This window comes from Salmo salar, chromosome 13 (assembly GCF_965601325.2).
Source record: "Salmo salar chromosome 13, fSalSal1, whole genome shotgun sequence".
NCBI lineage: Eukaryota > Metazoa > Chordata > Actinopteri > Salmoniformes > Salmonidae > Salmo > Salmo salar.
The window spans coordinates 38,211,315-38,281,448 of NC_138303.1; the positions used below are offsets into that span (position 1 = coordinate 38,211,315).

Sequence of the window (70,134 nt, forward strand, 5' to 3'; positions counted from 1 at the left end):
TTTAATGGAACATAATAACTTTTGCAGGCCTTTTGTGAGAATAACCTTTTTCTCTCTGCTTCCTTTCAGGACAGATGGTAAGAGAGGAGTGTACTCCATTGGTGATGCCTGTGGCACCATATACATCTTTGTCTCCTCTGATGTGGTCCATAATGGCCTGTTCAACAGTGCTGCCTTCAAGACAGGTACTGGGTGAAAACATGCAGGTAAAGATGGTAGGTACATACATTCATGCCGAAGACCAAACTCACTTCTTTGCCTCTTTTTCAGGAACAAACTATCGCATCCCTGTGTCAGCCCTGCTCAAAAACACCTCCAGCTCATTTCTCTGCTTTAGGGTCGTAAGTAGCCTATATAACTTTTGTTTTTCCTATTCACGCTCTTTTTTTCCCCTCTTTAGTTAGTTCTCTGTTTCATATCTTCCCTTTTTTGTTATGTTCCAGCCCAGCCATAATGACTGGATCCACCAGATCCGCTACATCCCAAAGTTGAATGCCATCGCCACCTGCTGTGCGGCAGACCAAACTTCCATGATCCTGACCACGCTGCCCCACTCACGCAAGTGTAAAATTCAGTACGCCCCCTTTCGCGGTTTCCCGTCTTTATTTTTCATTATTTCTATCGCGTTATCTCAGAGTTTTACAGGACTGTTTAAAGACGCACTGCAGCTATATTTGAACTTTTCGTGTTGAAATACAATATCCCACGTATAAATACAGTAATATACACACACTTAAAGTTAACAAAATATGTTTTGAGCAAAGTTTTTTGTTGTTGTTGACACAGCCGCATCCTTCAAAGATTAGGCCATACAAGGAGTTGGTCTGATGTGATGTCATCGGGCCTCCATCCTTGGTTGTGGGAACAACTTGTGCCATGTAATGTCATACCTACCACCTATTGAGATGTGCCTTTTGTTAAGTAAAACAGGTGCTAAATGAGGTAAAGAAGAGACTGGAGTGCCTCTTTAAAATCCTCTCAAATCTGTCATTTCTAATGTTCATTTCACGGACTAATTTAATCCTCTTGTTTTTCTTTCTCAGAACTGCACTCTTTCACCGGCAGAAAGGAATTCTGTGTTTTGACTACTCACCTGAGCTCAACGTTCTGGGTATGTGTAGAAGTAATACTCCATACAGTGCTGTTTATGACGTCTAAACCAATTACGTATGAAGTCAGTTCCAAAATTATTGGTACTGTTGATAAAGATTAGCAACAAATACTGTATAAAATATATATTGCGTGCTCCAAACATTTTAAAATTATATTATTTTATACTAAAATCAAAAGCATATTTTGATTCCACTGGTCCTGGGGCCCTTGTTAAGGTCAATAGCATCAGGAACTTTAGGAGGCTGACACTTCCAGCACCTCCAAGCACACATCAAAATCCACAAAGAAATTGTTCATTGACCACAAAAATCAACATTTTGCAATAGCCATTGACTTGAACCACATTGAAAACCTGTGGTGTGAATGGAAGAGGGCATATAAACAGTCCCGTAAACAGTCTATAAGCGCAAACGAAGGATATCTAGGATCTGGAAAGGTTCTGTATGGAACAATGCTCTAAGATCGCTCCCAATGTGTTCTCCAATCTCATTAAACATTACAGAAACATACTAAGTGTCATTATCCTCACAAGGGGAGGGTGCTGGACTATTGAAAACAGAGGCGCCAATAATTCCGTCCCCTATCTTTTGAGTTTTTTTTATTTTTTATTACTTGTTAAACGAAATCTCTTTCTCTAAGCAAATGTATTAGTATAAAATTATATCATTTCCCTTTTTTTATCATGCAATATAGCTGAGTATTTATATTACTTATTTTATACAGTATTCTTTGCTGATCTTTCTGTAGCTGTCAATCTGAATATTATTATTTTAATGCAATATCCCATGATGTGTCTGTGTCTACGCTTGTTTTCCAATGTTCCAGTGACTGGATGCTTCGATCGGGTTGTGAGGGTCTGGAACCCCTATCTGACCAATCAGGCCACATCACAGATGAAAGGTCACAGCACCGTCATCACTCACATTGCTGTCAACGGCAGAGACAACAAGATCATCAGTGTGTCCAAAGACAAGGTCAGATGTCCAGCATTATCACTATAGTGACACTCAATGTCACCCGTTGACTACTCAGATTTGTAATGCTCATTTAGACTACAAAACAGGTAAGGGTCGTTTCTTTCAGTTCCAGAATGTGCGGGTGTGGGACCTGCAGAACAGTGTCTGCCTCCAGAACATCCAATCCAGGAACGTCAACATGGGCTGCTTCCCCATCACCAGCACCTACTATAACCACACCAGTAACACCATGGTGATGGCCACGTCCCTAGTGTGTGTTCGATATTGCCTTTAACATGTGTACTCATACACACTCTATTGGTTGTACAAGGTTCTTTGGTATTGCTGTGTATTTATTTCCTCATGTTTATGTTGTGCTAGGCAGATTGGAGTTCTTCGAGGGTCTGTGGAGGATGCAGACAGCTCTGTACCCACAGCTACAACATCACATGAACAACCACTCTGTGCTGCTCTCTACAACTCCAATTTCAAACAGGTTGGTGATGGTTCGGTACTTGGGAGTGAGGTAAGGTCAGCTAAGAGATGATCATACTACTTATTGAAGCTAGGTAAACCCACCTTCTCTCCACTGCTCTGTGCCCAGGTGGTAAGTGGGTGTCATGCGGGCATGGTCAGTGTGTGGGACATCCTGATGGGGGAGAAGGTAATGCAGTTCCAAACGACCCCTGAGCGACCTGTTGAGGTCACTGCCATGGCATTCGACGGGCCTAAACGCCGCCTCATCACTGGGTCTAAAGACGGCACCCTGCGTGTCTGGAACTTCAACAACGGGGCTCTTATCTCTGAACTGCCCCTGGTGGACAGCAATGAGGTACTACGCTGTATCCTGCAGGGCACTGATCCCTAGTGACAGACCAGACTTGTCTTTCTTACCACCAAGCACTGCCATTCGAGGACAGAAACAATACTTACTGAAATGACTTGTTGGCAGGTTACAGGGATTCTGTACATCAACGAGAGGATTTATGTATCAGGCTGGAGCAAACGGGTTATGTGGTATCTGTGAGTGCTTCGTGTTTTTACATCTTTGACTGTATGCAACTTTGAAGCACTTTTCTGGCTGGCAATTGGTCAACTTGTGTGGCTTTTGTATGTTGTATCTGTATTGTTTGTGTCTGTATGTTTACTTCTTCACGTCTGTCTGTCCGTCCGTGTGTCAGGGACGATAAGGAGGAGGATACGATGGAGCACCGTGTGTGGGACCAGTACCACTCAGACGACATCTATTCCATGCACGCCCACGGCAGCAAGATGCTGGTGACTGCCTCCTACAGCGGTGACATCATTGTCTGGAACATAGATTCAGGACAAGCCTTCTGCCGTTTCAACGCTAGCGAGAGCCCCCTGCCCCTCATACCCATACGGGTGAGACGAGACACAGTGGAGCACTGACATTTTTCTGTTTCTCTGTTGATTTTTCATGTTGAGTTTCTAATCAGGTGATAGAGAAACCAGGCCAGGTGGTGACTGTTATGAGTCCAGACGGTTTGGGGAAGGAGGATGAGGACGATGTGTGGCTCCGCTCTATGGTGGAATTTCTTGAGACCGTGAGCCAGACTCTCAACCCTCAGGCTCGTCGTCCCAGCTGTGCCAACCCTGCCTACACCAACGTCATACAGGTACACATGGAGTGGGTGTGTACACTGACTTTAATTCATATGTGTGTACTGATGTAGAAGTGTGTGTGCTTGTGTCCCTCAGCAAATCAATCAAGCCCGGCGTTGCAGTATTCCAGAGCCCCCTCCTGATCCTGTGATTCAGGGGCCTCGCGCCAACATGCGACATGTAATAAGAATGTTTCAATGCTTCATCTCTTTTTGTATGTTGACCATTGTGTAAGCGTTTCCATTACAGGAGGTTGGTGGCACCTTAATTTGGGAGGACGGGCTCGTGGTAATGGCTGGAGCGGAATGGGTGGAAGGGTATCAAATACTTCAAACACATGATTTCCATGTGTTTGATGTCATTCCATTTACTCCGTTCCGGCCATTATTATGTGCCGTTCTCCCCTCGGCAGCCTTCTGTGGTTTCCATGTATTGATGTGTGTATGCATGGGTGTGCATGTTTCTATGCATCCCACAGGGCCGGAGGGGTAGCATCTCGGCTCCAGTCTCTGCTTTACTGCCCCAGTCGGTCACAGTCTCCATGGGCAGGCGGACGACACTGCTGCCCAGACACAAGACCAAGACCATCAACCTAGACGAGCTGGAGAAGCCTCGGTTTGCAGTGGAGAAGGTACTGACTGACATGTACACTGTAACCTATCTGATGGTTTAATATCGTTTTACCTTGATTACCGACAGAGGATGTCAATGACTGTCTCTCCCTCTCTCCCTATTTCTCTTTCTGACGAGCAGGTGTTGTTTCTGGCCACCCGTGAGCGTAGCCCTGACACGGCCATCCTCCTGACCAGCTCAGCAGACGGCTACATCTACGCCTGGTCTATCAGCCGTAACGGAGGGCTGCTGGGGAAATTCCGTGCCGTGCATAGCAAGGGGCCAATCATCTGTGCCATGTCCACTGACAGACAGGACCAGATACTGCTCACTGGAGACAGCAACGTATACATCACAGTAGTACTGGAGGGGTTACAGACCATAGAATAGTCGATGTGTTGTTTATCTATGTTGGCTACACCAACTGATGTCTTTGAGTGAAGGGGACAGTGGTGAGAAGTGGTCAGGGTGGAGACATTGGCAGGATGTTTTACAGATCGACTATCGACTGATAGTGTCTTTCTTTTCTTTTCTCTCTGTTTTTCTTTGTTCACGTGTATTTGTTCACCTGTATGTCCTTTTCCGCAGCTGTGGGACATTGAGAAGTACTGTTACCGTATGAGGGGCAGGGTGGCTGAGGAGGAATCATCCAATGAGGACTCTGAGGTTGCCTCAACTCATACCTCCGTACTGCAAAGTGGAGGGACCACGGAGACTGGTGGTGGAGCAGGACAAAGAGGTAACTCAACAACAGTACACACAGAACATAATGACACACCAAAACATTTGTTCAGGTTCCAGAGCTTTAGAGAGGGCAGGTTAGGATGAATGTGTAACAGATGTGAAACTAGCTAGTGGTCATTGATGATGTCACCTTCCGGTCGACGGAACAGACTCTGTCATAAATCGGTTTCCCACTCATTTCTATTATCCCTCTCTGACCAGATTTTGCGGGGATGGAGTGTGTCCCTGACCCCCCCTAGGCCCCTGAGTTCCTGGCGCTGCCACCTAAAACGGATTGTTCATCTTGAATATGTGGAGCGTTTCCGCCTCATCGTCACATCCAGCCTGGACTGTAACGTACGTCTGTGGACCATCGCTGGCAGTTATATCGGTAAGCACCACCACTACCACCACTGTAGTTACGTGTGGTGTCATTAGTTTGAGAACGTCTTATGGTTCTATTAAATATGTTTTATCATCAACCACAAGAGGGCAGCGTTGGTATGCTCCAACTACTGTATGTGTACTAATCCTGACAACCAATACCCGGTCTGTCTCTACATCTCAGGTACATTTGGGCAGGGCCTGTGGCGGGTGGGCGACCCCAACGCCCTCCACACAGAGCTCCCTGTGGACCTGAAGAGGATGGGGTCCTGTCAGACACTTAAAGTCCTTAATGAGGGGAAGTACCCGCACTGGAGGTGAGGGGAAAAGTCCAAATGCAAGTAATGTGAACTATATGGCTGATGAAAGGGACTTTCTACACACAAAAACATTCTAGTCATGCACTGTACCCATCCATGCACTGTACCCATCCATGCACTATTACTCAGTCTGATGTTTGTCCGGTCAGGTCATCTGTCTGCATCTGTTTGATGTCCTCCTATGCCTTCTTAGCTGTGCCGAACGCATCCTGGAGGGCCTGACTACACAGAAGAGTCAGCAGTCAACAAAGTTTGGTGCGGTTACAACGCAGCTGAGGGAACTGGTTCCTACCGACCCACGGATCGTCAAGTACACCGACGAGCAGATCAACAACACATGGAGACTGCGGCAGGAGAAGGGAAGGCAGGTGAGTTACAGATGCCATCCACACTCACAGTAGCCTGCGCACATCAGAGTAAAGTAAAGGACTGACAGCAACTCACTTGTGTGGTTACTGTGCCTAACGATTGAGTGTTGCTTCAACTGTCCTTCCCTCAGACCAGCAGCATTTTAGGACGAGCATACAAACAGAAAGTGAGACATCACCTTCCGTCCTGTACCCCTGACCTCCAGACAACCTTCAGCAGTCAAGAGCAGGTAAGACTCATACCTTAAAGAAATACAACTAACTCTATGGGACCGTTTCCTGGCCTTAGTTGTGTAGTTCTGTCATTTTTGAGAGAGTATAAGGCACCATCTCTGTTGTTTGAAGTCAAAAGGGATAATGATGTGTCTGTTTATTTATTTCATCTGTTTCTCTGTAGTTGAGGGTGTATAAGGCCTTGCCCTACAGCGTTCTGCGGCCCGTCACCCTGCCGCCCATCCCAGAGCTTCTGAAGGACCATCAACACAGGTTAAATGAGGGCACAGACACTGCCAACAAGCAGAAGAGGAGCACTAAGCACTTACCCCACTCACACACACGCTACCTGGCTGCTCCTCCACGACCAGCAACTCCCTGGTGCTAATATGACCCTCGCTGATTACACTCACAAATAAAATGAGTCTGGCAGGCACTATTTCATGTGTTTGGTGTAGTTGTTTTAGACGGATCAGGTCAAGACACTTCTACAGGACACGTGCAACGCTTTTTATCATACGTGATGAAATGGTGAAGAGCACATAGATTTTTTTTATTGCACGTTTAGAGGACATCAAAAAATATAAATTGTCTCAAAAATGTGGACAGTTTGAGGGGGAAAGTAATATGTACAAGTCATGTGTGTCTAGGAGTTTTCCCAGGGTCGAGGTCTCCTCTCCATCTCAGAGAGAGTTGCAGTTTGGTTATTAGGTTTCATGTCCAGCTTTGACAGGCCTGGGACCTCCTCTCCTGCTTGGACCAGCCGGATCACTTTGTCGAATGAGAGGGGTGCATCTGTGTTTGCTGAGGTCCCACCAGTGGCACTTAAAGAAAAACCAAAAGGTCAGCAGCAGAACATACCGATTGTAAAATATTAATTGAATCCCCAAAACAGTTTCCCTGCTGGGATCCTGAAGATTCTTCAAACCACTCGAGAAATTCTGATCCCCCCTCTTGCAGTCAAATGAATCAAACCGACAGTATAGACTCCATTCCACTCGTAAAATATTATTGCCTTTCATGAAGCTGAGGCTTATTGAAATCTGAAAATATATACTTTCATCTACTACAACAATGTATCTGAGTCAACTTTTTTCTTGTGAAAGGGAAGACAAATAAGAGGGTGAGGGTAGGAACAACAGGAGAAATATATAGAGCGCTCCCCCATTGGAGAATTTAAGTATTTTTGTTGATTTGCTGTCTTCTTTTGTTTGGCCTGTCATGGGTTCCACTACTTATGGAAGATGTAATGCAATTTGAGCTTTGGAGAAAGGGGAAAAGTTCATGGTAAGCAGAAATGTGACACTATGGTGTGGTTGAGTGACCCTGCCCCCGAACAAAGCCAGCTGCCAGCCACACCTTGGAGTGGCACCGCAAGGCCTTGGGTAACTGCAAGAGGGTGGCGGATCATCGCTCTATGATTTCAATTTCAATGTAACCTACACCGGCCAAACCCGGATGACGCTGGGCTAATTGTGCGCCACCCTATGGGACTCCCAATCACAGCCGGTTGTGATACAGCCTGGAAATGAACCAGGCTGTCTGTAGTGACGCCTCAAGCACTGAGATGCAGTGCCTTACGCGGCTGCGCCACTCAGGAGCCCGAGTGACTCTCTTGTTTACTGCACTATACAATTGGATTAGCAGCCCGTTAGCAGATCTGGGAAAAGCATTGTTGAAATCAGGAGGGGGGAAAGTCAGAGTGGGAGGTAGAGAGTGGGGGATGTACAGTAAGACTTTCCTGACTGCACAGTGACAGGACATCTGATCTCATCAACTGCTTAGTGTGGTCTCACCTTAATTTGTCTGCATGTTACACATAATGAACAGCTGGCCATATACCCTATCCTATTCTAAGACCCACGTGTCTGTGGCCGAGGTAGGTCTCAAGGTGAACTGTCAATTTTGCTCTTATATGTCATGAATTTGTGACACTGGTCAGATGAGCTCAACTAACCCAGAGGGTTAACAGACAGCCACAGGACGACAGTACAGTACGTACACTACAAGCATGGACAACATGGATTACAGTACAGCATTGCATAGTATAGTTTATTCATTCTGACAATATTCATACAAAATATTATTTAGTTCTATAAGCTAATACAAAATCAATGAGTACTGACAACTTTAACTGCTTTGGTGGATCCAAAAAAGGTTGTTTCATATTGTAAAAGGATGAAGTGCCATGGGCTGAACTGAAAGGAAAAAACGAATTCTAGAACAAATAATAGGCATGTATGTATCTGAAATAACTGTAACCCTTATCATAATGGGTTCTAAAGTACTTCCATTCTGTCCCTTCATCCTGACTGCTGAAGGCAGAATTCCAGAACACAGGCCTTGGATTCACCATGTCCCTCGTAATCTTTATCAGCTGTCCAGTGGTGTCAATGTGTTACTGCCTCCACCCCCTCATTCACAGCTGGAGTTGGGCTCTCCTGACCCACCACCGTTTACAGCAGAGGAGTATCTATGTCGCTGTAGCTTGGTCGGGGTCAAGGCGTTTCGTTGGGTGGAGGAGCGAGATGATCGGGCGAAGCAGAAGGACAAGGACTTCGAACTGCTACAGTCATAGTTCCTATCCTAAGGGAGGGAGAGAATGAAAGAAAGACTGTTATAGCATGTTAATTTATTGTGTATATTTTATTATTTATGCCTATTCCTTTCTCAAAACCAAGCAACAAACTAGTATGTCATGTGGAATAACATACATTAGCCACTAAATTGAATATGAGTGAAGTATAGTATGTATTCAGTGTGTGGATCCTGTGTTGGGCAGGCCTACTGTACTTACCTCAAGTGTCACGTTACTCTCCAGGCTCGGTTCTTTTCTGACAGCCTGGTTCTGACTGTGGGCCTGACTGGCCCGGCATGCTTCCTCTCTCTGCTTCATGAACCTCTGGTTCACAATCCTGGTGACACTGTCGTTCCTGTGTACTGGTGCAGCAGGGGTACGAGAGGGCACTCGCTCTAGGGTTTTATGAGTTGGACTGCATTTCCCCTTCTGTGCCCCGCCTGATGCTGGGGCTGGCTTGTCTGCCCGACCACTCATTTTGCGTAGGAACTCAGTGACTAGGCCGTACCGGTTGGCCCCAGCAGGTTTGCTGGTGGGTTTAGTGTTTCCACCACTGCTCAACTCACTGTTTATTGTACTATGGTGGATAAGCCCTGGACCGGTTCTGGGATTGGTGGGGCGGGCCCACGTCGACCCAGCTGGACCACGATGGGACAAGCCCCATAAAACACGCTCGCTGCCAGTGGTGGCAGAGGAGGCGGTGGAGGAGTTGGGGGTTGTGGTGTTGGACATGGTGGTGGTGAAACCAGTTGTGGAAGAAGGGAAAGAGGAGGAGGGGGAGATGGAAGATGCAGAGGCGGAGGCGGAGTGTCTGCGATACAGTTTTGGGGAGGTGGAGCCAGACTTGGGCCTTTCTGTCCTACCTGGGAGCCTCTCCAGGGAAGTAGAAATCTGTTGAGCACGGGCAGAAAGCCGTGAAGGGGAGGCTCTCACTGCACCTATACTGTAGGGCCCATCCGTCTGTAGACCCACACTCACCATCTGTGGGTGCATCTGGGTCTGAGTCCCTGAGGTGGCCACATCCACCGTCCACCCCCCACTCATGATCACCCTCCCCTTCCTCCTCTCTGGCGAACTGGAGTGAACTGCCTGTCGTAAGCTAGCTGTCATCTCCTTCATGTCGTCGCTCAAGTTAGCGGAGAGCCTCAGACATAGGGGAGTGAGAGAGCTTTGGGACGTACTAAGCCTGGTGGAGACTACACTGGTAGTACCATTTCTATCAGTGTTGGTGCTGTGCCTAAGATGAACCAGATGGACTCTCCGTGCAGACAGGGGACTGTAGTAGATGCGGAGGACGGTCTTCTCTGGGGCAGTGTGGCTCCTGTCCAGGGACAACTGGTCCAAGTGCAGATTGCGGAAGCTAGGGGGCATGATGGGATGGTCCCAGGTCTTAAACGGGTCCCCTCTGTCCAACTGAGCTGCCTCATGGCTGAGATAGCACCAGTTCTTCTTATTGGACCCAAATGTAGAACTTTCTGGTCTGATCATATTTCCTGTCTGTGAAGAAATAAGAGTCTCTGCAGATTATGGTGGAAAGAACAGAGAAACACATGGAAAACAGCCATGTAAAAAAATGTCTGCTCTTCCTAATTCACAGACTCAATGGGCCTTGTCTTGTATTTCTGTCTTTCTCCTGGCAACAGTTAAAATATTTGGAATTGTTTTTATTAGATTTAAATTGCTATTGTGTTTGCCACAAAAATAATATTCTATACATTAAAATGTAATCATGGAGACCAGAAACCTGTTTTAAGTTATCATTCAACATGTGGTGGGAGAAACCACTTCCCTGTTTAGCGGTTTGCATATTTATAGACATACATAGGATAAACAGAATGTGAGGGTTTTACGCTCGAAATGTAGGCTACTATTGTTTTTGGACAACTATCCTCAGACCATCAGCTCATGAAGTAGAGTGAGTCACGAGTTCAAGGCACTTTCTTTTCTACCCACACTTCATTCCAAGTTTCTTTCCCACAGTCTGCTTCTTATCACCCTCTTTCTCCCTTTTACCCTCTTTCTGCCTTTTACCCTCTTTCTCCTTTTCCCTTCCTTGCTCTCACTTTCTTGCTCACACATTTCCCCCCTCTGTCTCTGAGTCTTGTAATGTAGTCAATGCACATGCCGGTCCAGCAGTGCTGCTTTTGGCAGTAACCCCCACAAGAGCTTAGCCTAAATACTATGGCACAATTGATCTTATGATGGCTGTACTGATTGCAGGCAGGCCAGGGGGAAGCCCTGCCAGATAGAAGCCATCAGCTGGACTTACTGCTGAACCACATCCCATCACATGCTACCAAACACAACACAGGACAGATGAACATGGGCGGCTGGAGGAAATAGAAAATAAAATACTTCCTTACCTCAGTCATCTCACTCTGTGTGACCATAGGGTGACTTGGCTGGATTGAATAACCCTGTGTCCTAGTCTTACCAGTGCTGCACTCCATCTGAGTTATTACAAGAAATGGGAAGGTATTACAGTCTTTGATTACTCAGAATCAGGATATCTGTCTGATCCACTCCTTGCCTTAGAACATAACAGTGGTGTATCCCTCATTCTACGGAACAATGTACTTAAAGGGCAATTCCACCACTTTTCAACCTCGTATTCAATATCTCCAGCACAATACCAGTGTCTACATATGTGAAAACGGCGGGTTTCTATGTTTTGTAGTAAAACATATAAAGTTACAAAGTGTTTATCAAAAACAAAAATAGATTCGCAGTGACGTGGGGAGAAAGAAAATTCCCTTCCTCTGGCTAAAAACTGTTTTTTTTACTTTTAATCATACACTGTGATGTCATTTGATGACATTTTTTCTTGTTGGTGATAATCGTTTCAATCACAGATCATAGAAATGTGCCGTTTTCACATATGTAGACACTGGTATGGTGCTGGAGATTAAGAATATGAGGTTGAAAAGTGGTGGAATTGCCCTTTAAGTACTATATCACAGTCATATCAACTTATGTAATTGGACAGTCACTTCATAGGCTGAGCCCACAGCGTGACAGTAGCATTAGCTTACCTTGGAGATTAAGCCGTTCCAGTCTGATGCCCATGTGGCCTTGGAATCCTGTCCTGCTATGCTGTCCTCTGAGTCCTGCAGCTCTGTACCAAAATACTGCAACAGCCCGTGTAGCATAGACATGGTCGTGGGATCTCTGCTCTGCAAAAACCAACAGTAAAACCTACTTTTAATCTTGGCTTTCATGATTACTTGCAGAAAGAAATTGATTTATGAACATTTCAGTTACAGTATGTTGCAATTCATGTTCCCCTACATTCCCCTCCTCTCATACCTCCTTGCCCTCCAGGCCACATCCCTTCCTCAGACAGTGCTGATGGAGGACCCAGAGCATCTTTAAGGTCAGCTGCATCATGGGGTCCGTGCAGCTGTCGAGGTGATCTGACTGTGTTGCCCGTTTCACTTTCTCCTTCAGCACTACTGTGCACAGGCCTTCGCCAGTTTCCTGCTTGGCTAAGACCTCTGTGTTGTTCTTTGTGTCCTGATCAGTCAGGGAGGGGATGGCGATGGGATCCCCTTCAACGCTCAACTGTCCTCCTGGTGTCACCAGGCTCTCCACCCTCACAATTAAGGCCAACAGCATGGCCTTCAGAAGCTCCAGAGCCTCATACAGGTGGCCTTGCATGAGTGGGTCCAGAGCCAGAGGCTGGGCTTTACTCTCAGGGTAAGACTTTGCCCGGGGGAGGTGGGGAGATAAGGCAGGGGAGCTGTGGCCATTTTGGGTTGGTGAGGCAAGAAGCTGGATAGCTGAAGTCACAAGGCAGGCATGATCTCGCAAGGCAAGGAGGGCCTCATGATCTTTCGCATTCAAGGCATTGGCAACACTGCCTCTGCATGTATCACTCTGCTGGTTGTCCAGGGGCTCCCGTTCCCCACCTACAGGCCCCTCTCGAGGGATCTGTTTGAGGGGACCCAGCCTCTCCATCTGGGATTGGTCTCTATGCTGTATTTCAATCACCTCCTCCTGAGAACACTTAATCACGCATCTCCTCTGTCTCTCCCTCGCCGCCGCCTCAAAGTGGATGTACTCCATTGTCAAACCCCTTTCACCTTCCTCTGCATCCCTAACATGGGCTGGTGGTAAATCCCCATGTTCCCTGACACCTTCCTGCAGTGACTCCTCTTCCTCCTCTCCTCCTACTCTTCCACTATCCCTCATGTCGCTCATCTCCGCCCGGAGGCCACGGTTCTCCACCTCCAGCTCTACGATACGGCGGCTCAAGAGCGTTGCTTCCTCCTCCACCAGCCGCAGGTGAACCTTGACCTCTGCCTCCCTGGTGTGCGGGGACTCCTCAGAGGAGTGGGCAGCAGCGTCTATATCTCCGTAGGCTGAGCGGTACTTTGCCAGTTCCTCACGCATGCCCTCACTCTCCGACACCATCTTGGCCAGCTTCTTGCACATGAGAGCTGATTCCTCCTTTGCGAAGTGGAGCTGGCACTTTAGATCAGTACTGTCATCCTGAGGAATCAAATCACACAGACATAAAGAATCCTAACTTGTGATATGCAGTCATAAGCTATTTAAGATGTTAATAACATGATAATAACAAACTTTTACCTGAGACGACAGTTTCTTCTCAGTCTTGTTGGTTGGTGATCTGACATTTTTTCTCTTCAAAGAACTCTGTGGAGTAGAACAAATGTCAAAGAATGTTGAAGATTCAACAGTACTATTCACAGCATCGTTACCACCCCATGAAAACATGCCGGAGGAGGAGAAGATATATTTGTCAAATGTCATCCAACAATGAACCCCTCTTTCTTTCAGCTCTCCTCTCCCGTCTCCTTCCTATCTGTCACTCCTGTCTGTCTTTGACCTTCATATAGACATTCTTACAGGAAATCAGTGTTTTTTCACAACATCTGCAGTGTCCAAGAGACACAAACCAAGAGAGTCTAAGTATATATGTACACAAATTAGCTCCATTACAAACTCACTATTTTTCTCTCTCTTAGAAAGTTCCATTACAGTGCAGCACTTCATGTATGAGTTGGTATGTTTACAGAGCTGAGTATGAAATGAATGTAGGCTGGTGTCACCGTGTCAGTCGCTGTCTGCAGCTTTGTCTGGTGGCAGGCAGGGGTCAAAGAGGTTAAAAGAACTAAAAATAATAATCTTACTGAGGCGTTGCAGTGGGAGTTACGAATAAATAACCACATTAATCTAACCCTATCTGTTGGTCTGTAAATGAACGAACCCAGAGACCGTGAATAGCAAAAAAACTATAATCGCCAGTAGTACTGTATGATTCTGTATTTTATATATAAATATTATGTGAGTAATACTACCCTTCTGGATTCAGTTCCATAAGCAAGGCAGCAAACCACACAGAAAACTTGCAGTAACAGCAGTTCTTCCATGTTGACTAGCTTCCCTTGTACTTGTCTGCCCAGATTAGGTAATCTAAGTGGATTTCCTAGTCAGGATCAGAGGGAGTAGCAGCTGAGCTGATGCCAAAGCACTGAATCCTGGATTAAACTAAAGCATGCGTAGATGGACTGCACTGCACTATAATAAAAGACATGGGCTCCTCCATGGCCACCAGTTGATGACATTCAGTGATAGTATGCCAACATGCCAGTACCTAAACCACTGTCATTTTGATGCTGTAATACATCCTCCTGACCCAGATTTACCCATGCTTAAAATAACCAGAGGAGAGGGGAGTCTTGAGAGAGCTATTGCTCTATTTTGGTCCATCTTTCTCTCTCGCTCTAGTCCCTGGTGCAACCTGGTCTCAGAGAATTTTGTATTATTCTGTACATAAATCCAGGACACTCCGTTTAGTATGATATGTTACATTTTGTATGGTATGTATTCATTTGTGAATGTCCATCACCCATTTCATATGATATGTTACAAATTACAATTCGTATTACGTTACCAATTCTAGCTAGGTGGCTAACTTTAGCTAGCTTGCTAATGTTAGCTAGGCTTAAGGTTAGGGTTAAATTTATGAGTTAGGTTAAAGGGTAATGGGAAGGGTTAGCTAAAGGGGTTAAGGTTAGGTTGAGGGTTAGCTAAAAGGGTTAAGATTAGGAGAAGGATTAGCTAACATGATAAATAGTTGCAAAGTAGTAAAAAGTTACGAATTAGTTAAAATGATAGTTGTCCGTGATGAGATTCAAACTCGCAACCCTTGGGTTGCTAGACGTTCGCATTCGCATTATATGCCCACCCATCCATCCAACCAACCAACCAACCACCCACCATACTTTCGTTTTTGCCTTAAGTAACCATCTGTCTTATGTAATCATACCAAACATAACATATCATACTAAATGGAGTGTCTCGGATTTACGTACAGAATAATATGAAATGCCCTGAGACCAGGTTGCCTGGTGAGAAGAATGTCAGCTGTGCCCTCCATGTTCAGCCTCCTACATGCCACACACCTCTACCACACCCACCGCCCAGCAGTCAGCTGCTAGCAATGTCCTCATTCTTCATCCCAGCAAAGCCCTAGGATCCAGTCAGGGTCATGTGTCACCTCACTTCAGAGTGACAGCAGGATGGTGGGGGAGTACCAAACTGGGTGGGATGGGGCAGCTGTACTGTATATACTAGTATATGAAGAAATAGGACTCTGGACCAGAGCACTGTGGGTTAATGGTGGGGTTATGTTTAAAAGGATACCACTGAGGGCAGTGGGTTAAACTAATACAGTGGGTGGTAGATAGTAGTAGTAGTAGTAGTAGTAGTAGTAGTAGTAGTAGTAGTAGTTGATGGTGGTGTATAAAAGTAGTAGTACCTCTCTGGCTTTCTCCATCTCGGCCTGCAGAACTTGCTTCGCCACCTCCAGCTCCTGCTGCATCTCTCGCAGTGCCTCATTCTCCCACTCTAGCCGGGAGTTCTTCTTCTGCACTGACTCCAACTCATTGTGTAGGCGGAGGGATACACTCTTTGCTACCTGTAAACAGAAAAACCTGATAAAGCAATGACTGGCAATAATTGTCCTCACTATAACTGCCTTCATTAGCGGTCGTTATTGTCGTAGTAGTGCATTCATTTCGTATATTTTTTTTATTGGAAAACAAAAGGTCCTTTCTCAGATATCAGCCTTCAGAACAACAACACTGTTATTGATGTCGTCATTGATGTAATAAGGTGAATGAAACATCCCTGGAGGGGCAACCTGTGATCACACACAGAAATGCCTAAAAGGTCCTCCCTTTTGCAAATCTGACAATAACTCTATCCTCCTGATTCCTGCTTACAAGCAAAAACTCAAACAGGATGTACCAGTGATGCATTCAATACAGAAGTGGTCTGATGAAGCAGATGCTAAACTACAGGACTGTTTTGATAGCACAGGCTGGAATATGGATTCAGCCGATAACATTGAGGAGTTTACCACATCAGTCACAGGCTTCAGTAATAAGTGCATCGACGATGTCATCCCCACAGTGACCGTGCGTACATCCCAATCAGAAGCCATGGATTACAGGCAACAGCTGCACTAAGTTAAAGTCTAGAGCTGCTGCTTTCAAGGAGTGGGACACTAATCCGGACACTTATAAGAAATCTCCCTACGACCTCCGACGAGCCATCAAACAGGCAAAGATTAAATACAGGACTAATATAGAATCCTATTATGCTGGCTCTGACGCTCGTCGGATGTGGCAGGGCTTGCAAACTATAACAGAGGGAAACCCGTCTGCGAGCTGCCGAGCGATGTCGAGCCTACCAGAGGATCTAAATGCCTTCTATGCTTGCTTCAAGGCAAGCAACACTGAACCATGCATGAGCGCACCAGCTGTTCTGGGTGACTGTGATTTCACACTCCGTAGCTGATGTGAGTAAAACCTTTAAACAGGTTAACATTCACAAGGCCGCGACGCCAGACAGATTACCAGGGTGCGTAATCAGAGCATGCGCTGAAAGTGTCTTCCCTGACATTTTCAACCTCTACCTGACCCAGTCTGTAATACCTACATGTTTCAAGCAGACCACCATAGTCCCTTGAAAGTCATGAGCAATGGCTCACATCAACACCATCATCCCAGACACCCTGGACTCCAATTCGCACACTGGCCCAACAGATCCACAGATGACACAATCTCTATTGCACTCCACACTGCCCTCTCCCACCTGGAAAGGAAGGACACCTACACTACATGACCAAAAGTCTCATCGAACATCTCATTCCAAAATCATGGGCATTAATATGGAGTTGGTCCCCCCTTTGCTGCTATAACAGAATACACTCTTCTGGGAAGGCTTTTCACTAGATGTTGGAACATTCCTGCTGGGACTTGCTTTCATTCTGCAATGAACATTAGTGAGATTGAGCACTGATGTTAGGCGATTAGGCTTGGTTCACAGTCTGCTTTCCAATTCATCCCAAAGGTGTTCGATGGGGTTGAGGTCAGGGCTTTGTGCAGGACGTGCAAATTTTTCCACACCAATCTCGACAAATAATTTCTGTATGGACCTCGCTTTGTGCACGGGGGCATTGTCATGCTGAAACAGGAAAGGACCTTCCCCAAACTGTTGCCACAAAGTTGGAAGCATAGAATTGTATAGAATGTCATTGTATGCTGTAGCATTAAGATTTATCTTCACTGGAACTAAAGGGCCTAGCCCAATAAACAGCCCCAGACCATTATTTCTCCTCCACCAAACTTTACAGTTGCACTATGCATTGGGGCAGGTAGTGGGTTCCTGGCATTGGGCCAAACCCAGATTCCTCAGTCGGACTGTCAGATGGTGAAGCATGATTCATCAGTCCAGAGAACGCATTTCCACTGCTCCAGGGTCCAATGACGGCGAGCTTCACACCACTCCAGCTGACGCTTGGCATTGCGCATGGTGATCTTAGGCTTGTGTGCAGCTGCTCAGCCATGAAAAGCCATTTCATGAAGCTCCCAACGATAAGTTATTGTGCTCACATTGCTTCCAGAGGCAGTTTAGAACTTGATAGTGAGTTTTGCAACCAAGGACAGACAATTTTTATGTGCTATGAGATTCAGCACTTGCGGTCTCGTTCTGTAAGCATGTGTGGCCTACCACTAAGCAGCTGAGCCGTTGTTGCTCCTATTTGTTTCCACTTCACAATTACAGCACTTACAGTTGACCGGAGCAGCTCTAGCAGGGCAGAAATTTGACGAACTGACTTGTTGGAAAGGTACAATCCTATGACAGTGCCACTTTGAATGTCACTGAGCTCTTCAGTAAGGCCATTCTACTGCCAATGTTTGTCTATGGAGATTGCATGGCGGTGTGCTCAATTGTATACAGCTGTCAGCAACAGGCGTGGCTGAAATAGCCGAATCCACTAATTTGAAGGTTGCGTCCACATACATATAAAGTACATTCGGAAAGTATTCAGACCCCTTGACTTTTTTCCCCATTTTGTGACGTTATTATTCTAAAATGATTTAATTGTTTTTTCCCTCATCAATCTACAGACAATACCCCATAATGACAAAGCAAAAACTGTTTTTTAGAAATGTAAATATCATATTTACACAAGTATTCAGATCCTTTACTCAGTAGTTTGTTGAAGCACCTTTGGCAGTGATTACAGCCTCAAGTCTTCTTGGGTGTATGACGCTACAAGCTTGGCACACCTGTATTTTTCCCATTATTTCTCCCATTATTCTCTGCAGATCCTCTCAAGCTCTGTCAGCTTGGATGGGGAGTGTCGCTGCACAGCTATTTTCAGGTCTCTCCGGAGATGTTCGATTGGGTTCAAGTCCAGACTCTGGCTGGGCCACTCAAGGACATTCAGAGTCTTGTCCCGAAGCCACTCCTGCATTGTCTTGGCTGTGTGCTTAGCCTCTATGGGCTAGCCTACTCAACAGCCAGTTGAATCCTGTGGCGCGTTATTCAAATCCTTAGATATGCTATTACTTCAATTTTTTTTAAATATGACTATTTTACACCATTTTAAAGATAAGACTCTCGTTAATCTAACCACACTGTCCGATTTCAAAAAGGCTTTACAACGAAAGCAAAACATTAGATTATGTCAGCAGAGTACCGAGCCAGAAATAATCAGACACCCATTTTTCAAGCTAGCATATAATGTCACATAAACCCAAACCACAGCTAAATGTAGCACTAACCTTTGATGATCTTCATCAGATGACAACCCTAGGACATTATGTTATACAATACATGCATGTTTTGTTCAATCAAGTTCAGTATCAAAAACCAGCTTTTTACATTAGCATGTGACTAGCATGTGACTAGCATTCCCACCGAACACTGCCGGTGAATTTACTAAATTACTCACGATAAACGTTCACAAAAAGCATAACAATTATTTTAAGAATTATAGATACAGAACTCCTCTATGCACTCGATATGTCCGATTTTAAAATAGCTTTTCGGTGAAAGCACATTTTGCAATATTCTCAGTAGATAGCCCGGCATCACAGGGCTAGCTATTTAGACACCCAGCAGGTTTAGCACTCATCAAAGTCAGATTTACTATAAGAAAAATGTTCTTACCTTTGTTGTCTTCGTCAGAATGCACTCCCAGGACTTCTACTTCAATAACAAATGTTGGTTTGGTCCAAAATAATCCATCGTTATATCCAAACAGCGGCGTTTTGTTCGTGCGTTCTAGACACTATCCTAAAGGCTAAATAAGGGTGACGAGCATGGCGCAAATCGTGACAAAAGAATTCTAAATATTCCATTACCGTACTTCGAAGCATGTCATCCGCTGTTTAAAATCAATTTTTATGCCATTTTTCTCTTAAAAAAGCAATAATATTCCGACCGGGAATCTGCGTTTAGATAAGCAGACAAAGGAATACAAAGCATTTGGTCGAAGCGGGCATGCGCCTAAGCCCATAGTACTCTGAGTGGCCACTTGCCAAAAGCGATAAAGTGTTTCAGCCAGAGCCTGCCTCGATATCGTTCAACGTTTTCCCGGGCTCTGAGACCCTATGGAAGACGTAGGAAGTGTCACGTTATTGCACAGATCCTGAGTCTTCAATAAAAAGAGCCAAGATGAAACACTACTTCTCAGACAGGCCACTTCCTGCTTGAAATCTTCTCAGGTTTTGGCCTGCCATAGGAGTTCTGTTATACTCACAGACACCATTCAAACAGTTTTAGAAACTTTAGGGTGTTTTCTATCCAAAGCCAATAATTATATGCATATTCTAGTTACTGGGCAGGAGTAGTAACCAGATTAAATCGGGTACGTTTTTTATCCAGCCCTAACAGGTTAAGGTCGTTGTCCTGTTTGAAGGTGAACCTTCGCCCCAGTCTGAGGTCCTGAGTGCACTGCAGCAGGTTTTCATCAAGGATCTCTCTGTACTTTGCTCCATTCATCTTTCCCTAGTATTTCTGTTTTTTTATTTTATAAATTTGCAAAAATGTATAAAAACCTGTTTTCGCTTTGTCATTATGGTGTATAGTGTGTAGATTGATGAGGAGTTGTTTTTCACACCGAGAGTGTGCAAAGCTGTCATCAAGGCAAAGTGTGGCTACTTTGAAGAATCTCAATTATAAAACACATTTTGATTTGTTTGACACTTTTTTTGGTTACTACATGATTCCCATATGTGTGATTTCATAGATTTGATGTCTTCACTATTATTGTAAAATGTAGAAAATAGTAAAAATAAAGAAAAACCCTGGAATGAGTAGGTGTGTCCAGACTTTTGGCTGGTACTGTATATATACTCTACTCTGACATTGCTTGTTGTAAATTTTCTATATTTCTTAATTATTTTAGATTTGTGTGTATTGTTAGATATTACTGCACTGTTGGAGCTAGGAACACAAGCATTTCTCTACACCCGTAATAACATCCGCTAATATGTGTATACAACCAATAATATTTTAGTTTATTTTGATTTGACATTATAGTGCATGGAGAATGGTCTTATTTCGATCAGGAAAAAATAAAGTAGATGCTATTTCCACTTGGAACCGGTAGGTTCGATAGACCTTATTTATGGTTTCAACGCATGTGAAGGTGGTAGAATTATTAGGGAATTAAGTAAAGGTCAGAATAGGGTGTATCTGTAGACACACCTCACCTACAACTTCATTTATTCGATCTCCCCCCCAAACGAATAGCGGGTGAAAAGCATGATATTCTCATGCTTAAAGGGAAACTTCAGGATTTTGGCAATAAGGCCCTTTATATACACTGCTCAAAAAAATAATGGGAACACTTAAACAACACAATGTATCTCCAAGTCAATCACACTTATGTGAAATCAAACTGTCCACTTAGGAAGCAACATTGATTGACAATAAATTTCACATGCTGTTGTGCAAATGGAATAGACAACAGGTGGAAATTATAGGCAATTAGCAAGACACCCCCAATAAAGGAGTGGTTCTGCAGGTGGGAACCACAGACCACTTCTCAGTTCCTATGCTTCCTGGCTGATGTTTTGGTCACTTTTGAATGCTGGCGGTGCTTTCACTCTAGTGGTAGCATGAGACGGAGTCTACAACCCACACAAGTGGCTCAGGTAGTGCAGCTCATCCAGGATGGCATATCAATGCGAGCTGTGGCAAGAAGGTTTGCTGTGTCTGTCAGTGTAGTGTCCAGAGCATGGAGGCGCTACCAGGAGACAGGCCAGTACATCAGGAGACGTGGAGGAGGCCGTAGGAGGGCAACAACCCAGCAGCAGGACCGCTACCTCCGCCTTTGTGCAAGGAGGAGCAGGAGGAGCACTGCCAGAGCCCTGCAAAATGACCTCCAGCAGGCCACAAATGTGCATGTGTCTGCTCAAACGGTCAGAAACAGACTCCATGAGGGTGGTATGAGGGCCCGACGTCCACAGGTGGGGGTTGTGCTTACAGCCCAACACCGTGCAGGACGTTTGGCATTTGCCAGAGAACACCAAGATTGGCAAATTCGCCACTGGCGCCCTGTGCTCTTCACAGATGAAAGCAGGTTCACACTGAGCACGTGACAGACGTGACAGAGTCTGGAGACGCCGTGGAGAACGTTCTGCTGCCTGCAACATCCTCCAGCATGACCGGTTTGGCGGTGGGTCAGTCATGGTGTAGGGTGGCATTTCTTCTTCTTTCATCTGTGTCCAGTATGAAGGACGTTAGAGGTAGTTTTGTGAAGCAATGCTAACTAGTGTTAGCGCAATGCCTGGAGGTCTTTCAGTCCGTTGCGTTAATGCTAGTTAGCAATTGCTCTAGGGCTACTTAGCAATTCCTTCAAACTGCACACCGAGACATAAAAATGGTATCCACGAGTTCATCTGACTCTGGGGAAGTGGATAAAAAGGCCTTATTGCCAAAATCCTGAAGTATCCCTTTAAGTTCAAGGTCAGAATACTCATATAGAGAAAAGTGCATAAAAAGGGTTTCATTTGCACGCACTTAACTCGGATTGGAATTTCCCCCTAAATGATTATATTGTGGGAGATATTCATTCTCCCAAAGAGAAAAAATATTAAACACAGATACTATACTTTTGTTAAAATACCTACTTTTTAAACTTGGTGGGAATACACAGAAAGAGAAAATCCATGTGTTTGAAAAATGTAAGGAGTGAAGAAGGGGGAAGCCAAGGGTATCAAATTCACTGGCATGCTGCTGGTTGGTATTCTATTACTACACACAGCTGTGCAAATAAACTCAGCATTGCAACCTCCATCAGAGGAATCAGCCCACATACCAGTAAACTTTCCACAGTGATCTGCTCAGTGCTCACTCAACCCACAAAGTCTTCAGAGTGATGATGGGTTATTTGGTAACCCAGCATTGGGTAAATATTGGACAGAACACACACTGGGTTATTCTGACCCAGCCAGTTGGGTTGCGTGAATATCCATACATATTCATGCATGTAGGGGATATCCTGCTTTCACTGGAACAGGCCCAGATCCACGCCTTTTGCGTGAAGAAAATACGCCGGAAAAGGGGCCTGAAAATCCGAAGGCGAGCGAGTAAACTCCCACTCCCTTCCATTCATTGGAAAATAAAATTGATGACCTACGATTAAGATTATCCTACCAGCAGGACATTATAAACTGTAACATCTTATGTTTCACCGAGACGTGGCTGAATGAAGATACGGACAATATAGAGCTAGCGGGATTTTTCATGCACCGACAGAACAGAGACCCTACCTCTGGTAAGACATGGGGTGGGGGTGTGTGTCTTTTTGTCAATAACAGCTGGTGAGTGATGTCAAATATTAAAGAAGTCTCGAGGTATTGCTCGCCTGAGGTAGAGTACCTTATGATAAGCTGTAGACCACACTATCTACCAAGAGAGTTCTCATCTGTATTATTCGTAGCCATCTATTTACCACCACAAAATGAAGCTGGCACTAAGACCGCTCTCAACCAACTCTATAAGGCCATAAGCAAAGAAGAAAATGCTCACTCAGAAGCGGCGCTCCTAGTGGCCAGGGACTTTAATGCAGGCAAACTTAAATCAGTTTTACCACATTTTTACCAGTATGCAACCAGGGGGGAAAAAATCCTAGACCACCTTTACTCCACACACAGAAATGCATACAAAGCTCTCCCCTGCCCTCCATTTGGCAAATCTGACCATAATTCTATGTTCCTGATTCCTGCTTACGAGCAAAAACTAAAGCAGGAAGTACCATTGACTCGCTCAATACGGAAGTGGTCAGATGACGCAGATGCTACACTACAGGACTGTTTTGCTAGCACAGACTGGAATATGTTCAGGGATTCATCCAATGGCATTTAGGAATACACCACCTCAGTCATCGGATTCATCAATAAGTGCATCGATGACGTAGTCCCCACAGTGACTGTACGTGCATATTCCAACCAGAAGCCATGGATTACAGGCAACATCTGCATCGAGCTAAAGGATAGAGCTGCCACTTTCGAGGAGCGGGAGACTAATCCGGACACTTCTAAGAAATCCCGCTATGCCCTCAGACGAACCATCAAACAAGCAAAGCATCAATACAGGATTAAGATTGAATCCTACTACACCGGCTCTGACGCTCATCGGATGTGGGAAACCCAGACGTCAGCTGTCCAGTGACGCAAGCCTACCAGACGAGCAAAATGCCTTTTATGCTCGCTTCGAGGCAAGCAACACTGAAGCATGCACGAGAGCACCAGCTGTTCTGGATGACTGTGTGATATTGCTCTCGGTAGCCGATGTGAACAAAACCTTTAAACAGGCCAACATTCCCAAAGCCGCTGGGCCAGACGGATACAAGGACGTGTACTCAAAGCATGCGCAGACCAACTGTCAAGTGTCTTCACTGACATTTTCAACCTCTCCCTGACCGAGTCTGTAATACCTACATGTTTCAAGCAGACCACCATAGTCCCTGTGCCCAAGGAAGCGAAGGTAACCTGCCTAAATGATTACCGCCCCGTGGCACTAACGTCGGTAGCCATGAAATGCTTTGAAAGGCTGGTCATGGCTTACATCAACAGCATCCTCCCAGACACCCACTCCAATTCACATACCGCCCCAACAGATCCACAGATGACGCAATCTCAGTCGCACTCCACACTGTCCTTTCTCACCTGGACAAAAGGAACACCTATGTGAGAATGCTGTTCATTGACTACAGCTCAGTGTTCAACACCATAGTGCCCACAAAGCTCATCACTAAGCTAAGGACTCTGGGACTAAACACCTCCCTCTGCAACTGGATCCTGGACTTCCTGACGAGCCGCCCCCAGGTGGTAAGAAGAGTAGGCAACAACACGTCTGCCACGCTGATCCTTAACACTGGGGCCCCTCAGGGGTGCGTGCTCAGTCCCCTCCTATATTCCCTGTTCACCCACGACTGCGTGGCCAAACACGCCTCCAACACCATCATTAAGTTTGCTGACGACACAACAGTGGTAGACCTGATCACCGACAACGATGAGACGGCCTATGGGGAGGAGGTCAGAGAACTGGCAGTGTGGTGCCAGGACAACAACCTCTCCTTCAATGTGAGCAAGACAAAGGAGCTGAGCGTGGACTAGAGGAAAAGGTGGGCCGAACAGGCCCCCGTTAACATCAACGGGGCTGTAGTGGAGTGGGTCGAGAGTTTCAAGTTCCTTGGTGTCCACATCACCAACGAACTATCATGGTCCAAACATACCAAGACAGTCGTGAAGAGGGCACGACAAAACCTTTTCCCCTTTCAGGAGACTGAAAAGATTTGGCATGGGTCCCCAGATCCTCAAAAGGTTCTACAGCTGCACCATCGAGAGCATCCTGGCCGGTTGCATCACCGCCTGGTATGGCAACTGCTCGGCACCTGACCGTAAGGTGCTACAGAGGGTAGTGCGAACGGCCCAGTACATCACTGGGGCCAAGTTTCCTGCCGTCCAGGACCTATATAATAGGCGGTATCAGAGGAAAGCCCATAAAATTGTCAGAGACTCCAGTCACCCAAGTTATAGACTGTTTTCTCTGCTACCGCACGTCAAGTGGTACCGGAGCGCCAAGTCTAGGACCAAAAGGCTCCTCAACAGCTTCTACCCCCAAGCCATAAGACTGCTGAACAATTCATCAAATCGCCACCGGACAATTTACATTGACCCTCCCTCCCTTTGGTACACTCGCTGTTTGTTTGTTACCTATGCATAGTCACTTCGCCCCCCACCTACATGTACAGATTACCTCAACTAGCCTGTACCACCGCACACTGACTCGGTACCGGTGCCCCCTTTATATAGCCTCGTTAGTGTTATTCTTATTGTGTTACTTTTATTATTAGTCCCGTGTGGCTCAGTTGGTAGAGCATGGTGTTTGCAACGCCAGGGTTGTGGGTTCGATTCCCACGGGGGACCAGTACGAAAAAATTTAAAAGTATGAAATGTATGCATTCACTACTGTAAGTCGCTCTGGATAAGAGCGTCTGCTAAATGACTAAAATGTACAAAAAAATTATAACTTTTTTTGTCTACTTGGTAAATATTTTCTTCATTATGAACTGAACTGTTGGTTAAGGGCTTATAAGTAAGCATTTCACGGTAAAGTCTACACTTGTATTCAGCGCATGTGACAAATAAAGTTTGATTTGATGTTGGGTTGTTTGGATTATCCAAACATGGGCTATTTCCAGGGACGAAAATCTAACATCAACTTTGGAGGGGACAATTACATGAAATTTTCTCAAGAGCAATTCCTGAGGGGGACACCAAAAGTAGTGCTGTAACACATAGCCTACATTGTAATATGGTAAATGTATATTGAGGAACCAAAGAAATAAGGTGTTTGCCGTACTCCTAACTACCGGTACCCAAAACTACACAACTAATCACAACAGCAATACCATTGCCTTTAACAAATCTTAGTTCAGTCACCAGTTTAAGTTGTGAGTGGGAGTATCCATGGCATTTTCCAATTATGTTCCTATTTTACATGTCAAAAAAATTGAGAACCTTTCATAATGTTGCCAAACAAAGACTCAACAAACTTACCTGAGACTCCCTGTCTCTGCCAGTCTGTCCCTGCATATCTGTCCCCAACTCTGCTGTCTGTGTGCCATCTGTTGCCTGCTCTGCCTAATGACATCATTGTGAAACATTTCCATTAGAATTTCATTTCTTTCCTATGAACATTTTATCAACTAGTCTTTGAGATATTAGGCTACTAGGGTTCTTACTATGCGTTTTGGTGTATTGAAAAATACTCTGATGTCCGTCTTTTATTTTTCTGCCATTTTTCTACCTGGCTGGCTGGCTACACACACAGTGTGTAGGTTATTTACAGTAGGAGATGGGCTTCTATCATCTTCAATCATTCTATTTGGGCTTCGATCTAAAAGGTAGCTAGCAAATGTGAAACGGATTAAAATGACAAGAGTTGACAGCTGTATGAGTTCACCATTTACACAACATATGCTGCAACCTTTTGTAATTTTAATAGTTTGTTTCATATTGGCTGGCAACCAACAATAGCTGAATTTGCAAAGCTAGCGAGCACCAATTCCGTTTCAGTGGTGTTTGCTATAATCTTTGCTACCCGGGTTAAATAAAGGTGAAATAAAATAAATAAATAAAAGTTCCCTTGCGACAATTTAGCTTTTGCAACGAGACCATTAAATATATTTAAGACAATGGTAGAAGAGAGTGTAGTTCTGTTCAGTTTGGATTTCAGTTTATCGCTAACCTTATCACAGGGACTTTGAAGCACTAACTTACATCATCTGCATGCTGATCTTGGAATAAATTGACGATAGCAAAGATTCCATCTTTGACGACGCCACATAAATGGAATAGGTACTAGCTAGCTTAATAGTTAATATTTGCGCGCTAGCTCTGCATATTCAGCTAGTGTGTGTGCGCGATTGACTGGATTAACCTCACGTCAGTTACGTGCATTGAGTGCCTTTCAGACAGTAGATACAACCTCTCTGTTACCTAGCAAGCTAAGGAACTGGCAGTGGATCAAACCATTGTGAGGCAAAGGGTGGGGGGGTCGCAATCTTTTGAAACGTAAAAACGCGCTATTAAGTGTCTATAATCAGCACAATTGCTTTCATTGCGTATTATTAATATTATTTAAATTACATAGTTATGTTTCAGTGATATATTGGGGGGGACAAATCATATTTTTCCCAGGATGGGGGGGTCGTCCCCCCCCCGTCCCCCCCGGGATTTCCGCCCCTGGCTATTTCAACCATTAGTTGGCTTTTTATTCACTTTCATGCTGGGTTGACCCAGCAGCTGCTTAATGTAATCCATAGGTTATTTTCAGAAGGTGTGGCCTATTAGGGGTGTGGCGTTCAGGTAATCCCACCAATGAGAGTAAATGTCATTCCTGTTCATCAGGTTAAGTTTGTATATTACAAATAAACATTTCCTTTAATATTTTTGCACATTATATATTTGAATATAAAATGAATAACATTATTGCACTGAACAAAAATATAAATGCAACATGTAAAGTGTTGGTCCCATGTTTCATGAACTGAAATAAAAGATCCCAGAAATGTTCTATAAGCACAAAAAGCTTATTTCTCTCAAATTCTGTGCACAAGTTTGTTGTGCCCTCTTGACAAGAGTGGTGGTGTTGTTGGTCCATGACAAGTTCTCAATCCCGAGGAATTTAACTTGTGACTCTCTCTACTGCAGTCCTGTTAATGTGGATTGGGGCATGTTCCATCCTCTGCTTTTGAAGTCAACAATCACTCCTTTGTTTTGCTGACATTGAGGGAGAGGTTGTTGTCATGACACAATGCCACTTCACTTAGCTCCTCCCTATAGGCTGGCTCGCCTACAACCGTGGTGTCGTCAGCAAAATGGATGATGGAGTTGGTGTCGTGCAAAGCCATGCAGTCATGGGTGAACAGGGAGTATATCAGAGGACTGAGGACACACCCCTGGGGGGCCCCTGTGTTAAGAGTCGGTGTGGAGGTGGTGTTGTTGCCAATCCTGACAGCCTATGGTCTGCCCTTCAGGAAGTCCAGGATCCAGTTGCAGAGGGTGGTGTCGTGACCCAGGGCTCTGAGCTTGGTGTCGAGCTTGGAGGAAACAATGGTGTTGAATGCTGAACTGTAATCAATGAACAGATGTGTTACGGCCGTGTGAATAGCAATGGAAATGGTATCTTCTGTGGATCTGTTGGAGTGTGCCTGGCATGCTGGCCTCGATGTGGGCCATGTCCAGCCTCTCGAAGCACTTCATCATGACCGAGGTTAGCATTACAGGACGCTAGTCATTTGGGCATGTCACTTTGTTTTTCTTGGGCACTGGGATGATGGTGGTCTCCTTAAAGCATGTGGGGACTACAGCCTGGGACAGGGACAGGTTGAAGATGTCCGAGAAGACGCCCACCAGCTGGTCAGCACACACTCTGAGGACGCGACCAGGGATGTCATCTGGGCCAGAGGCTTTGTGAGCATTCACTCTTTTGTGCATTTTCAACTCAATATTAGGAAGGTTTACTTCATGTTTTGTACGCTCAGTGTTCCTCAATGTTGATGGATGAGTCCTGAGTGGGTGAATCTTTGAACATATTCCAATCAGTATTCTCAAAACAATCCTCCAGCATCTCAAAGCGCAGCTCCTCCATCTCATCCTGGACATGACACCAATGACATCCTCTCAATCAGCATCTTCAACAGCGCCTCACTTTTCTCTGTGTTAGTGGCTTCCTCTTGTGTTGCTGCTTGTAGGTGTGGAGTAGGAACAGAGAGATATGATCTGATTGGCCGAAGTGGGGACAGGGGATGGCTTTGTATGCGTCACGGATGTTTGTGTATACATGTTCATGCACGCTGGATCCTCTTGTGGGGCAGGATACATGTTATTGATATTTTGGGAAAATTTGTTTTAGACAGGCTTGGTTAAAGTCACCCGTGACAATAAAGACTGCTTCCGGGTGAGAGGATTCTTGCTGGCTAATGATCTTGTAAAGTTCACTGAGTGCCGCCTTGGTGTTTGCTTGAAGCGGTATGTACAGAGCTGTGATAAGAACACACATGAATGCCCTCTGTATATAGTGTGGTTGGCATTTTAGCATCAGGAAACTCCAGGTTGGTTGAACAGGAGCTCACAATGTTTTCAAGTTCAGTACACCAGTAATTGTTTATGAGGAAACGTAGCCCCCCCCCCCCCCCCCCCCCCCCCGACTATTACCAGAAGCTGCCGTTTGATCCATTCGGAATATGGAGAAGCCATCTGGTTGATTAGCAGAGTCGAGAGTATTGTCCGTAAGCCACATCTCACTAAAAGCAAAGACACAGGATTCCCTGATGTCCCGCTGCAATTGCAGCCTTACTCGGAGTTCACAATATTTATTTTCCAGCGATTGGACATTAGCCATCAGGATACTAGGTAGAGGAGGCTGTGTAGGCCGTCTTTTAAGCCTAGCTAGGAGTCCCCCTTTCCTTCCTTTTCTTTGTTCCCAGCATTGCCTTAGGTTATCTCGGCCAGGAGTAACAGGTAAGCTTGCTGTGTGGGGAACAAAGAAGCCAATGTAGTATTCTAGATCTGGAAGGCTGAGAGATAAGTTTGTAGCTTCCAATTCATGATCCAGACGTGTTCTCAGTCGTAGAAAACTATTGCACGAACATTCTGAGCAAACAAACTAATAATTAATGCAAAAATAGCCTTAAAAAAGGAAAGTCAAGCAGGAACCGTCAAGACACGCGCTCTCCTCAGCGCCCCCATCTCATCACAGGTGCCCAAAAATAACTATCTGAAAGCCACGTCCCTACTAAGACGCCTATAGTCTTCTGATATGTTTTTTTTTGTTTGTTTTTTTAACAACCCAACTAAGTGACCCCAATGCCTGTAACTCAATAGTTAGGTCATCCAAACAACGCAGTATTTTGTTATGTGCTTGATTTAATGTCTCTGTCACACAAGTTAACAACTTCCACCACAACAAATAAACACAAACAAAAGCTGCCGCACACACAAGGATTCATTAAAATACCTACTCCAAATATTTTGAAGCCCATCTGACAAGATTTGATGGGCCATAACATTGTTAAATACTGTAATTACAGTTTAATGTGCACTTATAAAACTGAGACATAGGATGTACGCAGTAGAGTTGCTCTAAAACGTTTTGGACTCATGACAGTAGAGTGGTATTTGGTACAGCCATTCAAAGGGCTTTTCAAGGGGCTTTGTACATTGACAGGAATACTAATGATTCACTCGACCCCACTGATACAATTGTGCAACATAGCAAGAGATGGATTACGGTACAATCCTTATAGGAGAAAGATGCCTGAAAATGAAAAGTTGCTTTGAGTGAGCACTCCACATGCACACATACCTGGTTGAAGTAGGAGTGCTGAGGGTGCTGCAGCACCCCCTGAAAAATCGGGCAAAAAAAAAATGAATTAAACTTTTTCACAAAAGTAGTGCACTGTGCCTTTACCAGTCTTGTATTAGCAGTTCAATATAGCCTTCTGTAGCAGCAGCAAAAATTAAAAAAAATGTAGCTTGGCCTTGTAAACCTTGTTGTAATCTGATAGCCAGGGGTTCATTTAATTGGGAATTGGGAGGTGGGGAACCCTCCTTTTTGGTGACCAATCGAAACCAAAAGCTGTTTTATTGCTATTAAAATATAGGTTGTGATAACTGTAAACCTAATTGTATTTCCATTTATTTGCCCAGTAGGCTAATGCAATTTTGGTTTCATGTAGGCGTATTGGTATGAAAATAAACAACTGAACAACTTGCTATTTAGAGCGTTTCCCCAAAATACATTTTTGGCTTCGAAGACAATAACAATTGTAGGCTATAACAAATGTGCATTTTCATGCAGTGACAGAATGAAAATTGAGATAATGCAAATAATGAATGATTAGTTGGGATAACTTTTTTAACTTTTACCTGCCTGCATTTCCACCTCTCACTCTATCAGTCTTCCTGAATTAAAATGAGACCTCTCACTCTATCAGTCTTCCTGAATTAAAATGAGACCTCTCACTCTATCAGTCTTCCTGAATTAAAATGAGACCTCTCACTCTATCAGTCTTCCTGAATTAAAATGAGATATTCTAACAGATCAATCTTGCTGGAAAAACATTATTAAATATTGCTAAGTTATTTAGCTATAGTGTGGATGTAGAGCTGTTTATTTGTATAGAATGAGCACCCAGATTACAACCTTTTGGTTGGAAGTGCATGAGACAGTGACACTGCTGTCATAGTAAACGGTATGTGCCGTTCCACAAGGGGGACTTCATTTAGCCTATAACAAGGGGTCTGCAACCTTTTTCATATGCGTGACAATTTATAATTGATCCTACAATTTCTAAAGATCTGCGTGCCAGTTATGATTTTCACATAAGCATTGTAGGCTACTCAACTGTGCTCAAAAAATTGATCACATTTTTCTTCATTCCTTGATTGAGTTTGTTTGTCTTTATGCATCCTTGTCGATTGTAGGTCTAAGTAATTCCTTTGATGGATGCCTTTTATTTAAATGCGTGTTTAGGATTTATCTGGCATAGTTTGCATTCGCAGTCAGCTTTTTTTTTAGCTCGGGTTACTTTCACATTGATGTCGGTATTTGAAGTCGGCCTTGATAGCGTGTATTATGCATCTATTTCATGTTGCATTGTATGCACTGTTCCACAAGTAGGCTAAATGAGTCAATGTTGCCTATGTATGATGAGGTTGAGTAGTACATTGTACACGCCATTCCACAGACCTTTAAACCGAATATAAACCTAATATTGCGGTGATGTCTGTGGGACATTTTTGTTTATTTTTGCAGTTTTGCAAATAGCATTTTAGAGTTTGAAAATTGTGTAGAAACCCAGTAAATGAGCTTCAACTGTTGGGTGTATTTCTACACACCCCACTTTACTATAACCTAGGTTTAGCTGAACTGAAGCCACACACACACACACACACACACACACACACACACACACACACACACACACACACACACACACACACACACACACACACACACACACACACACACACACACACACACAGCTGCTTCACCTTGACGTCGTGTTCCAGGGAGCGGACTAGTTCCCCGTCCACTTGGCCAGTCTGGGCCACCCTGAGGCTGCGTCGCTCGGCCTTTCGGAGGCGGTACTGCAGGATGCGACACATCTTATTGGCCTGCTCCAGCTGCAGCCGCAGCTCCTGCAGCTGATACACCTCATCCTCCAGGAAGAGGTCCCGCATCTCCAGCATCTCACAGCGCAGCTCCTCCATCTCATCCTGGACATGACACCAAAGACACAATCTCAATCAGCGTCCTCAACAGCAGCATCATCATCAATAGCAGTATCGTCATCGCCATCATCATCAGGCTACTTTATTAGGCTTTATTATGCTACTTTATTAGGATTTATTAGGCTACTTTATTAGGCTACTTTATTGAGCTTTATTAGGCTGCTTTATTAGGCTACTTTATTAGGCTTTATTAGGCTACTTTATTAGGCTACTTTATTAGGCTACTTTATTCAGCTTTATTAGGCTGCTTTATTAGGCTACTTTATTAGGCTTTATTAGGCTACTTTATTAGGCTACTTTATTCAGCTTTATTAGGCTGCTTTATTAGGCTACTTTATTAGGCTGCTTTATTAGGCTACTTTATTAGGCTACTTTATTCAGCTTTATTAGGCTACTTTATTAGGCTACTTATTAGGCTACATTATTATGCTACTTTATTAGGCTGCTTTATTAGGCTACTTTATTAGGCTACTTTATTAGGCTGCTTTATTAGGCTACTTTATTAGGCTACTTTATTAGGCTGCTTTATGCACAACCAAGTGTCAGTTCTAAAGGTGGAACTGTTTAATTCGTTTTTTTCTTAGTCAAGCTCCTAATGTTTGTGTGTGTGTGTATCAAATCAAATTTTATTTGTCACATGCAGCGAATACAAAGAGTGTACACGAATGCCCTTTCAGCAGTTTTAAAAAGCAAGATTCCGGGAGTACCAGTACCAGATCAATGTGCAGGGTTATACGTTTTTTTGGTGCTTTATCCCAACCTTGAACTACCCAGGTTTGGGGATACACACCCACTGTGGATAATGACTTTTGATGCTCCTTGCGTGAGCATGCTGCTCATGCAGTCACGTGCAAGTAATTAAGGTTGACACGGCCAATTACATAAAGTATTTAATCCACTCTGCTAAGGAAAGTCTGGCCCTCTTACCCTGACAACAACTAATGTCACGAGCTTGTCTGCGTTGTTGTTTCAATAGCCTACTTCAGAATTAAACTCGATTCAAATCAGTCGATATTCAACTTATTTTATTTATGATAAGGGGGGTCAAGACTTGAGGAAATGTGTTAAATAATAAAAGGCCTCGTTTTTACGGGTAATGACATGACAATTAAGTGAATCGTCTTACTTTCAAATACTCATTTTCTGATCTCAAGTCGTCGTTTTCTCTGACCAGATCCTCGTGCGTCTCGTCCACGAGCTCCCCGGTCAGTTCTGAAAAAGACGGGGATGCTACGCTGACATTCAGCGAAGGAAGAAGAGACCCTCCGCATCCAGGATAATGGTTTCCATCCCTACCAGAATGAATGATGGAATTGTCATGTGATATGCCTATCCGTGTGAATGGGTTGCCTCCAGTACTCATATCGGATACACTGTTTAGAGCATTCCCACTCAGCCTGTCACTATTTGCGTCTCCGTCTCGAACACTTGATCCAGTCTCGCTGCTTGGAGACAGAGTGTCCGCAGAAAGTTGGTTTTCCTCTGATGCAGTCAGAAATCCCTCCGTGCAGTCAGACATTTCAGAACTGCTGTCCGAGGATGATAGCTTCCCCGAGACGCAATCTGAGTCCTTGCTCAAATCCCCCGAAGCATTTCTGGCATCAGATAGTTTCTTAAGTGTGCTTTGATTCTTTTGGCACTCGGTAACGGATGGCACGCCATTTCCTGTACACGTCTCTTTCTCCGATTTAATCTCATTCCCTTTGCCCACGATGCGCCGTATAGTCCCGGTTGACCTGGATGAGCCTTGAGCATCTTTGGTTTGCACACTCGATGGGGCTCGATTCTTCTTCATGCTGAAAACCTTTTGCGCCTTGGGCTGTCTTTGTCCTCGGTGCGCCTGTTTTGGCACGGGACTGTCACCATCCCTGCTGTTCATTTCTTGTCCGTTTTTATTGAAAGGAGTGCATAAAACGAAGAATTTCCCTAAATTAATCTATAAAGTCTATCATGTTTTGTTGAGTCCAACAAAATAAACATAATGAGTTATAACAGAATTGCCACAACTATTTTCTGTGGAAGCCAAAATCCAGACTTTACGCACAGAGCACGCATGAACAGAAGTACGCTGTGGATCTCTCCTTTCGGTCAGTCGATCAAGTGGGCTGTCACACTGCTTAATTTAAACCGGGACAGATATTTAAGCACACCCCGCCCATATTTTACTCGTGCACTGTGGAAAATTATGGGGTGCGTCAATGGCATTGTCATTGGAATCCCAATTTTAATTTATTCTGTTGCTGTGATGGGCTACATTTTGCCATGGAAACAGTTTATTATTTCTGGACAGATGTATGGGAAAATGAAAAAGCCCATTCAACGTGTGTAGTAGGCCTACTCAATTCAGAGGCCTTATTCAATTCAGCCCCGTCTTCTGAGGTCCAGTGCGCCCATGTTCCTTTTTTTTTATCAATGACGCCCTCACGTGGCCAGAATAGAAATTAAAACATTTGCAACACTGACACTTGAACGCACAACTGTCAAGATAGGCTATCAGATCACGTGATTTATAATAGCGCTTATAAATAGCACCCGTTATCCTGGCCTTTTTTAGTGTCTTGTCCGCGGAGAGGCACTGTAGTCCATCCTACCCATCATGCATCACTATTCTTCCATTGGACATAATGGTAGGAGGGTCAAGAGATTCTTCTGTGCCAAAAAAATTCAAGTCTAATGTCAAAAATTTAGGATATTGTCCATTAAAATCTGAATTTGAACTGGCTTTCCAAGTAAACAGCTAGACCTATATGGACCATTACCGTTCAAGAGGGTCACAATGGAAATACTTTAAATAACTTTTTTGTGTCATCTTCGACGATTTTAATGCCATTGTACTGTATCCACGTGTGGTTTTACTGTGTTTAAAATGGTCCAATAAATCAAGTAAAATAACATATTAGGCTTCTGAATAGATACCCATATTAGGCAATATGGAATTGGTGTCCATCACTAAAATCGCTGAGAATCTGGTGCATGTCTTACTGATCAATGCATTAATTATTTTTAGACCTTTAGCCGTTCTATCCATTCTATTTCTATTTTTCTTGCACTGTCCATGATAGGACTAGAAACCGAGTTTGGGATTGGTTGACAGGCCTATCAGTAGCATCGTCCTTACCGCCCACTTCCGCCCCCTAGAGTTCTTCATGCCTAGTACACTGTTCGTTGTTTATGTTTTGTACAGCAACACATTTGGACTTTGAAACGCTGGTAAATCACATTTACTACATTCCTTCAATTCTTTACATTGTATTTAGGCACTTCCAGTCGTTAGCTGACGTTTGCTAGTCGTTTGAATGTTTGATCCAGCACCAGCTCACTTGGCGCGCAGTTGTCGCAAAATCCAAAGACATTGGAGTAACTGGCTGGTTGGCTAACATTAGCTGTAGCTGGCTACAGTAGTACTGTAACGTTAGCTAGCTAGTGGTCCTAGTTGCTAGCCAGCCATCACAGCTCAACAAGCTAGGGTATTTCGCAATAAGTAAATGGATTTTCTCATGGATAAAAAAGAACTAAAATTATATCAATAACTGTAACTATTTTCGTATTATTTTTCTTGTGCCACTCACTGATGGATGGTAATGTGTGTTTTTGTTTCCAGGTGTCTGTGAGGCTCGGATAGCCTGAACCACAAGTACCCGGCCAAAAAATAAAGATATGTTTTGAGTGACATTGCACAATACTGCTCAGAATGAACAGCGAGGAAGAGTTCTACGATGCTGAGACAGGTGGATGCATGCTTTAGAAATGTAATTAAAAATACATGAGCTAATTGGTGGGAGAATAATAGCTATGTATTTATAATAGCAGACGCCCGTGACTGTCTAAGGGGACTTCTTAGTGTGTGTGACCCTTTTTTCTTGTATTTCTCAGGTCTTGAATCAGATGATGACTCTTGTGAGGTCAATTTTGAAGATGCCCAAGTGTATGACAGCAAGCATTCATCCAATGCCAGCACACCTCAGGAAAATGGGGTGTGGGAGCGCAGGTGAGGTTGCAAAGGAAAGATCTATGTCCTGTAGCATCACAGTTTGCATGTGTATTCAGTGCCCATAGTTTTTGTGTTGGTGTTTATTACAGGAAAACCCTGCCTGCTCCAATGATCTCCAGATGTGACTACAGTGTATGGGGCATACTAAAGAAATGCATTGGCATGGTGAGGACGTAGCTGTAATAAGTTTAAGATGTCTGCAACACTTCTATGCCCCCAACACCATCCACTATACAGACGCACAAACAGAAATCATAACAAAGCTACAAATTGGATGACATTCTGTTTTAGCCACATCTTACAGAGGAGTTCATACAAACGCTTTAGGGTAAATGTAATAAACAAGCTATTATCTATTAATGACACTATTAATTTGTTCTTTGCTGCGTTTACACAGGAGCTGTCCAAGATAACGATGCCCATCGTGTTCAACGAGCCCCTGAGTTTCCTCCAGAGAATGTCAGAGTACATGGAACACACTCACCTCATCCACAAAGCCTGCACCCTGTCAGACTCCATAGACCGCATGCAGGTAAACAAAACAGATGGGATACACTGACACCCTCCCCTCACAAAGCCTATTGTTGTACCTGCTCTTACGGGGCTCACACAATGACAGACTTTGTTTTCTCCTGTGTTATCTCTATCAGGTGGTAGCTGCTTTTGCAGTTTCTTCTGTGGCATCTCAATGGGACAGAACTGGAAAGCCATTTAATCCTTTGCTGGGAGAGACCTATGAACTCACACGGTACAGTTCGCATTTTTCAAAAGTGTATCATACTGTACCTCTTTTTCTGGAAACCTTTTTGAGATTCTTATTGATTTCAGAGGACAGTTTAAATAAGTCGAATCTCTTTGGATAATCTATTTATTGAGGTGTCGAGTATGCTCTTTTTAACATGCTTTTGTCTGCCTTAGTGAGGACGAGGGGTACAGGTTGATCTCAGAACAAGTGAGCCACCATCCACCTATCAGTGCCTTCCATGCCCAGTCTCTGAAGCAGGAGTTTGAGTTCCACGGCTCCATCTACCCCAAACTCAAGTTCTGGGGCAAGAGCGTGGAGGCGGAGCCTAAAGGCACCATGACACTGGAGCTGCTCAAGTGAGTGACTGCGTGTAAGAAAGTGTATGCAGTATGTATGTTGACATCTGTGTGTACTAAGCACACATCCAGACTCTCTCACATCAACTGCTAGTGACCTAATAACAACTTGTTTTGTTTCAGACATAAAGAGGCGTTTACATGGACAAACCCTCTCTGCTGTGTACATAACATCATCATGGGAAAACTCTGGATTGAGCAATACGGAACTGTGGAAATAGTGAACCACAAGTAAGACAGCAAATGCCAAACTTTTATTCAGAACAAACGTTTATTATGATTTATTTGATTGAATTTACAACAATAAGTCAATATTCTCTCTCCCACCTCTTCTGATTGGTCAGCACGGGGGACAGGTGTGTGTTGAACTTCAAGCCGTGCGGCATGTTTGGGAAAGAGCTGCACAAAGTGGAGGGCTACATTCAGGATAAGAGGTGTTAGAACAATAGAGTCAAACATCATCAGCCTTAACGAGCCCACAATTAGTCATTTGTTAAGTCATAGTAATACACTACCTTTCAAAAGTTTTGGGACACTGAGAAATGTCCTTGTTTTTGAAAGAAAGTTGTTTTTTTTGTCCATTAAAATAACATCAAATTGATCAGAAATACAGTGTAGACATTGTTAATGTTGTAAATGACTATTTTAGCTGGAAACAGCAGATTTATAATGGAATATCTGCATAGGCGTACAGAGGCCCATTATAAGCAACCATCACTAATGTGTTCCAATGGCACGTTGTGTTAGCTAATCCAAGTTTATCATTTTAAAAGGCTAATTGATCATTACAAAACCATTTTGCAATTATGTTAGCACAGCAGAAAATTGTTGTGCTGATTACAGATGCCTCACAAGTCCTCAACTGGCAGCTTCATTAAATAGTACCCGCAAAACACCAGTCTCAACATCAACAGTGAAGAGGCGACTCCGGGATGCTGGCCTTCTAGGCAGAGTTCCTCTGTCCAGTGTCTGTGTTCTTTTGCCCATCTTAATCTTCTCTTTTTATTGGCCAGTCAGTGATATGTCTTTTTCTTTGCAACTCTGCCTAGAAGGCCAGCATCCCGGAGTCGTCTCTTCACTGTTGACGTTGAGACTGGTGTTTTGCAGGTACTATTTAATGAAGCTGCCAGTTGAGGACTTGTGAGGCATCTGTTTCTCAAACAAGACACTTTAATGTACTTGTCCTCTTGCTCAGTTGTGCACCGGGGCCTCCCACTCCTCTTTCTATTCTGGTTAGAGCCAGTTCGCTCTGTTCTATGAAGGGAGTAGTACATAGCATTGTATGAGATCTTCAGTTTCTTGGCAATTTCTAGCATGGAATAGCCTTAATTTCTCAGAACAAGAATAGACTGACGAGTTTCAGAAAAAAGTTATTTGTTTCTAGCCATTTTGAGTCTGCAATCGAACTCACAAATGCTGATGCTCCAGATACTCAACTAGTCTAGAGAAGGCCAGTTTTATTGCTTCTTTAATCAGAACAACAGTTTTCAGCTGTGCTAACATAATTGCAAAAGGGTTTTCTAATGATCAATTAGCCTTTTAAAATGATAAACTTGGATTAGATAACATAATGTGCCATTGGAACACAGGAGTGATGGTTTCTGATAATGGAACTCTGTATGCCTGTGTAGATATTCCATAGAAAATCTGCTGTTTCCAGCTACAATAGTCATTTACAACATTAACAATGTCTACACTGTATTTCTGATCAATTTGATGTTATTTTAATAGTCAGAAAATGTGCTTTTCTTTAAAAAACAAGGACATTTCTAAGTGACCCAAGCTTTTAAACTGAAGTGTATGTAATCTGTTATGCATTCTGTCAGCATTGACATACAATAACAACTGCATGTTTTAAGTTGTATCTCACTGTTTCGTGTGGTTGTTCCTAAATTAACTTTGGTTGCATTGTTTTGGGAACAGTAAGAAGAAGCGACGTGTGCTGTATGGGAAGTGGACAGAGTGTATGTATAGTGTGGCGCCTAAGGTGTATGAAGCCAACAAGAAGAAGAAGACAGAAAAGGGAGATGCTAAGAAAAATAAACCGGTGAGCACTCAGAAGTGATTTGTCCAAGAACCAGCCCAATGGCAACAACAAAAAGGTGAAATCGTTTTCCTAAAATTGTGTTTCTTCCTTTCACATAAACATGCAGTGGCTTTAGGTGAAGGTATTGGTGATGGTCTTGTAAGTACTGTAGGCATAGTGTGCTACAGCAGTTCTAGTTATGACTGATCTATAGTGTATTATGGTAGATGGCTCTTTATGTTGCTTTAAAGTTTGTGTAAATGCAACTGTCTGTAGTTTATAGTAGACTAATGTGCATAGTCTTGTATGTAGGAGCAAAGTGCTGGAGAACAGGAGACTGAAGATATGCCTGGGGGTCAAGAGACCGTCTCTGTGATAACAGGAAGTGCCTTATTGTGGAGAATAACCCCACGACCTGCACATTCTGAAGAGGTAACACACACACACACACAGGGAGCCATTAGGGATATGGTGTTTCTCCTGTGTACCTAATTAACCCTGACTCTCATCCTTGGTCTCTCTGTGGTATAGATGTATAACTTCACCAGCTTCACCATGACACTGAATGAGCTGGAGCCTGGCATGGAGAGGCTGTTGGCACCCACAGACTGCCGTCTACGACCTGACATCAGAGCAATGGAGAATGGAGACCTGGGTAATGACTCACATTGAAACACAGACGTGCGCACACACACGATGCAATAACAACATTCAAGATGAATCGATAACCAAACAAAATGGAGCACATTGGTTTGTATATTGCAGACACAGCAAGTGTAGAGAAGGACAGGCTAGAGGAAAAACAGAGAGCTGCACGCAAGGAATGTTCCAAGGATGAAGAAGAGTGGTCAACCAGGTGTGTTCGCTAGGCAACAATAATAAGTATACGTATGCCCTGAGATGTGAATGTGTTGTCATGTTACTATAATCCAATTTTGATTCAATCATTTCCCTAAAACAAATTCCTGTACCATTTCTTTTGGACTTTACAGGTGGTTTCGGTTGGGAACAAACCCTCACACAGGAGCACAGGACTGGCTGTACACAGGGGGATATTTTGATAGAAATTACACAGACTGTCCCAACATTTACTGATGGGGTAGGAGGGACTAGAAGGGTTTCCATCACCACCCATAGTAGATTGATGTATGCCCGATTATCCTGTTCTCAGCCTTAGAATGTTAGGCAGCTAAGCCCACAATTATTACAGTTTTCCCAACCTAGACAAACCTCTCCCGCAATACAACAATGGAATCAAGAAATTAATATGTATGTGACAAAAATTATTTAAATCCCATTTTGCAAGTGACAAAGGGAAAATTTGAGCATTGTGAAAGACTTAAAATCGAGGCTAAGGCGGTTAGATAAGAGAATATTCAGTCTTCCTAAATGGCTTGGGCCGCCTGGCTAATTAACTGGAAGAATCCCACTCATCTCTGATGGTTTTATTTATTGTACCCATGGCTTTATGAAACTATGTCTGATAATGTGACATTTGTGGGGGTGGCCATTGTTCAGCAGTGGAATAGTGTACTATGCTCTGATCGACATACATTATCATGTTGAGCTAGATTGAAAGGAGGAGTTTGTACATACTCACTGTACAAACACAGTTACATTCAAATATCAGGCTTCATTCACACTTTTTCCATAAGTTGTGTGAATATTAAGACTTTTATTTGAGATGTTTCTAAAACATGATGTGCACATTGTTAACGTGCTGGTTCATTCTTTAATATTAAGGATTTTAACGTGTTGTTTTGTGACTAGAAGTCTAGAACTAAAAGCTGCTAATGACCATGTTTATACTAACTTAGTAAACTAAGTATTAATTATAAATGATTGTTATGAAAACTGTAACAAATGCAGATGATAATTTGGTGTGGCGTGTGTGTGTGTGTGTGTATATGTGTGTGTATATGTGTGTGTGTGCATGGTCACCAAAACAATTCTTTACACAAACGAAAGCCATACAACACTTGAAAGATTGTTTTTCCAAATCGCAGCCCCTTTTTCATTACGTAAAACTCTGGTATTGATCACAGCGACATGAAATAAAATTGAGCACCTTTTAAATGTCAGCCATCGTAAATCTATGCAAACAAACAGTACCATTTTTGTCTGTCTACTGCACAACTAGAAGACATAGAATGTGAAAATAAACAAACACCACTTATGGGCCTCCCTCATTGGTATCTGACCGCTGAAGATTCTGTGCTGAACATACAGTACTTATAGATTTGTGAGGGTGTCATACTCCGATGGGATAGCACTAGTTATCTCTTAACACTACAATCTGAGTATGCTTCCAGTCCTGTGCACAGAATTATGGTATCTGATCTGCTTCCCCCACCCTCACATCTTCACAACACTTATTATCTTTTGTTACCCTTCATAATTGTTATTTTTTTATATAGAAGTAGGGTACGTTTGGCATGTTTGTAACATTGTATCCCCTCAGATATTGATAGGTATCATTAATTAGCTGTCAGGGTTATGGTGTAAAGTGGAACACTCAAAGGTCTGGTTAGATATACTATATATGCGTACAAAAATAGGTGGACACCACTTCAAATTAGTGGATTAGGCTATTTCAGCCACACCCGTTGCTGACAGGTGTATAAAATCGAGCACACAGCCATGCAATCTCTATAGACAAACATTGGCAGTAGAATGGCCTTACTGAAGAGCTCAGTGACTTTCAACGTGGCAGCGTCATTCGTTAAACTTCTGCCCTGCTAGAGCTGCCCCTGTCAACTGCAAAGTGCTGTTATTATGAAGTGGAAACTTCTAGGAGGAACAACGGCTCAGCCTCAAAGTGGTAGGCCACACAAGCTCACAAAACGGTACTGCCTTGTGCTGAAGCGCATCTGTGCTTGGTTGCAACACTCACTACCAAGTTCCAAACTGCCTCTGGGAGCAATGTCAGCACAAGAACTGTTCGTCGGGAGCTTCAAGAAATGGGTGACCATGGTCGAGCAGCCGCACAAGCCTAATATCACCATGCGCAATGCCAAGTGTCAGCTGGAGTGTTGTAAAGCTTGCCGCCCATTGGATTCTGGAGCAGTGGAAATGCGTTTTCTGGAGTGATGAATCACGCTTCACCATCTACCAGTCTGACGGACTAATCTGGGTTTGGCAGATGCAAGGAAAACACTACCTGCCCGAATGCAAAGTGCCAACTGTAAAGTTTGGTAGAGGAATAATGGTCTGGGGCTGTTTTTCTTGGTTTGGATTAGGCCCCTTAGTTCCAGTGAAGGGAAATCTTAATGCTACAGCATATAATGACATTCTAGACTATTCTGTGATTCCAACTTTGAAGCAACAAAGCCCCCATGCACAATGGTTTGTCGAGATTGGTGTGAAAGAACTTTACATCGAATGCCTTTGGGATGAATTAGAACGTCGACTGCGAGCCAAGCCTAATCGCCCAACATCAGTGCCCGACCTCACTAATGCTCTTGGCTGAATGGAACCAAGTTCCCACAGCAATGTTCCAACATCTAGTGGAAAGCCTTCCCAGAAGAGTGGAGGCTGTTATTTAAAAAATATATATATATTTAACCAGGTAGGCCAGTTGAGAACAAGTTCTCATTTACAACTGCGTTATAGCAGTAAATGGGGGACCGACTCCATATTAATGGCCATGTTTTTGGAATGAGATGTTTGACGAGCCACATACTTTTAGCCATGTGTAGTCTTAACATTCTGTATACTCCCCTTGTCCTAAGGGTAAAAAAAATGACCCGCCTTCACTAAACCCCTAAAATAAAGCAGCTTAATTGAAATTTAAACCCCAAATCTATTTTGCATGAAGAAACAATCTGTCATTGATCACAAACTTGGTGAATATCTGGGTTTTCCCTCTTCACAATGCACAATCAGTGGACACCACTCGTTGTTATTACAACACACCTGTCATAATTGTTGTCTTTACTAAAGTAGAGGTTTATTATTAATATTGCTAAAGGTACTGCATAGGTGTAAACACATTTTTTACCCTTAATAAGACAACGCTAGGGAGTTTTTCCTCTACACCTGCATTGCTTGCTGTTTGGGGTTTTAGGCTGGGTTTCTGTACAGCACTTTGTGACATCAGCTGATGTAAGAAGGGCTTTATAAATACATTTGATTGATTGAAATGTATACATGTCAGTCCTAGTCAATGTACTGGCACATATACTATTGTTTCTGTTGTTTTCCTGCACTTGTACGGAGCTTTTGCGAATTATTACACACATCGATCGCCAGGTTACAGAAACACGGCTTACTCTACTATATTGTGATGTTCTTACTGTACACTGGTAATTTGCAAAGAAGCAACATTTATGAATTAAGTATCAGGACCCATAATTGAGAATTTTGTGTTTGTTAATGATGTCAAAAGAAGATGTCATTTTGATTTCACTTTCGAATATACAGTCTAGAAAATGTGAATGTACAGTAAAATAAAGTTATTATATTCTATATCTGGCTGAACAGCACAATTATTTTTATTTTTTTAATTATCGTTTAAAGGTATAACATTGACGCTTGTTCTAACCAATCACAGCCATGCAGTGGTGGTAGTCAGCCAATCACAATCTTTTTCAGAAAAGTTTAGTTTCACCCTCCTGTCAGATTGTTTTCTGCTCTAGTTGATGACCGTTCTCCTAGCAGCAGGATATTATGCTGGCAGCACGATCACAGATTTTCCTTCTTCAAAATAAAGATTTCCTCCAAAGACATGCTAAACTTTGGAAATAGTTTTTTTTTAGTACTCTAGTGCAGTTCAACTGTTTTTCACAGAATTGCAACCACCTTTGAAAAAATAAATGGATAATTTGACAAATTGTATTTTTTATATTGCATTATTTATGCCAGCATTTCTTTTGAAAGTTTACACAAATGCTGGTATGTTGAAAGGTATTGTGTAGGCTATATTTAAAGAAATACACTTTCAATAAAATACAAATATATGTTTTTGGAACTACTCAATAGTCTGCTAAACCTAAATTGGTCTCTTGTGCTGGGCAACAGGTTGAATACAGAGTGGTGGGGACTCCATTTACTGCAATGCAATACTCGTAATATGGGATACTTATTGGCCTGTAAAGAAAAAACTTTACTACCTGTCTCAGCTAAAGTAGGGTGGAAAATACTCCGTAGGGTGTCCCATGTACAGTCTATTACAGTTTATGGCATTGGGGGTTATGTGGTGGAGGTGGAGAACGGTGTTGCTGGATATGTACGACACAGTCTCCCCCAAAGAAACTACACATATTTGGTCAGTAGAGACCCTACAGAAAAGTTATCTCTCTACAAACCAATATGTATCCCATGTGCAGTCTATTACAGTGTTATGCATTGGGGGCTGTGTGAAAAGCCAGCAGCAGGCCGTGTGACACATCCCCCTCAAAAACCAACCATATTTGGTTAGTAGAGACCCAACTGAGTGTTTTCCATCCCACTTTAGCTGGGATAGGTAGAAGAGTTTTCTCTCTACAGCCCAACATTCTGAACATACCAGTGTCAAAAATGTATTATTTCATTATTGGTCTTATTTTTTTATTTTATTTTTTTGTAATTCGTTTTTATAAATTACTCATTGGCTTTTCTTGTTGGCACAATACAAGTGGCCATTGATTAGAATTCAATATCTTTTGATTGAGTTATCCTCATTGCAATGTTTTGAAATGCAGGCATTTATTTTGAAGGTTTCCTCATTACCACAAAAACGTGATGTTATCGTTTGTGCTGCTGCTACTAGTCTCTAGTAGCTACTGGTGCAATCTGATTCCAAGGCCATCTCGCATCTTCGATCTCAAAGTAAAATGTAAGTTGGTGTTATATTTATTGCCTCTATTAGCTAAGAGAGTAGCTACGTTTTGAATTCAGGATAATAATGCAATTTAAGGTTCGATTGCTCCATCGTTTACATAGGTAGCTAAATTCGGTAACGTCGTTAGCTGACTCACTGGCTAACGTTAGCTAACGGAGTAACGGTAGGCTAGCAGCTAGCTATAAACTGCAAACCAACGTTTGTCATAATCTCGCTCCTATTTGCACAACGCCAGATCATCATCATGTCGGGAGCTCTGTTTCCCAGTCTGGTGTCGGGGTCCCGCGGCTCCTCTAGCAAATTCCTGGTTGAGTTTCGGGCCGGGAAGATGACCATGAAGGGTAGCACGGTGACTCCAGACAAGCGCAAGGGACAAGTCTATGTTCAGCAAACCGACGACTCCCTCATTCATTTCTGTTGGAAGGATCGGACCTCTGGAAACGTGGATGATGTCAGTGGCACTTTTCTGTTGGTGCTGAAACTGCGCCACCATATTCTCTTACACCATCTCTCTCTATCCTTTGTGTTGTCATGGCTAACTAACCCTTGTAATGAATATGGTTGTCCCTGTTCAGGACCTGATCATCTTCCCAGATGATTGTGAGTTCAAGAGAGTGAACCAGTGCACTACTGGTCGGGTGTTTGTTCTGAAGTTCAAGGCTGGCTCCAAGAGGCTGTTCTTCTGGATGCAGGTGTGTATGGCAGTTTAAAGATACTAACTAGAGGTCGACCAATTAATCGGAATGGCCGATTTGATTAAGGCCGAATTCAAGTTTTCATAACAATCAGCATTTTTGGACACCGATCATGGCCGATTACATTGCAGTCCACGAGGAGGCTGCGTGGCAGGCTGACTACCTGTTATGCAAGTGCAGCAAGGAGCCAAGGTAAGGTGCTAGCTAGCATTAAACGTCTCTTATAAAAAACAATCAATCTAAACATAATCACTAGTTAACTACACATGGTTGATGATATTACTAGTTTATCTAGCTTGACCTGAGTTGCATATAATCGATGTGGTGCCTGTTAATTTATCATTGAATCACAGCCTACTTCGCCAAACGGGTGATTTAACAAGCGCATTTGCAAAAAAAGCACTGTTATTGCACCAATGTGCAACAGGGTCAGGGTATATGCAGCAGTTTGGGCCGCCTGGCTCGTTGCGAACTGCGTGAAGACTATTTCTTCCTAACAAAGACAGCCAACTTCGCCAAATGGGGGATGATTTAACACATGTGCATTTGCGAAAAAAGCACAATCGTTGCACGAATATACCTAACCATAAACATCAATGCCTTTCTTAAAATCAATACACAGAAGTATATATTTTTTAATCTGCATATTTAGTTAAAATAAATGTTAGCGGGCCATATTAAACGAGGGAAATTGTATCACTTCTTTTGTGTTCATTGCACGCAGAGTCAGGGTATATGCAACAGTTTGGGCCGTCTGGCTCGTTGCCAACTAATTGGCCAGAATTTTACATAATTATGACATAACATTGAAGGTTGTGCAATGTAACAGCAATATTTAGACTTATGGATGCCTCCCATTCGATAAAATACAGAACGGTTCCGTATTTCACTGAAAGAATAAACGTGATAGTTTCTGGATTTGACCATATTAATGACCTAAGGCTCGTATTTCTGTGTGTTATTATATTATAATTAAGTCTATGATTTTATAGAGCAGTCTGACTGAGCGGTGGTAGGCAGCAGCAGGCTCGTAAGCATTCATTCAAACAGCACTTTACTGCGTTTGCCAGCAGCTCTTCGCAATGCTTCAAGCATTGCACTGTTTATGACTTCAAGCCTATCAACTCCCGAGATTAGGCTGGCAATACTATAGTGCCTATAAGAACATCCAATAGTCAAAGGTATATGAAATACAAATGGTATAGAGAGAAATAGTCCTATAATACCTACAACCTAAAACTTCTTAACTGGGAATATTGAAGACTCATGTTAAAAGGAACCACCAGCTTTCATATGTTCTCATGTTCTGAGGAAGGAACTTAAAACGTTAGCTTTTTTACATGGCAGATACTGCACTTTTACTTTCTTCTCCAACACTTTTTGCATTATTTAAACCAAATTGAACATGTTTCATTATTTATTTGAGACTAAATTGATTTTATTTATGTATTATATTAAGTTAAAATAAAAGTGTTCATTGTTCATTCAGTATTGTTGTAAATGTCATTTGTTACAAATATATATAAAAATCGGCTGACTAATCGGTATCGGCCTTTTTGGTCCTCCAATAATCGGTATCGGCGTTGAACAATCAGAATCGGTCGACCTCTAATACTACCGTAACGTAATCCACACCCCTGCATCCTTTGTATATTTCTCTGCAGAGGAAGGTAATGTTATCAGCAGCTGATTGTATGAGAAAGTAAGTTCCTGATGTAATACACTTATTTATATTTCCCTGTTGTAGGAGCCCAAAACTGAAAAGGATGAGGAGTACTGTCGTAAAGTGAATGAGTATCTGAATAACCCTCCCATGCCTGGAGCCCTTGGCAGTGGAGGCAACAGCGGGCATGAACTGTCTGCTCTTGGGGGTAAGGATTAAGGAAAGGGTGCACGGCACAATGCACACACTCACAAACAGAACAAAGGTACTGTGGCATGTTGACACAGGAAGATGGCAATTGTTTTTAGCAATGCATTCTCAGAGATGATAGTTCCTTTCCCACTCAGCCTCTCCTTTGTGCATGATCCGTTCTGAACATTTTGCATTCTTCCTCCTGTCCTAGGTGAGGGTGGACTGCAGAGTCTGCTCGGTAACATGAGTCACAACCAGCTCATGCAGCTCATTGGACCGACTGGACTAGGTGGTCTTGGTAAGTCTTGGCAGTCTGCAGAGTAGTCTGTACAGTAATATTTTTACCCCACGTAGCAATGTGCTTACAACAGCTGACAGCTGGATTGATTAAGAATGTGTTTTGGACTGGAGTACCTGACTTTATTGGGTCGTCATTAATTGCAACATGTCTGAATGTGTCCACCTGTCTGTCTGTAGGTGGTCTTGGGGCTCTGGCTGGACCTGGCCTGGCCAGCCTGCTCAGTAGTGGAGGTCCTGCAGCCGGCAACTCCTCTTCAAGGTACCACAAGCCTACAGAGTCACTTCACTAATACATTCAATCATTTTGTACATATATGCACTTTCTCTCCAGCTCAGACTACACATTTACTACTTATTAACCAACTTTTACAGATGGCTTATTCTACAATTTAGTTTCTCTCTTTCTGTTCCCTCTCAGTCCATCTCAATCTCCTGCTGTCACTCCCACCTCTACCTCTGCTGCCACCCGGCTGGGCTCCTCCCAGGTGCCAACCACACCCATCACCCCGTCTGCCACCAGTGTAGCGTCACCCATGGCCTCACCCACCATCCCGGTTGCCCCCTCCATCGCAGCCGGGGCAGCCAGCCCCACCCAGCCCATCCAGCTGAGTGACCTGCAGAGTATCCTAGCAACCATGAACGTACCTGCGGCTGGGCAGGGAGGTGAGGGACTAAACATATAAATTATAGAGCAGCGCACAACAGTGGACAGAAAGAGCAATTAAGAGTCTCTTGAATCATTTTACATGGGAAATAAGGAACTTTAGTCATGCTGTTACCAGTTAAATAAAAAACCTTGCAGCAGCAGATCCATGATCTAGCCTTCCGTATGTGTCTCTGTCTGTATGAAATATGAATGACTGACTGTTTGTTCTCGCTACAGTGGACCTGGCCAGTGTTGTGACCCCTGAGATCATGGCTCCTATCCTGGCCAATGCTGAGGTCCAGGAGAGGCTGCTGCCCTTTCTGCCGTCAGGAGAGTCCCTGCCTCAGAGCACCGACGAGCTCCACAACACACTCACCTCTCCACAGTTTCAGCAGGTATAACACACTGCTCTGAGTGTGTTGAGCAGTGCTCTCTTTCTGTGTAGAGTACAATAGAGCATTAGTTGTCAGACTGTGTAGCAGTGTTCTCTCAGTACACTATTAGTATGTCTAGACGTGATCTTGGTTGCTTTTCTTTTAGCTAGCGCTTGAGTGCCACATTTGGTCTACTACTGTGTGTACAACATAAAGCAGGTATTATTCTTTCTGTAGGCCATGAGTCTGTTCAGCAGTGCCCTGGCGTCAGGGCAGTTGGGGCCTTTAATGAACCAGTTTGGTCTGCCAACAGAAGCTGTGGACGCAGCTAACAAAGGAGGTCAGTGTCCTGTATCTGCGTACAATACATGAACGTAAACACAGGGGCCTTGTCTGTACGTTCCATTGTTTAAAGAGAACACAAGCATGCAGTCTCCTGCCTGTGCAGACATTCCTGCATAACATTGACATTAGTATCTACCATTTTTAATAAGGATTTCCACATCATTACGGTTATTTCCTGCTGTTTTGGATCATGAGTGAAATTGAACTTTCCTCTATTCCAGACGTTGAGGCTTTTGCTAAAGCCATGGAGACAGACAGCAAGTCTGACCATGAGGATGACGCCAAAGATAAAAAGGATGAAGATATGAGTTTGGATTAGGACCCTCTGTTAGTTCCGTTTAACTTAATGTATTTTACTTTAACTTATTTACTGGTTCTGAAGCTGTGGACCATTTACCTCTGTACATGTACTCAGAATAGAGATATTAAAAAGAAAAAGGCATTTAAGACACCCAAGGCTCTATTCAATCTCTCATGCTTCAGCGACACATCGAATAGAGCTCCTAACCTCTGCTGTTCATTTAGAACACATTAATTAAGTACATCCTCAGAGCTTGAATCAACTTAACGTTAAGTGTTTCCCCTGATATACTGCGAACCAGATTACTGCGGCTGGTTAGGACTTGGGCCTTGGTAGACAAGTGACAGCTGCATGTGCCAATCTGCGACCTGAAGCTTCCTGACAAATAAAAAAAAGTCCAGTCACATGGTCAGAAAAAAAACGTTTTATAATTGAACACTACTTTTACAAAATTGAGACCATCCATAAAGCACAAAATTTTCACATTCTAAACAAATGACAGGAGGTAATTTAAGCATACATTTGCAAAACGGAGACCAATTCACACCACAGCAGAAATGAGCAATTCTCCATGTTACTGTACAAAACATTTTCTCCAAGATCACACACAATGAGATTCACATAACAGTAGGTCTGTCCAGATACTAAGATACATTAAGCAGTCTGCAATTTTCCATGATTTCCACAGGTGCGGTGGAACACTCAACAGCAACAAGACAAGTGAAATAAGCGGGAATAACATCTGGATAGGACAGATCATTATTAAACTGTGGTTTTAGGCACTTCTTACTGTATGATGAGTGGCATGAGCCAACACTGATGAAAATAAATACGAGAAATACTGTAAAATAGCTAAATACATGTAACTTTAGGACATTTCACACACAAATAACTGCTTTCTACCTGCACTCAGTCCAGAGATCTCCTTTTGTTTGTTTGATAAATCCCATGATCCCAGATCCATGGGGGGGTGGGGCTTTATTTCAAAGATATTTCCTGAGAACTTAAAAATATGACAACTGGCTCGTGGATGATCCAGCACATTGAACAATAAGGTAAGAAGTCTTATTGCAAATCCTATCCCTGGATGTTGACAGAACAGCAACCAAGTAATGATAGGAAGTTTGATTTAACAACCGTCACAGAAGAAAAGTCATTTGTGGTCTAGATCGACACTGCCAGCAAATAGGCAGTGGTTTGCACAGTGAGTGTGGATTTAAAGTACAAAATCAAGTGAGTGTGGATTTAAAGTACAAAATTAAGAAGTTAAAAGCAGCTACAGTGCCAACCCAAGAAGGCAAATACAAAAACATCCAAGCTGTACAAAACCACAAGTTCTAAACAAATGATACAACGGAATGGCTGATGCTTCTACAGTATAGTTTAAAGTGGCACTCTGGCCAGCCCAGAACTCCCTCCCTCACAAACAATCATATTGAGACTTTAAGACCAATGATTGATGTGTCATTTTCACAGCAAGTGAAGAAATAGTCATATCAACAAGCTAGCAAGTGCGCACACGCACGCATGCACACACACACACACGTAAAGTGTGGGCCTATGCTCAGGAAACATGGGACCAGCACTTTACATGTTGTGTTTATACTTTTGTCCTGTATGTATGCATGCATTCACGCACTGAGATATAAACAGTACCAGTCAAAAGTTTGGACACACCTACTCATTCAATTGTAGAATAATAGTGAAGACATCAAAACTATGAAATAACACATTTGGAATAATTTATTAACCAAAAAAAAGTGTTAAAACAATTCAAAATATATTTGAGATGAGATTCTTCAAAGCAGCCACCCTTTTCCTTGATGACAGCTTTGCACACTCTTGGCATTCTCTCAACCAGCTTCATGAGGTAGTCACCTGGAATGCATTTCAACTAACAGGTGTGCATTGTTAAAAGTTAATTTGTGGAATTTCTTTCCTTCTTAATGCGTTTGCACCGGTCAGTTGTATTGTGACAATGTAGGCTGGTGTACAGAAAATAGCCCTATCTGGTAAAATACAAAGTCTATATTATGGCAAGAACAACTCAAATAAGCAAAGAGAAACGACAGTCCATTACTTTAAGACATGAAGGTCAGTCCATCTGGGAAATGTCAAGAACTTTGAAAGTTTCTTCAAGTGCAGTCACAAAAACCATCAAGCACTATGACGAAACTGGCTCTCATGAGGACCGCCACAGGAAAGGAAGACCCAGAGTTACCTCTGCTGCAGAGGATCAGTTCATTAGAGAGAGTTACCAGCCTCAGAAATTGCAGTCCAAATAAATGCTTCACAGTTCAAGTAACAGACACAACATGATCTGTTCAGAGGAGACTGAGTGAATCAGGCCCTGGTCAAATTGCTGCAATGAAACCACTACTACAGGACAACAATGAGAAGAGACTTGCTTGGGCCAAGAAACATGCGCAATGGACATTAGACAGGTAGAAATCGGTCCTTCTCAAATTTGAGATTTTGGGTTCAAAATGCAGTGTCTTTGTCACAGAGTAGGTGAACGGATGATCTCTGCATGTGTGGTTCCCATCTTGGTGCTTTGCTGGTGACACTGTCAGTGATTTATTTAGAATTCAAGGCACACTTAACCAGCATGGCTACCACAGCATTCTGCAGCGATACGCCATCCCATCTGGTTTGCACTTAGTGGGACAATCATTTGTCTTTCAACAGAACAATGACCCAATACACTTCCAGACTGTGTAAGGGCTATTTGACCAAGAAGGAGAGTGATGGAGTGCTGCATCAGATGACCTGGCCTCCACAATAATCCAACCTCAACCCAATTGAGATGGTTTGGGATGAGTTGGACCGCAGAGTGTAGGAAAAGGAGCCAACAAATTCTCAGCATATGTGGGAACTCCTTCAAGACTGTTGGAAAAGTGAAGCTGGTTGAGAGAATGATAACAGCTTTGCACACTCTTGGCAACAGGTGGCTACTTAATTTGATTTGTTTAACACTTTTTTGGTTACTACATGATTCCATATGTGTTATTTCATAGTTTTGATGTCTTCACTATTATACAATGTAGAAAATAGTAAAAATAAAGAAAAACCTTTGAATGAGTAGGTGTCCAAACTTTTGACTGGTACTGTATCTGGGTGTGTTGTTTTGCTAGACATTACTGCACTGTTGGAACTAGAAACAAGCATTTCGCTGCACCTGCGATAACATCTGCAAATCAGTGTACGCAACAAATAAACTGATTTGAGCTATAAATGAGCAAAGACAACACCACCAGGCACCATTTACACATAAAAATGACTTTTCTGCACCTTTGGACAGTAAATTAAATTATTTCAAACTGATATGGCAACCATCAACATCAAAGCCTCCTCTCTGTGTGTACTTAAAGACGCCCCCATTGGTATGCCACCCCACACCCAGTTTGAGCTATTTTTCAATAAATATTTAACTTGTACTGTTTGTACAACATGGTTTAAAAAAAATATATATTGATCAGAATGCAATACACACCACAGAAATAAGTTTGGTACAAGTGGACGCAATTAGAATCAAAACAAAGAAAAATCAGTCCAATATCTTTGCGGAAAATACTCTTAATCCGTCATATCAAGTCATATCATGATAAAGAACAATTCAAAATAAATATTGAGCACCTAAACCATTTTCCCCCCCCAATTTGAATAAGGGACATGTCAGCTGGGCTGACCTGCTACACCTAAACATATTCTAGGGAAGAAGATGCATCCCTCCAGGTGATGATCCAGGATCAGCATTTCCAATCAATATCACCAGGACTTAAATATCCAAACTGGCCCAAGGCCAGTGATTCAGGCCACCTCCAGGCTCCAGCCTAGCCCTGCTGCACCAGCCTGCGGTAGTGCGGCATGACCTTGCTGTCAGGGAGGTAGAGCCCCATCTCCAAGGCAACCAGGACAGGGAACTCCAATGGAATCAACTCCCGGCGGTTTATACGAAAACGCTCCTCCAGCTTCTGCTCAACCATGGACGGCGGGGGGAGGGGGGGGGGGGGGGGGGGTAGTGTTAAGATGGCTATGAATCTAACTACGATCACTAACAATTAATAGAGAACAAACTTAGTTAACCAGTGAGCAAAAGTACATGTAAGAAATTACTAAAATATACATGTAAGAATTTACGTCACTCACGTCAATCAGCTGTCGGACCTCCTGCTTCTTCAGATCACTGCTGATCTTGGCTGCCAGCAGGACGCAGGCAGCAGACACCAGCTTCCTGTTTTGCTTGTTCAGGCGGCCCTGCAGCACCAGCTTCTCAAAGTACACAAAGGCCATGGCCACCGTGACTGGCTGCAGACTGCACTCCTCTCCCACCGCACGCATGTCCCGCTTCAGGCTGTCAAACAAGAGGGAGGTTATCAGTTACACATGGGTGTTCATGGTAGGCAGGTATGCAGGATTTGCATTTGTAAATGCATGGTTTGGAGACAAAGATACAAAGGGGAGTTTCAGACATACAGTGGGGGGAAAAAGTATTTGATCCCCTGCTGATTTTGTACGTTTGCCCACTTACAAAGAAATGATCGGTCTATAATTTTAATAGTAGGTTTATCTGAACAGTGAGAGACAGAATAACAAAAAAATCCAGAAAAACGCATGTCAGAAATGTTATAAAATGATTTGCATTTTCATGAGGGAAATAAGTATTTCACCCCTCTGCAAAACATGACTTAGTACTTGGTGGCAAAACCCTTGTTGGCAATCACAGAGGTCAGACGTTTCTTGTAGTGGGCCACCAGGTTTGCGCACATCTCAGGAGGGATTTTGTCCCACTCCTCTTTGCAGATCTTCTCCAAGTCATTAAGGTTTCAAGGCTGACGTTTGGCAACTCGAACCTTCAGCTCCCTCCACAGATTTTCTATGGGATTAAGGTCTGGAGACTGGCTAGGCCACTCCAGGACCTTAATGTGCTTCTTCTTGAGCCACTCCTTTGTTGCCTTGGCCGTGTGTTTTGGGTCATTGTCATGCTGGAATACCCATCCACGACCCATTTTCAATGCCCTGGCTGAGGGAAGGAGGTCCTCACCCAAGATTTGATGGTACATGGCCCCGTCCATCGTCCCTTTGATGCAGTGAAGTTGTCCTGTCCCCTTAGCAGAAAAACACCCCCAAGCATAATGTTTCCACCTCCATGTTTGACGGTGGAGATGGTGTTCTTGGGGTCATAGGCAGCATTCCTCCTCCTCCAAACACAGCGAGTTGAGTTGATGTCAAAGAGCTCCATTTTGGTCTCATCTGACCACAGCACTTTCACCCAGTTGTCCTCTGAGTCATTCAGATGTTCATTGGCAGACTTCAGACGGGCATGTATATGTATTCTTGAGCAGGGGGACCTTGCGGGCGCTGCAGGATTTCAGTCCTTCACGGCGTAGTGTGTTACCAATTGTTTTCTTGGTGACTATGGTCCCAGCTGCCTTGAGATCATTGACAAGATCCTCCCGTGTAGTTCTGGGCTGATTCCTCACCGTTCTCATGATCATTGCAACTCCACGAGGTGAGATCTTGCATGGAGCCCCAGGCCGAGGGATACTGACAGTTTTTTGTGTTTCTTCCATTTGCGAATAATCGCACCAAATGTCACCTTCTCACCAAGCTGCTTGGCAATGGTCTTGTAGCCCATTCCAGCCTTGTGTAGGTCTACAATCTTGTCCCTGACATCCTTGGAGAGCTCTTTGGTCTTGGCCATGGTGGAGAGTTTGGAATCTGATTGATTGATTGCTTCTGTGGACAGGTGTCTTTTTTACAGGTAACAAGCTGCGGTTAGGAGCACTCCCTTTAAGAGTGTGCCCCTAATTTCAGCTCGTTGCCTGTATAAAAGACACCTGGGAGCCAGAAATCTTTCTGATTGAGAGGGGGTCAAATACTTATTTCCCTCATGAAAATGCTAATCAATTTATAACATTTCTGACATGCGTTTTTCTGGATATTTTTGTTGTTATTCTGTCTCTCACTGTTCAAATAAACCTACCATTCAAATTATAGACTGATCCTTTCTTTGTCAGTGGGCAAATGTACAAAATCAGCAGGGGATCAAATACTTTTTTCCCCTCACTGTAGATATAGACAGTGGATTTTAAAAAAATAGTGTGTTGACATGTTACATCTGTGTTCATGTCTGCACCTTCTTATCTTGCTGAGGGTCAGTTTGATATGGGGGAACTTCTCCTTGAACGTCTCATTCATGTCTTTTTTCAGGTCCGACGGCTTCACATACTCAATAACAGTCGTCTGGAAGACAGGGAACAAGATAAATAAACTTCAGTTAGTGCTAAACACAGCTGTTAGAATCTTGACTAGAACCCCACAATTGTATCATATTACTCCAGTGCTAGCCTCTCTACACTGGCTTCCTGTTAAGGCAAGGGCTGATTTCAAGGTTTTACTGCTAATCTACAAAGCATTACATGGGCTTGCTCCTACCCATCTTTCCGATTTGTTCCTGCCGTACATACCTACACGTACGCTACGGTCACAAGATGCAGGCCTCCTTATTGTTCCTATAATTTGTAAGCAAACAGCTGGAGGCAGGGCTTTCTCCTATGGAGGTCCATTTTTATGAAACATCCGACTATCCATGTGAAAGCGCAGACTCGGTCTCGACCTTTAAGTCTTTATTGAAGACTCATCTCTTCAGTAGGTCCTATAATTGAGTGTAGTCTGGCCCAGGGGTGTGAAGGTGAACAGAAAGGTACTGGAGCGACGAACCGCCCTTGCTGTCTCTGCCTGGCCGGTTCCCCTCTCTCCACTGGGATTTTCTGCCTCAAACCCTGTTACAGTGGCTGAGTCACTGGCTTACTGGTGCTCTTCCATGCCGTCCCTAGGAGGGGTGCGTCACTTGAGTGGGCTGAGTCACTGAGATGATCGTCCTGTCCGGGTTGGCGCCCCCCTCGGGTTTGAGCCATGGGGGAGATCCTCGGGGGCTATATTCAGCCTTTTCTCAGGGTAGTAAATTGGTGGTTTGAAAATATCCCTCTAGTGGTGTGGGGGCTGTACTTTGGTAAAGTGGGTGGGGTTATATCCTGCCTGGTTGGCCCTGTCTGGGGGTATCGCCAGACGGGGCCACAGTGTCTCCTGACCCCTCCTGTCTCAGTCTCCAGTATTTATGCTGCAATAGTTTGTGTGTCGGGGGGCTAGGGTCAGTCTGTTATATCTGGAGGATTTCTCCTGTCTTATCCGGTGTCCTGGGTGAATTTAAGTTCTCTCTCTCACACTCTCACCCCCTTCCGGAGGACCTGAGCCCTGGGACCTTGCCTCAGGATTACCTGGCCTGATGACTCCTTGCTGTCCCCAGTCCACCTGGTCGTGCTGCTGCTCCAGTTTCAACTGTTCTGCCTGCAGCTATGGAACCCTGACCTGTTCACAAGACGTGCTACCTTGTACCGGAACTGCTGTTTTCGACTCCCTCTCTCTACCGCACTTGCTGTCTCTAACTCTGAGCGCTCAGCTATGAAAAGCCAACTGACATTTACTCCTGAGGTGCTGACCTCTTGCACCCTCTACAACAACTGTGATGATTATGATTATTATTTGACCCTGCTGGTCATCTATGAACGTTTGAACATCTTGGCCATGTTCTGCTATAATCTCATCCCGGCACAGCCAGAAGAAGACTGGTCACCCCTCAGAGCCTGGTCCCTCTCTAGGTTTCTTCTTAGGTTCCTGACTTTCTAGTGAGTTTTTCCTAGCCACGGTGCTTCTACATCTGCATTGCTTGCAGTTTGGAGTTTTAGGCTGGGTTTCTGTATAGTACTTTGTGACATCGGCCGATGTAAAAAGGGCTTTATAAATACATTTGATTGATAAATATGAGAACTTTGCTTTCATCCTATTTATAGAGATTCCATGTAAGATATTCCATCATCTACAAGGGGCTGCGTGTTCTGCATTATTTTCCAGAAAACGAGTAGAGCCCCGAGTTGATTATCCCTTTTATACCATGGCTATAATTTACCACTAGAAATGTTTTCATTTGCAAGTAGAAATGTGTTCAACATCCACTGAAGTAGCTAGCAAGTTGACAGTAGTTGCCTTAGTAACCAAATAGACTTGGTAGTTTAGCTAACCAAACCATCAGTCCTAGCTTGCCATTATGAAAATCAAATTCAACAATGCCAATAAATGTGTTCAATTCGACTTTCACTTTTAAAAGCAGTTCCAACACAGAACATGTAAGATATATAACCATTTAATTGTACCGTGTGTTATAGGGAAATAACGCATGCTCTAGAATGCCCTTCAAGCCAATCAGAATCAATTACTCAACAATGCCATGGTATAATATGTCATTTTTATTATGTGCAGTAAAGTTTACTAGTCATAAAATTGCTTTATCGTTTTAGTTTATAATGGTGCCACTGTACAAAATAAGTGTATTCTGGACTGTCAGTGTGTCTTGTGATGTATTGTCTAGTCAAAGTCATGTGTTGAGGTGTGTGTTACATGTATAATTGTATATGAATGCTTACCATATAGGATGCAAATATAAGAACTCTCTTGTGTCTCCCACAAGGCCACTGAGGGTCACTGAGTAGGTAGGGATCATAGTCTGCCAGGTCTTCTATACCTGTAAAAATGGGGATTAAATCGAATGAGAACACACACACACACACACACACACACACACAGTAATGATTGCAAAAACAATTTGCCAGAGGAGAGAGAGAGAGAGAGAGAGCATGTAAGCCTCTATTCCAGTGAAGTGGAGCATACTTGGGTCCTGTCCTATGGTGCTGTTGAGTCGAGACGGGTTGGTGTAGTTCTTCTGGCCATTGCCTCGGTAACGGGACAGGGGTGTCTGTGTTGTGCTGGGCTCTAGTGGTCCACTGCTCTTCGACCTCACCAGGGCATTAGTTGGGAAAAGGAATCGGGCGTACGATACCGTCTGATGAGGAAAGACATGTTAACTATCACAAAGCACAGACCGAACGTACGTAATCGCACTCTCCAGTTCAACCTTACCTTTCCATATGCCCCTAGCTCCACCCCAAGGCCCTCCAGGCCAGGGAACAGGTCAGAGGCAACCCCAGAGGACAGCCGTTGTCTCTGAGCCTCCAGCTTTGGGTCACTGGGTGGGCAGGAAGAGAAACTACTCATGTCACCATCATGCAGCTCCACATTAAAGCCAGAGATCATTATAACACAACTCCTTTCCTGAGGGCGATACATGACACCTGTAGTTGGTTGGGGTTGTGTGTTTGTACCTGAGGTGAATACATTCTCCATAGGGCAGCACTGAGAAAGCAGCACATAGAGACCGCTTGGCACAAATCAGCATAATCCTGCAGGACATAGATAGCAAGTACAGGCACACAAAACATGCGCAGTGTCAGGCTACAGAAACAGCATTAGTACTGCACTTATTAGTACAATAAGTACACAAGGCAGGCAATACGCTTGACATCTTTACTAGAGGCTGTTCTCCTACTAATCTCACTGCAACCCCCCTCCAGGTCTCTGTTCTCCTACTAATCTCACTGTAACCCCCCTCCAGGTCTCTGTTCTCCTACTAATCTCACTGTAACCCCCTCCAGGTCTCTGTTCTCCTACTAATCTCACTGCAACCCCCCTCCAGGTCTCTGTTCTCCTACTAATCTCACTGTAACCCCCCTCCAGGTCTCTGTTCTCCTACTAATCTCACTGCAACCCCCCTCCAGGTCTCTGTTCTCCTACTAATCTCACTGCAACCCCCCTCCAGGTCTCTGTTCTCCTACTAATCTCACTGTAACCCCCCTCCAGGTCTGTTCTCCTACTAATCTCACTGCAACCCCCCTCCAGGTCTCTGTTTTCCTACTAATCTCACGGCAACTCCCCCTCCAGGTCTCTGTTCTCCTACTAATCTCACTGTAACCCCCCTCCAGGTCTCTGTTCTCCTACTAATCTCACTGCAACCCCCTCCAGGTCTCTGTTCTCCTACTAATCTCACTGCAACCCCCCTCCAGGTCTCTGTTCTCCTACTAATCACACTGTAACCCCCCTCCAGGTCTCTGTTCTCCTACTAATCTCACTGCAACCCCCCTCCAGGTCTCTGTTCTCCTACTAATCTCACTGTAACCCCCCTCCAGGTCTCTGTTCTCCTACTAATCACACTGTAACCCCCCTCCAGGTCTCTGTTCTCCTACTAATCTCACTGCAACCCCCCTCCAGGTCTCTGTTCTCCTACTAATCACACTGTAACCCCCCTCCAAGTCTCTGTTCTCCTACTAATCTCACTGCAACCCCCCTCCAGGTCTCTGTTCTCCTACTAATCTCACTGTAACCCCCCTCCAGGTCTCTGTTCTCCTACTAATCACACTGTAACCCCCCTCCAGGTCTCTGTTCTCCTACTAATCTCACGGCAACCCCCCTCCAGGTCTCTGTTCTCCTACTAATCTCACTGCAACCCCCCTCCAGGTCTCTGTTCTCCTACTAATCTCACTATAACCCCCCTCCAGGTCTCTGTTCTCCTACTAATCTCACTGTAACCCCCCTCCAGGTCTCTGTTCTCCTACTAATCTCACTGTAACCCCCCTCCAGGTCTCTGTTCTCCTACTAATCTCACGGCAACCCCCCTCCAGGTCTCTGTTCTCCTACTAATCTCACGGCAACTCCCCTCCAGGTCTCTGTTCTCCTACTAATCTCACTGTAACCCCCCTCCAGGTCTCTGTTCTCCTACTAATCTCACGGCAACCCCCCCTCCAGGTCTCTGTTCTCCTACTAATCTCACTGTAACCCCCCCTCCAGGTCTCTGTTCTCCTACTAATCTCACTGTAACTCCCCCTCCAGGTCTCTGTTCTCCTACTAATCTCACGGCAACCCCCCTCCAGGTCTCTGTTCTCCTACTAATCTCACTGCAACCCCCCTCCAGGTCTCTGTTCTCCTACTAATCTCACTGCAACCCCCCTCCAGGTCTCTGTTCTCCTACTAATCTCACGGCAACCCCCCCTCCAGGTCTCTGTTCTCCTACTAATCTCACTGCAACCCCCCTCCAGGTCTCTGTTCTCCTACTAATCTCACTGCAACCCCCCTCCAGGTCTCTGTTTTCCTACTAATCTCACGGCAACTCCCCCTCCAGGTCTCTGTTCTCCTACTAATCTCACGGCAACCCCCCCTCCAGGTCTCTGTTCTCCTACTAATCTCACTGCAACCCCCCTCCAGGTCTCTGTTCTCCTACTAATCTCACTGCAACCCCCCTCCAGGTCTCTGTTTTCCTACTAATCTCACGGCAACTCCCCCTCCAGGTCTCTGTTCTCCTACTAATCTCACTGTAACCCCCCTCCAGGTCTCTGTTCTCCTACTAATCTCACGGCAACCCCCCCTCCAGGTCTCTGTTCTCCTACTAATCTCACGGCAACCCCCCCTCCAGGTCTCTGTTCTCCTACTAATCTCACGGCAACCCCCCTCCAGGTCTCTGTTCTCCTACTAATCTCACTGTAACCCCCTCCAGGTCTCTGTTCTCCTACTAATCTCACTGTAACCCCCTCCAGGTCTCTGTTCTCCTACTAATCTCACTATAACCCCCCTCCAGGTCTCTGTTCTCCTACTAATCTCACTGCAACCCCCCTCCAGGTCTCTGTTCTCCTACTAATCTCACTGCAACCCCCCTCCAGGTCTCTGTTCTCCTACTAATCTCACTGCAACCCCCCTCCAGGTCTCTGTTCTCCTACTAATCTCACGGCAACCCCCCTCCAGGTCTCTGTTCTCCTACTAATCTCACTATAACCCCCCTCCAGGTCTCTGTTCTCCTACTAATCTCACTGTAACCCCCCTCCAGGTCTCTGTTCTCCTACTAATCTCACGGCAACCCCCCCTCCAGGTCTCTGTTCTCCTACTAATCTCACGGCAACCCCCCCTCCAGGTCTCTGTTTTCCTACTAATCTCACTGTAACCCCCCTCCAGGTCTCTGTTCTCCTACTAATCTCACTGTAACCCCCCTCCAGGTCTCTGTTCTCCTACTAATCTCACTGTAACCCCCCTCCAGGTCTCTGTTCTCCTACTAATCTCACTGTAACCCCCCTCCAGGTCTCTGTTCTCCTACTAATCTCACTGTAACCCCCCTCCAGGTCTCTGATCACTACGGTTTCCTTTTCTGTCTCATGTTCCCCAACCCTAGCAACTCAGCCCCTATTCAGATAATCATGCGCCATTGCAATCGTTGCGCTCTCTCTCCCTCACTACTCTCTCTTCTATCATCTCTCCCTTCTGCTAAACCCTTCTCCCTTCAGTCTCTTGATTCTGCCTCTTCGACCCTACTCTCCTCCCTTTCCACATCCTATGACTTGCACTGTCCCCTTTCCTCCCGGCCGGCTCGACCATCCCCTCCTGCTCCGTGACTGAGTGACTCATTGCGAGTTTACAGAACAGGGCTGTGGGCAGCTGAGTGAAAACTTCCTGAGGACCTATCATCCTTTCACTCCCTCCTCTCTACTTCTTCTGTATCTGCTGCTAAAGCCACTTATACCACTATAAATTTCAAGCTTCTGCCTCTAACCCGAAGAAACTCTTTTCCACCTTCTCCTCCCTCGTTAATCCTCAACCCTCTCTGAGGACAACTTTTTCAAACCACTTTGAAAAGAAAGTTGACAACCTCCACTCCTCATTAACTCAGCCTATTGAGTCCACTGGTCTCACTCACACAGAACTACCCTATGCCTCGACCTTTCTCCCCTCTCTACAAATGAAATCATGCGACTAGTGAGGTCCAGCCGCCAGACAACCTGCCACACTACCCCATCCCCTCCTCCCATTCCTCATCCCTGACCACTACCCCATCCCATCCTTCCATTCCTCATCCCTGACCACTACCCCATCCCATCCTTCCATTCCTCATCCCTGACCACTACCCCATCCTTCCATTCCTCATCCCTGACCACTACCCCATCCTCCCATTCCTCATCCCTGACCACTACCCCATCCTCCCATTCCTCATCCCTGCCACATTACCCCATCCACTCCCTCATCCCTGCCACACCACCCAATCCCCTCCACACTACCCCATCCCCTCCTCATCCCTGACCACTACCCCATCCTCTCCTCCCATTCCTCATCCCTGCCATACTACCCCATCCCCTACTCATCCCTGCCATACTACCCCATCCCTCCTCCCATTCCTCATCCCTGCCACACTACCCCATCCCCTACTCATCCCTGCCATACCACCCCATCCCTCCTCCCATTCCTCATCCCTGCCACACTACCCCATCCCCTACACATCCCTGCCATACTACCCCATCCCTCCTCCCATTCCTCATCCCCTCCACACTACCCCATCCCCTCCTCATCCCTGACTACTACCCCATCCCCTCCCTCATCCCTGCCACACTACCCAATCCCCGCCACACTACCCCATCCCCTCCTCCCATTCCTCATCCCCGCCACACTACCCCATCCCCTCCTCCCATTGCTCATCCCTGACCACACTACCCCATCCCCTACTCATCCCTGCCATACTACCCCATCCCTCCTCCCATTCCTCATCCCTGCCACACTACCCCATCCCCTCCTCCCATTCCTCATCCCTGCCACACTACCCAATCCCCGCCACACTACCCCATCCCCTCCTCCCATTCCTCATCCCTGCCACACTACCCCATCCCTCCTCCCATTCCTCATCCCTGACCACACTACCCCATCCCCTCCTCATCCCTGACCACTACCCCATCCCCTCCTCATCCCTGCCACACTACCCCATCCCCTGCCACACTACCCCATCCCCTCCTCATCCCTGACCACTACCCCATCCACTCCTCATCCCTGCCACACTACCCAATCCCCTCCACACTACCACATCCCTGACCACTACCCCATCCCTCAACCCTGCCACACTACCATATCCCCTCCTCATCCCTGACCACTACCCCATCCCCTCCTCATCCCTGACCACTACCCCATCCCCTCCTCATCCCTGACTACTACCCCATCCCCTCCTCATCCCTGACCACTACCCCATCCCCTCCTCCCATTCCTCATCCCTGCCACACTACCCCATCCCCTCCTCCCATTCCTCATCCCTGCCACACTACCCCATCCCCTCCTCCCATTCCTCATCCCTGCCACACTATCCCATCCCCTCCTCCCATTCCTCATCCCTGCCACACTACCCAATCCCCGCCACACTACCCCATCCCCTCCTCCCATTCCTCATCCCTGCCACACTACCCCATCCCCTCCTCCCATTCCTCATCCCTGCCACACTACCCCATCCCCTCCTCCCATTCCTCATCCCTGCCACACTACCCCATCCCCTCCTCCCATTCCTCATCCCTGCCACACTACCCCATCCCCATCCTCCGATTCCTCATCCCTGCCACACTACCCCATCCCCTCCTCCCATTCCTCATCCCTGCCACACTACCCAATCCCCTCCACACTACCTCATCCCCTCCTCATCCCTGACCACTACCCCATCCCCTTCTCCGATTCCTCATCCCTGCCACACTACCCCATCCCCTCCTCCCATTCCTAACCCCTGCCACACTACCCAATCCCCTCCACACTACCTCATCCCCTCCTCATCCCTGACCACTACCCCATCCCCTCCTCCCATTACTCATCCCCGACCACTACCCTATCCCCTCCTCCCATTCCTCATCCCTGCCACACTACCCCATCCCCTCCTCCCATTCCTCATCCCTGCCACACTACCCCATCCCCTCCTCCCATTCTTCATCCCTGCCACACTACCCCATCCCCTCCTCCCATTCCTCATCCCTGACCACTACCCCATCCCCTCCTCCCATTCCTCATCTCCGCCACACTACCCAATCCCCTCCACACTACCTCATCCCCTCCTCATCCCTGACCACTACCCCATCCCCTCCTCCCATTCCTCATCCCTGCCACACTACCCCATCCCCTCCTCCCATTCCTCATCCCTGCCACACTACCCCATCCCCTCCTCCCATTCCTCATCCCTGCCACACTACCCCATCCCCATCCTCCGATTCCTCATCCCTGCCACACTACCCCATCCCCTCCTCCCATTCCTCATCCCTGCCACACTACCCAATCCCCTCCACACTACCTCATCCCCTCCTCATCCCTGACCACTACCCCATCCCCTTCTCCGATTCCTCATCCCTGCCACACTACCCCATCCCCTCCTCCCATTCCTAACCCCTGCCACACTACCCAATCCCCTCCACACTACCTCATCCCCTCCTCATCCCTGACCACTACCCCATCCCCTCCTCCCATTACTCATCCCCGACCACTACCCTATCCCCTCCTCCCATTCCTCATCCCTGCCACACTACCCCATCCCCTCCTCCCATTCCTCATCCCTGCCACACTACCCCATCCCCTCCTCCCATTCTTCATCCCTGCCACACTACCCCATCCCCTCCTCCCATTCCTCATCCCTGACCACTACCCCATCCCCTCCTCCCATTCCTCATCTCCGCCACACTACCCAATCCCCTCCACACTACCTCATCCCCTCCTCATCCCTGACCACTACCCCATCCCCTCCTCATCCCTGACCACTACCCCATCCCCTCCTCATCCCTGACCACTACCCCATCCCCTCCTCATCCCTGACCACTACCCCACCGCCTCCTCCCATTCCTCATCCCTGCCACACTACCCCATCCCCTCCTCCCATTCCTCATCCCTGCCACACTACCCCATCCCCTCCTCCCATTCCTCATCCCTGCCACACTACCCCATCCCCTCCTCCCATTCCTCATCCCTGCCACACTACCCCATCCCCTCCTCCCATTCCTCATCCCTGCCACACTACCCCATCCCCTCCTCCCATTCCTCATCCCTGCCACACTATCCCATCCCCTACTCCCATTCCTCATCCCTGCCACACTATCCCATCCCCTCCTCCCATTCCTGCCACACTACCCCATCCCCTCCTCCCATTCCTCATCCCTGACCACACTACCCAATCCCCTCCACACTACCCCATCCCCGCCACACTACCCCATCCCCTCCTCCCATTCCTCATCCCTGCCACACTACCCCATCCCCTCCTCCCATTCCTCATCCCTGACCACACTACCCAATCCCCTCCACACTACCCCATCCCCTCCTCATCCCTGACCACTACCACATCCCCTCCTCATCCCTGCCACACTACCCCATCCCCTGCCACACTACCCCATCCCCTCCTCATCCCTGACCTCTACCCCATCCACTCCTCATCCATGCCACACTACCCAATCCCCTCCACACTACCACATCCCTGACCACTACCCCATCCCTCAACCCTGCCACACTACCATATCCCCTCCTCATCCCTGACCACTACCCCATCCCCTCCTCATCCCTGACTACTACCCCATCCCCTCCTCATCCCTGACCACTACCCCATCGCCTCCTCCCATTCCTCATCCCTGCCACACTACCCCATCCCCTCCTCCCATTCCTCATCCCTGCCACACTACCCCATCCCCTCCTCCCATTCCTCATCCCTGCCACACTACCCCATCCCCTCCTCCCATTCCTCATCCCTGACCACTACCCCATCCCCTCCTCCCATTCTTCATCCCTGCCACACTATCCCATCCCCTCCTCCCATTCTTCATCCCTGCCACACTATCCCATCCCCTCCTCCCATTCCTCATCCCTGCCACACTATCCCATCCCCTCCTCCCATTCCTCATCCCTGCCACACTACCCCATCCCCTCCTCCCATTCCTCATCCCTGCCACACTACCCCATCCCCTCCTCCCATTCCTCATCCCTGCCACACTACCCAATCCCCTCCACACTACCTCATCCCCTCCTCCCAGTCCTCATCCCTGCCACACTACCCAATCCCCTCCACACTACCTCATCCCCTCCTCATCCCTGACCACTACCCCATCCCCTCCTCCCATTACTCATCCCCGACCACTACCCTATCCCCTCCACCCATTCTTCATCCCTGCCACACTACCCCATCCCCTCCTCCCATTCCTCATCCCTGCCACACTACCCAATCCCCTCCACACTACCCCATCCCCGACCACTACCCTATCCCCTCCACCCATTCTTCATCCCTGCCACACTACCCCATCCCCTCCTCCCATTCATCATCTCCGCCACACTACCCAATCCCCTCCACACTACCTCATCCCCTCCTCATCCCTGACCACTACCACACCCCCTCCTCCCATTCCTCATCCCTGCCACACTACCCCATCCCCTCCTCATCCCTGCCACACTACCCCATCCCCTCCACACTACCCCATCCCCTCCTCATCCCTGACCACTACCCCATCCCCTCCTCCCATTCCTCATCCCTGCCACACTACCCCATCCCCATCCCTGCCACACTACCCCATCCCCTCCTCCCATTCCTCATCCCTGACCACTACTCCATCCCCTCCTCCCATTCCCCATCCCTGACCACTACCCCATCCCCTCCTCATCCCTGACCACTACCCCATCCGCTCCTCCCGTTCCTCATCCCTGCCACACTACCCCATCCCCTCCTCCCATTCCTCATCCCTGCCACACTACCCCATCCCCTCTTCCCTTTCCTCATCCCTGCCACACTACCCAATCCCCTCCACACTACCTCATCACCTCCTCATCCCTGACCACTACCCCATCCCCTCCTCATCCCTGCCACACTACCCCATCCCCTGCCACACTACCCCATCCCCTCCTCATCCCTGACCACTACCCCCTCCTCCCATTCCTCATCCCTGCCACACTACCCCATCCCCTCCTCCCATTCCTCATCCCTGCCACACTACCCAATCCCCTCCACACTACCCCATCCCCTCCCTCATCCCTGACCACTACCCCATCCCCTCCACACTACCTCATCACCTCCTCATCCCTGACCACTACCCCATCCCCTCCTCATCCCTGCCACACTACCCCATCCCCTGCCACACTACCCCATCCCCTCCTCATCCCTGACCACTACCCCCTCCTCCCATTCCTCATCCCTGCCACACTACCCCATCCCCTCCTCCCATTCCTCATCCCTGCCACACTACCCAATCCCCTCCACACTACCCCATCCCCTCCCTCATCCCTGACCACTACCCCATCCCCTCCCTCATCCCTGACCACTACCCCATCCCCTCCCTCATCCCTGACCACTACCCCATCCCCTCCCTCATCCCTGACCACTGGCTGCATCCCCTCAGACTTCAAAAAGGCCTGAGTCACTCCTTTCCTCATGAAACCAACACTTGACCCCTCTGATGTAAAAAAAAAACTACAGACCAGTATGCCTTCTTTCTTTTCTTTCCAAAACACTTGAGCGTGCCGTCTCTGACCAACTATCTCACTAACTCGCTCAGAACAACATTCTTGACCCTAACCAGTCAGGCTTCAAGACGGGTCACTTAACCAAGACTGACATAGAGATGAGCACTGTGTCACGGAGGCTTACAGCACTGCCAAAGCTGATTCTCTCCTCTGTTCTCATCCTCCTAGATCTATCCGCTGCCTTCGACACCGTGAACCATCAGATCCTCCTCTCCACCCTCAGGGACTGGGCATTTCAGGTTCTTCCTCCTGGGGAAGGCCCGTCAGCTCCAAGACCGCTCCATCATGGTTGACAACTCCACGGTGTCCCACTCCAGAACGCAAAAAACCTTGGCGTGACCGCAGACAATAAACATCAAAGCAGTGACTTGCTCCTGCTCGTTCATGCTCTACCACATCTGTAGAGTACGACCCTCTCTCACACAGGAAGCGGCGCAGGTCTTAATCCAGACACTTGTTTTCTCCCGTCTGGACTACTGCAACTCACTGTTGGCTGAGCTCCCCGCTTGTGCCATCAAATCCCTACAATTTATCCAGAACACTGCAGCATGCCTGGTGTTCAACCTTCCCAAATTCTCCCATGTCACCACTCCTCCACTGGCTTCCAGTAGAAGCTCGCATCCACTACAAGACCATGGTACTTGCCTACGGAGACGCAAGAGGAACTGCCTCTCCCTACTTTCAGGTTCTGCTCAAACCCTACTAACACAACCAGAGTACTCCGTTCTGCCACCTCTGGTCTCTTGGTCCTCCCACCCCTAAGGGAGGGCAGCTCCCGCTCAGCCCAACCTCTTCTCTGTCCTGGCACCCCAATGGTGGAACCAGCTTCTTCCTGAAGAGGAACTTTGAAGAGGACATACAGACCGAGCAACTGATACGAGAAGCCTGCAGAAACTGCCAAACAGGTCTTCTCAGATGGGGACAAAGAGGCAGTGGCAAGTCCTGGTCCTGAGCCTCCAGGCAAGCGGGCGTAACTGGAGGATGAGGCCAGTCAAAGGACCAGCTCTGTTCCAAAAAAGCGGAAAGGGCGCACAACAGCTCCTGTCAGTTCCTCTGACAAGCTTGTTACATATAGCAATATGCCTAAGCCAAACATCAGAGTCCATAGCGCATGAGGGACCAATATGGGACCCTTCCAGACTGAATGAAGAGAGCACATTTGTTCTTGGGTCCAGAGCAAACAAGGCTTTAGGAATGGGTGGCACCAGAGGAAGGACTTACATCAAACATGCTGACCTCAAGTATACAGCCGATGCCCAGGACAAACACTGGTTGGCAGAGAGACAGCACATGAGAGCCACAGGTGGAAATGGCCCATCTTCTTATTGAAGAGTATGTCCAGGACCTGTCTCTGAGTAACGATTACAAACATTGCCCTGACCTGAAAATGACCACAGTTGTACTGAAGCATTTTACAGTTCCCGGGAAGATGATTGAGAAGATGCAGAAGGCCACGGAAGCCCAGAGTTCAGGGAAGAAATAAAGTCCTAGTCAGCAAAGGGCACCCTGTTCTCTGGCCCTATGGGCCCTGTACAAAAGTAGTCCACTAAAGGGCACCATTTTGTGGGCGGCAGGTAGCCTAGCAGTTAAGAGCATTGGGCCAGTAACCAAAAGGTTGCTGGTTCGAATCCCCAAGCCGACTAGGTGAAAAATCTGTCGATGTGACCTTGAGCAAGACGCTTAACCCTAATTACTCCTGTAAGTCACTCTGGAGAAGAGCATCTGACTAAAATATAAATTAAGCTAGGACAGCAAAGTCCCTGACCATCTTCCAAAAACATGTTAAATAATCCCACAGCACCTCCCAAAAAATAAAAAACACAATCACACTTGACTCTTTTCCCTCTTACTAGCTCAGACTTTGCTGATAACTACACTACAAGGCCAAAAGTATGTGGACATCCCTTCAAATCACTGGATTTGGTTATTTCAGCCAC

The 70,134-nt window shown here is 45.4% G+C and overlaps 6 protein-coding genes and 1 pseudogene across 10 annotated transcripts in view; 5 read left to right on the top strand and 2 right to left on the bottom strand.

The window, feature by feature from the left end:
* The first annotated feature begins 434 nt into the window (after positions 1–434).
* LOC145860002 (WD repeat-containing protein 64-like) lies at positions 435–2,937 on the top strand. The gene is made up of 5 exons (XM_082959722.1): positions 435–574; positions 1,044–1,111; positions 1,939–2,087; positions 2,197–2,340; positions 2,674–2,937. The coding sequence occupies exons 1-5, from the start codon at positions 435–437 to the stop codon at positions 2,935–2,937; spliced, it is 765 nt and encodes a 254-aa protein (XP_082815848.1).
* Positions 1,955–6,751, top strand: LOC106567213 (uncharacterized). 2 transcript variants are annotated; one of them, XM_082960054.1, is made up of 8 exons: positions 1,955–3,455; positions 3,530–4,326; positions 4,449–5,046; positions 5,253–5,421; positions 5,599–5,731; positions 5,928–6,102; positions 6,234–6,332; positions 6,500–6,751. In XM_082960054.1, the coding sequence occupies exons 3-8, from the start codon at positions 4,960–4,962 to the stop codon at positions 6,701–6,703; spliced, it is 867 nt and encodes a 288-aa protein (XP_082816180.1). In that variant the 5' UTR covers positions 1,955–3,455; positions 3,530–4,326; positions 4,449–4,959; the 3' UTR covers positions 6,704–6,751. The 2 variants fall into 2 exon arrangements, with proteins under 2 accessions (XP_082816180.1, XP_082816181.1); XM_082960055.1 differs by lacking the exon at positions 1,955–3,455 and having other exon boundaries at positions 3,467–4,326.
* Positions 6,752–8,348: 1,597 nt separating this feature from the next.
* Positions 8,349–34,690, bottom strand: LOC106567212 (uncharacterized). Of its 2 annotated transcripts, XM_014136235.3 has the most exons (10): positions 33,659–34,690; positions 32,293–32,517; positions 30,602–30,640; positions 15,678–15,836; positions 13,484–13,549; positions 12,200–13,384; positions 11,926–12,066; positions 11,257–11,343; positions 9,113–10,390; positions 8,349–8,901 (listed from the first exon to the last, which is right to left on the bottom strand). In XM_014136235.3, the coding sequence occupies exons 1-10, from the start codon at positions 34,409–34,411 to the stop codon at positions 8,731–8,733; spliced, it is 4,104 nt and encodes a 1,367-aa protein (XP_013991710.3). In that variant the 5' UTR covers positions 34,412–34,690; the 3' UTR covers positions 8,349–8,730. The 2 variants fall into 2 exon arrangements, with proteins under 2 accessions (XP_013991710.3, XP_013991711.3); XM_014136236.3 differs by lacking the exon at positions 30,602–30,640 and having other exon boundaries at positions 33,659–34,688.
* Positions 34,691–35,638: 948 nt separating this feature from the next.
* Positions 35,639–44,117, top strand: LOC106567211 (oxysterol-binding protein-related protein 2). Of its 2 annotated transcripts, none has more exons than XM_014136233.2 (14): positions 35,639–35,742; positions 36,134–36,260; positions 36,406–36,520; positions 36,613–36,688; positions 36,921–37,055; positions 37,174–37,271; positions 37,442–37,624; positions 37,748–37,855; positions 37,969–38,058; positions 39,548–39,671; positions 39,963–40,082; positions 40,182–40,305; positions 40,416–40,506; positions 40,643–44,117. In XM_014136233.2, exons 2-14 carry the CDS (start codon positions 36,224–36,226, stop codon positions 40,743–40,745), a joined length of 1,404 nt encoding a protein of 467 aa, XP_013991708.1. In that variant the 5' UTR covers positions 35,639–35,742; positions 36,134–36,223; the 3' UTR covers positions 40,746–44,117. The 2 variants fall into 2 exon arrangements, with proteins under 2 accessions (XP_013991708.1, XP_013991709.1); XM_014136234.3 differs by having other exon boundaries at positions 35,695–35,742; positions 36,134–36,281.
* A 1,220-nt stretch (positions 44,118–45,337) lies between these two features.
* LOC106567210 (proteasomal ubiquitin receptor ADRM1) lies at positions 45,338–50,137 on the top strand. Its single transcript, XM_014136232.3, has 10 exons — positions 45,338–45,465; positions 45,707–45,922; positions 46,047–46,163; positions 47,914–48,037; positions 48,233–48,319; positions 48,499–48,580; positions 48,740–48,984; positions 49,205–49,362; positions 49,579–49,681; positions 49,908–50,137. Exons 2-10 carry the CDS (start codon positions 45,716–45,718, stop codon positions 50,003–50,005), a joined length of 1,221 nt encoding a protein of 406 aa, XP_013991707.1. The 5' UTR covers positions 45,338–45,465; positions 45,707–45,715; the 3' UTR covers positions 50,006–50,137.
* Positions 50,138–50,395: 258 nt separating this feature from the next.
* Positions 50,396–70,134, bottom strand: part of LOC106567209 (CDK5 and ABL1 enzyme substrate 2) — a 24,627-nt gene continuing 4,888 nt past the window's right edge. The window contains exons 3-9 of one of the 2 annotated variants that reach the window (XM_045693227.2): positions 59,206–59,283; positions 58,964–59,069; positions 58,715–58,886; positions 58,471–58,568; positions 56,127–56,233; positions 54,137–54,341; positions 50,396–53,961 (exon numbers count right to left, since the gene is read on the bottom strand). In XM_045693227.2, coding sequence (XP_045549183.1) covers positions 53,821–53,961; positions 54,137–54,341; positions 56,127–56,233; positions 58,471–58,568; positions 58,715–58,886; positions 58,964–59,069; positions 59,206–59,283 — 907 coding nt within the window. In that variant the 3' untranslated portion in view covers positions 50,396–53,820. The remainder of the gene's footprint in view (positions 53,962–54,136; positions 54,342–56,126; positions 56,234–58,470; positions 58,569–58,714; positions 58,887–58,963; positions 59,070–59,205; positions 59,284–70,134) is intronic. The other variant, XM_014136230.3, reaches the window with a different exon arrangement.
* LOC106567310 (deoxynucleotidyltransferase terminal-interacting protein 1 pseudogene) lies at positions 68,832–69,777 on the top strand (annotated as a pseudogene).

Bases quoted from the DNA above. Each gene is read 5' to 3' on its own strand.
- LOC145860002 (XM_082959722.1), top strand. From the start codon at position 435: ATGTTCCAGCCCAGCCATAATGACTGGATCCACCAGATCCGCTACATC. The intron at 1,112-1,938 runs GTATGTGTAGAA...CCAATGTTCCAG, and splicing joins ACCTGAGCTCAACGTTCTGG to TGACTGGATGCTTCGATCGG. The intron at 2,341-2,673 runs GTGTGTGTTCGA...CTCTGTGCCCAG, and splicing joins TGGTGATGGCCACGTCCCTA to GTGGTAAGTGGGTGTCATGC.
- LOC106567213 (XM_082960054.1), top strand. From the start codon at position 4,960: ATGAGGACTCTGAGGTTGCCTCAACTCATACCTCCGTACTGCAAAGTG. The intron at 5,047-5,252 runs GTAACTCAACAA...CTCTCTGACCAG, and splicing joins TGGTGGAGCAGGACAAAGAG to ATTTTGCGGGGATGGAGTGT. The intron at 5,732-5,927 runs GTGAGGGGAAAA...ATGCCTTCTTAG, and splicing joins GGGAAGTACCCGCACTGGAG to CTGTGCCGAACGCATCCTGG.
- LOC106567212 (XM_014136235.3), bottom strand. From the start codon at position 34,411: ATGAACAGCAGGGATGGTGACAGTCCCGTGCCAAAACAGGCGCACCGA. The intron at 30,641-32,292 runs GTGAAGCAGCTG...CCGATTTTTCAG, and splicing joins CCCTGGAACACGACGTCAAG to GGGGTGCTGCAGCACCCTCA. The intron at 11,344-11,925 runs GTAAGCTAATGC...GTAATAACTCAG, and splicing joins GGAACGGCTTAATCTCCAAG to ATGGAGTGCAGCACTGGTAA.
- LOC106567211 (XM_014136233.2), top strand. From the start codon at position 36,224: ATGAACAGCGAGGAAGAGTTCTACGATGCTGAGACAG. The intron at 37,056-37,173 runs GTAAACAAAACA...TATCTCTATCAG, and splicing joins ACTCCATAGACCGCATGCAG to GTGGTAGCTGCTTTTGCAGT. The intron at 38,059-39,547 runs GTGTTAGAACAA...TTTTGGGAACAG, and splicing joins GGCTACATTCAGGATAAGAG to TAAGAAGAAGCGACGTGTGC.
- LOC106567210 (XM_014136232.3), top strand. From the start codon at position 45,716: ATGTCGGGAGCTCTGTTTCCCAGTCTGGTGTCGGGGTCCCGCGGCTCC. The intron at 45,923-46,046 runs GTCAGTGGCACT...GTCCCTGTTCAG, and splicing joins CCTCTGGAAACGTGGATGAT to GACCTGATCATCTTCCCAGA. The intron at 48,038-48,232 runs GTAAGGATTAAG...CTCCTGTCCTAG, and splicing joins TGAACTGTCTGCTCTTGGGG to GTGAGGGTGGACTGCAGAGT.